The 72,089-nt window shown below is 36.8% G+C and overlaps 1 protein-coding gene across 2 annotated transcripts; it reads left to right on the top strand.

Annotated features, from left to right (window-relative positions):
* Positions 1 to 13,867: 13,867 nt before the first annotated feature.
* Positions 13,868 to 70,967, top strand: Snx6 (sorting nexin 6). Of its 2 annotated transcripts, none has more exons than XM_077799523.1 (14): positions 13,868 to 13,906; positions 14,063 to 14,110; positions 24,702 to 24,806; positions 26,997 to 27,107; positions 30,837 to 30,958; positions 32,762 to 32,885; positions 37,820 to 37,915; positions 40,114 to 40,219; positions 45,585 to 45,660; positions 48,608 to 48,647; positions 53,007 to 53,093; positions 61,003 to 61,162; positions 61,249 to 61,334; positions 69,282 to 70,967. In XM_077799523.1, the coding sequence occupies exons 1-14, from the start codon at positions 13,901 to 13,903 to the stop codon at positions 69,333 to 69,335; spliced, it is 1,221 nt and encodes a 406-aa protein (XP_077655649.1). In that variant the 5' UTR covers positions 13,868 to 13,900; the 3' UTR covers positions 69,336 to 70,967. The 2 variants fall into 2 exon arrangements, with proteins under 2 accessions (XP_077655649.1, XP_026270120.2); XM_026414335.2 differs by having other exon boundaries at positions 13,890 to 13,906; positions 14,060 to 14,110.
* Positions 70,968 to 72,089: the final 1,122 nt, after the last annotated feature.

The raw sequence follows: 72,089 nt of genomic DNA, 5'->3' as shown, positions 1-72,089 counted from the left end.
CTCCCCAGTAGTTGCTCTACTTGGTAAAATTCTTGACAAGTAATAGATAGTAGTGTTTCTTTTCTTTTCCTTCCTTCCTTCCTTCTTTCCTTTCCTTCTTTCTTTTCAGTACTAGGAACTGAACTCAGAGGTGCTCTCTGCCTCTGAGCTATTTTTCAGGCCCCTGATCCCTTATATTTTTAATTTTTTATGTTGTGCTGAGGATCGAACCCAGTGCCTCACACATGCTAGGCAAATGCTCTACCACTGAGCTACAGCCCTAGCCCCATACTTTTAATTTTGAGACAGTGTCTCATGAAATTGCCCAGGCTGGCCTCGAACTTGTGATCCTTCTGCCTTGGTCTCCCAAGTCTCTGGGATTACAGGCGGTGATGAAAGTTTCTTAGCCTGCTCCACTGTACCTAGAACACAAGTAAAGTTGTTATACCAGATATTTTAGTTCAAAAATTGTTCTAGGGGCTGTGGTTGTGGCTCAGTGGTAGAGTGCTCACCTAGGAGGTGTGAGGCACTGGGTTTGATCCTCGGCACCACATCAAAATAAATAAATAAAATAAGGTATTGCGTCCATCTATAACTAAAACAATATTTTTAAAAAACTGTTCTAAAGATTTGTATTCTTGGGGCTGGAGTGTGGCTCAAGTGGTAGCGTGCTCGCCTGGCATGCATGCGGCCCTGGTTCGATCCTGAGCACCACATACCTTTGTGGTGCCAAAAACTAAAAAAATAAATATTAAAATTCTCTCTCTCTCTCTCTCTCTCTCTCTCTCTCTCTCTCTCTCTCTCTCTCCCCCCCCTCTCTCTTTAAAAAAAAAAATAAAAGATAAGATTTGTATTCTTGGGGCTGGGGTTGTGGCTCAGTGGTAGAGTGCTTGCCTAGCATGCATGAGGCACTGGGTTCGATCCTCAGCACCACATAAATGTAAAATAAAGATATTGTGACCTAAAACTTAAGAATAAACATAAAAAAAAAAGATTTGTATTCTTGGGGCTGGGGTTGTAGCTCAGCTGTAGAGTGCTTGCCTAGCATGTGCGAGGCGCTGGGTTTGATCCTCAGCACCATGTAAAAAAATAAATAAATAAAATAAAGATTTCTATTCTTGTTATTGCTTTTTCTGCAGGCCTGGGTCCTCAAGTGAAATAACAGAATATGATAAAAGATGAGAGAAAATATATCTAAATAGAGTCGGGTTTCTCTTCTAAAGCATTTCCCATCTGGGGTTAGAGGGTTGGGGAATCCAAAATATAAGTTTTTATGTTAAATTTGCTCACCATTTATGAGTGTCATGTCTAAGTGCTTTCTTTTCCATATTTTCTCCACTTAATTTTGTGTGCCTCCACTGTAGCTATGTGAGCGAAAAATGAGATTACCAAATCATCAATATTGAAATGTGATTTAGACGTCATTTAATGTAGGGACTGGGGGAATAGCTCAGTGGCAGAGTGCTTGCCTAGCATTTACAAGAACCTGGGTTCGATATCCTGTGTGTGCGCATGACACACACACACACACACACACACACACACACAGTTAAATAAGAAATAATTTTAAAACAATAGCTGGGCATGATGTCACTTGCCAGTGATCCCAGAAATGCAGGAGACTGAGGTAGGAGAATTGCAAGATTCAAGCCAGCCTTGGCAACTTAGTGAGACCCTGTCTCAAAATAAAAAATAAAAAAAGGTCGGAGAAGTGTCACAGTGGTCAAAAACCTCCCTGGTTCAATCTTCAGTACCAAAAAAGAAAAAAAAAAAAAAGTTACCCTACTGTACTCACTGTAGTTTAGACTTAAGGAAACTTTTTCTACTCTCTATCTCACCAGTTATGGTACTCATTTTTATTATTTCCCTTTTTTCATTTTCATTCTTCTCAAAATTTTTTTTTATTTCTCTTAAGGAAACTAAAAATATTAAGAACTCTAAAATTGTTACCTCCTTCTAGATATCCTACCAATTTTGCTTAAATGATTTTGATATAGTTGTTTAATAAATATTTGAATAGGTAAAGAAAACAAAACCCATGGTCATTGTTTTAGACATGGAACAAATTAAACTATCCTCTGTCTCTCCCTCTAGAAACATGTTAAAAACAGGTAGAAGAGGGGCTATAGGGCTGTGGCTCAGTAGTAGAGTGCTTGCCTAGCATGTATGAGGCACTGGGTTGATTCTTAGCACCACATATAAATAAATTAATAAAATAAAGGTTCATCAACATCTTAAAAAAAAACAGGTAGAAGAAAGTGCATTGGATTTAGTTCAATAATCTTTGGTTTCCAAATAGAACACTTCCAAATACAGATTGATGTACTGACATTAATCAATAAATGCTGTGCCCCTCCCCTGACTCAGGCAATGGCAAGGCCCTACTGAGGTGGATGGTGCAAGGCGTCCATCCTCTGGAGGAGCGCAGTATGTTTCTGGGAATGGGCTGGTTTGTTTTTGTATTCCTTTAATAAGTATAGTTGCGACTTCTCATATGACCATTAAGTATGAAGGAAAAATCATGACTTTCCCAATTAATGCAACTACTTCTAAAGGATAGATCTGTTTGCTCTAAATGCAATGATTCAGCTGTGGAGCGTAAATTGTTAATGTCTAATGAAAAACTCCCTGTATTCCTGTCAAGGAAGTTTTTGAGAAATTAAATTAAAATCTAGAGAAGAAAAATTAATGTTAAGAAGACAGATTAGTGCTTAGTACTGGGCAACTTGTTCTTGTTCCTGCGCACAATGGTTTGTGCTCTTACTCTTGTTTGATTAAAATAGCCTCTCTTTTCAAGTTAACCACTTGCCATAACCATGGCGCCGATTCTAGTCAGTAAGTCAAGAAAGAATAGTCAAGGTATAGGCCAATAGTCTGGGACATTTCTAACTATTATTAAAAGTTAACTTGGGCTGGGGATGTGGCTCAAGCGGTAGCGCGCTCGCCTGGCATGCGTGCGGCCCGGGTTCGACCCTCAGCACCACATACAAACAAAGATGTTGTGTCCGCTGAAAACTAAAAAACAAAAGATTAAAATTCTCTCTCTTAAAAAAAAAAAAAAAAGTTAACTAAGCAGAAACAGCTCAAAGCAAAACTCGAACTGAAAGGAAAAATGCTTGCTTATGCATAAGCCAAGATACATTCTTCTATTCTAATTGTAGCTACTTAATACTTTGTTTCTTTGAATAATGATTCCTGTTTTGTAACCACAAAGTACTGTGAGCCTGCCAAAATGAAAAGTATATTTGATTAACTTCACAAGTAAAGATTGGGATTCAGCACCTTCACCTTGGTGTCGTGTTGTTTCTCCACCCCCTTTCACCGACTCCTCACCATCGTCTCCTGAGACCCCCTGTTGGAGCTGGACTCCGACAAATAAATCTGCACCTGCCCTGGGATCTGAGATTATGTCACTTCTCTTAATTTTAGGCACTATGATCAAGATCAGCTAGTTCACCTTTGGTACTAATTCCCAGGTCAGAATACCAGGAAAGCTGGAGTTGATTATTTCCCTAAGAGGAATGCTATTCAGCTTTTCCACTTTTGTTCTGTGGAGGTCTGACTTTTATTTTTTGACCTTCCAGATATGGTGCCTGCAGTGCTTGCTTGTTTATTGATTTATTTAAATAAAGAGTGGTTTGCTTTTATTTTTTAATACCTAAGGTTTGGGATAAGATCAAGTAAGAATAACGCTGACACATTTATTTTTTTCATATGATTAGATCCATTAACTGAGTCAATAACTCCAATCCAAAAAGTTAGTAGAAAAAATATTGTTGGCTATTTATATAATAATGTTGGTATAAGTAGGGTCTTTCATGGCCTTGTCATTAAAATAAGAAGACTAAAAGGAGAAGAACAATGGCTCTAGCTAAATTAATTTTAAAAAAACTTTTATATATGTCAAAAACATATCCTAAAATCAAAAGGCAAAGTTAATTTAAAAATATTACCTTCATCATACCTAACAAAAGCTTTTATTATTTAAATATAAAGAGCTTTCACAAAACAATACTAAAATCCAGGTCTACTAGTAAAAGCCAGGTCTACTAGTAAAAGCCAGGCACAATGGAGCACACTTGTAATCTCAGCAATTTGGGAGGCTGAGGCAGGAGGATAACAAGATTGAAGCCAGCCTTAGCAACTTAGTGAGTCTCTGTCTCAAAATAAAAAATAGTAAAGGGCCTCTGATGTAATACAGTGGTAGAGTGTCTCTGGGCTCAATCCCTAGTACCACAAAAACAAAACAAAACAAAAAATTCCCACAGTAGTTAAAAAAAACAGGCTAAGAAAGAGGTAATTCATAAAAGAAAAGTTGATTCTGTTTTTACCTTTAAAAAATTATTTAATGAATATTTTCTTTTATGTCTGTTCTGTGGCAGGCACTGCACTGGGTATAAAATAGCTGTGTAGGATAATGTATGAGAAAAGTGGACAATTTAAGCAATGCTTAGGGGAATATAAATAAGAAGTATAAATGGAAATTTTTTTGAAATTTTCTAGAGAGTAATTTGAGAACATGTATTTAAGGATGGTGATATAGCTCAGTGGTAGTGTATTTGCCTAGCATGTGTGAGGCTCTGGATTCAATTCCCAGTACTTTTTTGGGGGGTGAGGGGTACAGGGAATTGAACTCAGGGGCATTCAACCACTGAGCCACATCCCCAGCCCTATTCTGTATTTTATTTAGAGATAGGGTCTCACTGAGTTGCTTAGGGACATGCTTTTGCTGAGGCAGGCTTTTTTTTTTTTTTAATATTTTTTAAGTTGTAGTTGGACACAATATCTTTTTTTTTTTTTTAAAGAGAGAGTGAGAGAGAGAGAGAGAGAGAGAATTTTTTTTTTTAATATTTATTTTTTAGTTCTCGGCTTACACAACATCTTTGTTGGTATGTGGTGCTGAGGATCGAACCCGGGCCGCACGCATGCTAGACGGGCGCGCTACCGCTTGAGCCACATCCCCAGCCCTGGACACAATATCTTTATTTTATTTATTATTATGTGTTGCTGAGGATCGAACCCAGGGCCTCGCACGTGCTAGGCAAGTGCTCTACCGCTTAAGCCACAACCCCAGCCCCAGAGGCAGGCTTTTAACTCTCAATCCTCCTCCCTTAGCCTCCAGAGCCGCTGAGATTACAGACATTCGCCACTGCACCAGGTCAATTCTTAGTACTTTTTTTTTTTTTAATTTTATCTTTTTTTTTTTTTCTTTTTGGTTGTCAATGGACCTTTATTTTATTTATTTATATGCGGTCCTGAGAACAGAACCCAGTGTCTCACACATGCTAGGCAAGCGTTCTACCACTGAGCCCCACCCCAGCCCTTGATTACCAGTACTTTTTTAAAAAAAACTTTTTTAGTTATAGATGAACACAATACCTTTATTTTATTTATTTTATGTGGTGCTGAGAATAGAACCCTGTGCCTCACACATGCTAGGCAAGTACTTTACCACTGAGCTACAACCCCAGCCTGCCAGTACTTTCTGAGAGAGAGAGAGAGAGAATATGAATGAGAATATGTATTTAAAGCTTTTGACCAAATAATAATAGCACATCTAGAAAACAATCAGGGATCTTTCCAAAGATCAAACTACTAGGATGTGCTTTACACTATTTAAAAAAAAATAACAGGCCATAGTAAATATTTTTAAAAAAATATTGTTTTTTAGTTGTAGATGGACACCTTTGTTTTATTTATTTATTTTTTATGTGGTGCTGAGGATCGAATCCAGTGCCTCACACATGCCAGCAAGTACTCTAGGACTGAGCTAAACTCCCAGGCCCAAAATATGGTTATTTTAAAATAATGAGGATTGGATAAATATATTGATATATCTAGTTGATAAATTATTATACAGTTATTCAAACTCATGCTAAATAATAGAAATATATTCAGTAATATGACATATGCTATAAAATATTATCTTGATTATATCAGAAAAATACTACATGAGACATAAGCATGGGAAAAATTTAAGAGTCTCTCTGACTTCTAGGCTTTCTAGTGAACATTAAGTATCACTTTACATTAGTTCTTTCTAATATTATATTGCACCTTTAATTATTATAAACTAACAAAATGGTGGAGTAGAGGATACTAAATCTTGGAACCAATTTATTTATAGTATTCTCTTAAAATCCCTTTTTATAAAAAAATCAGTAAGGTCAGGAGTGACCTTTCATTCTTGATTTTAGTAACCTGTGTCTTCTGCCTTTTTATCCCCCTATCAGTCTAGGTAGGTTTGTGAACTTTGTGGATATCATCTTTTTTATTTATATTTATTTATTTATTTATTTGCGTTACAATTCTTAATACACCTTTATACCACAATTTATCATATCTCTGATTGTATATAAGGTATGTTGACACCAAATTCACATCTTCATACATGTATTCTGTATAATGATGAGGGTCTCCTTCCACCATCCAAGCTATTCCCCTTATCCCTTCCTTTCCCTCCCACCCCTATTCCCTATCTAGAGGTAATCTTTTTTTTTTTAAGAGGGAGAGAGAGATAGGAGAGAGAGTTTTTTTAATATTTATTTTTCAGTTTTCGGTGAACACAACATCTTTATTTTATTTTTATGTGGTGCTGAGGATCAAACCCCGCGCCCCATGCATGCCAAGCGAGAATGTTACTGCTTGAGCCACATCCCCAGCCCTAGAGGTAATCCTTCTTCCCTTGCTCTCCCTCCCAACCCCATTTTTAGTCACCCCCCTTATATCAGAGAAGACATTAGGCATTTGTTTTTTGGGGATTGGCCAACTTCACTTAGCATAATCTTCTCTAATGCCATCCATTTCCCTGCAAATGCTATGATCTTATTCTTTTCATTGCTGGGTAATATTCCATTGTGTATAAATGCCACATTTTTTTTATCCATTCATCCACTGAAGGACATCTAGGTTGGCTCCACAGTTTAGTCATTGTGAATTGTGCAGCTATAAACATTGATGTGGCTGTGTCCCTATGCTATAACAAAGCATACTTTGGGTATAGTCTGAGAAGAGGAATAGCTGGGTCAAATAGTGGTTCCATTCCCAGATTTCCAAAGAATCTCAAACTGCTTTCCAAATTGGCTGCACCAATTTGCAGTCCTACCAGCAGTGTATGAGAGTACCTTTTTCTCCTGCATCCTTGCCAGCACTTGTTGTTTGCCTTCATAATGGCTGCCACTCTTTATTTTTTATGTTTATTTTTTAACTGGACACAATAACTTTATTTATTTATTTATTTTTCATATATATATATATATATATATATATATATATATATATTATATATATTTTTTATTTTATTTATTTATTTTTATATGGTGCTTAGGATGGAACCCAGGGTCTCTCATGTGCTAGGCAAGTGCTCTACCACTAAGCCACAACTCCAGCCCCATTTTTGTGGATCTCTTCAAAGTAATAATGTTTGGGCTTTTTGGTTTTATTTCTAACTTTTTTATACTCTGTATTTCATCAGTTATGGTACTAGTTTTTATTATTTTTCTTTTTTTCATTTTCATTCTCAAACAAATTTTTTTTATTTCTCTTTTGATTTCTTCTTTGACTCATTGGTTAACAATGAGTTGCTTAATTTTCACATGAGTGAATTTTCAAATTTTGGCTTTTAATTTCTAATGTCATTCCACTGTAGTTAAAAAAACAAACTTTTATTATATATATATATATATATATATATATATATATATATATATGTTGTAGATAGACACAATACCTCTATATTGTTTATTTTTTTTATTTTTAAGTGGTGCTCAGTATCGAACCCAGTGCAAGGCAAGCGCTGTACTGCTGAGCCACAACCCCAGCCCCAACTTTTACGATTTTTAATCCTAAAAAGAAAAAAGAAGAAGAAGAATTGTGGCTTGGCATGGTGACTCATGCCTGTAATCCCAGTAACTCAAGAGACTGAGATAGGAGAGTCAAAAGTTTAAGGCCAGGGCTGGGGTTGTAGCTCAGTGGAAGAGTGCTTGACTAGCATGTGGGAGGTACTGGGTTCAATTCTTAGCACTACATAAAAATAATTAAAATAAAGCTCCATCAACAACTAAAAATATATGTATTAAAAAAAAGTTCTAGGCCAGCCTCAGTAACTATGCAAGACCCTATATCAATATAAAATATGAAAAAAAGGATTAGGTATGTAACTCAGTGGTAAAGCATCTCTGGGTTCAATCCCCAGTAACACACACACATACATACATACACACACACACACACACACACACACACACACACACACGAGGATATTTTCCAAAATATGAAAAGTGATTTTACTCATAGTGAATTATGAGCCATCATTCCACCTAATAGATTTTGACAGTGACAGATAACAGTCTTTGTTGGTTACTATTATCTTCTGTTAACATATTAAAAGTGTTTGTTTTTTATAGGAGACACTATGGGCTTTCACATCTATTTCCCCTCCTCTTCTTCACAACTCTACCTTTACTCACACATCTTAAATTTTATTTATTTATTTATTTATTTTTGGATGTTGGGAAGTGAGCCCAGGGGCTCTTATCTGCTGAGCTACATTCTCAGTCCTTATTTTATTATTATTTTTTTAATAAAAAATCTATGCCTAGCATAGATTTGAACTTGTGATCCTCCTGCCTCAACCTCCCAAGTATCTTAGATTACAAGTATGTACCACTGCTCCCAGTCTGTTTCTCACATTTCTTTAAGAAGCATTTTGGTTTGGGATGAGAGTTCCAGTTCCAGCCCCAGGGGTGAATTTTGATGGGGCTAAGACTTAAACTCTAAATCAATCATATCAGTCCCCTTGTCAGTGGTTATTTAGGGGAGGGTAAGTAACCCAGTTCTAGTCCATGAAATATGGGAGTGAAGTGGGGGGTGCTTCTGAGTGTGTTTGTTGTTATGTCAAGAGAAACCTAGAATTGATGAAGTCATCATGGACCATGAGGAGAACCAACTTTAGAATATTCTCCCTGGAGGTGGTAAAACAGAGTTGGGAGGAATCTGGGTCCTTGAACACATCATTAAGTCACTGATTATATTATATCCAGAGATGTCTTATTTCTTATTTGTTGTTGATGCAAGAGAATAAATTTTTTCACTGTTCAAGTTTAGTTAAATTGATATTATCTGTTGCTTGTAGTCAAAAGCATTGTGATTGATATAGTTCATTCAGAAAAAGTGGAGTTCAGTCATCTTCCCATAGAGAATTTTGTTGTAGTGTGAGTCTTAGGGGGGAAGGGGGGGACGAATTAGGAAATCTCCTAGAATTTGAGAAGTGTGAAATTAATAAAACATCTTTTACTGAAATTGATAGGGATCAGGTAGACATGAACAATGAGAGCATGGAAAAGGAGGGGTTTACTCTACAGACTGAGCCAGTGTGCTAATTCTCAACATGTTTTTAAAGAAACAACTTACACAAACTCATCCTGGGACTTAAGATAATAGCCTCATTCCACAGGGCTGAGGAGCTTTTGCCTCCTTTGATAAGATAAAGACTTATTGCCTCAGCTAGAAACTGGAAAGCTCAATGGCCTCAAAGCTGTGAAATCAAGTTCTAGATAAAATCAGAAGGCAGGAATGAAGATGTCTAAAGTTGCATTTAGGTCCTTGGCCTATTATTTAATCTTATTGTAATTATAAATTTTCACCCCTGTGGGTTTCAGTTACATACTCATGAGTGAAACATACACAACAGAGATTTAGAAATTCAATATAATTCAACAATCAATCAAGAACTAGTAGTTAGTGCTCAGCAGGACTCTCTAGAAACTTCCCCTCTCACCCCAATAAAATGGAGCTCATAAAGATGTGAGTTTTCTTCTCTCAGAGGATCCCTTGTCTGTCTGTCTGTCTGTCTCTCTCTCTCCCTCTCCCTCTGTCTGTCTCATTTTTTTGGTACCAGGGATTGGTTGAATCCTGGGGGGTTCTTTACCAACTAGCTACATTCCCAGACCTTCTTTATTTTTTATTTTGAGACAGGATCTTATTAAGTTATTTAGGGCTTGGCTAAATTGCTGAGGCTGGCCTTGAACTTGCAAACCCCTTACCCCAGCTTCCTGAGTTGCTGAGAGCAAGCATCATTGTGCCTGGCTAACTTCTCTATACTTATCTTGCTTGAAATCTTCTCATGAAGACACAGAGTAGAGAACCCAATGCATCTGCTACTAACAAAATCTTTGATTATTAGAACATGATAAAACAAAGGAATTTAACTTTTTTTTCTTTTCAGTACTGGAGATTAAACTCAGGGGTGCACTACCACTTCCTTTTTTAATGTAAATTTTTAAATTTATATATGACAGCAGAATGCATTACAAGTCTTATTACATATATAGAGCACAATTTTTCATATCTCTGGTTGTATATGTGGTATATTCACACCAATTTGTATCTTCATACATGTGTTTTGGATACTAATGATATAAAGAACTCAAAAAGCTAAACACACACACACAAAAACAAATAACCCAATCAATAAATGGGCCAAGGACCTGAAGAGACACTTCTCAGAACATGATGTACAATCAGTCAACAAATACATTAAAAAATGTTCATCATCACTAGCAATTAGAGAAATGCAAATCCAAACCATTCTAAGATTTCATCTCACTCCAGTCAGAATGGCAGCTATTATTCATACAAACAACAATAAGTGTTGGCAAGGATGTGGGGAAAACGGAATGCTCATACACCAAATTGGTGCAGCCAATATGGAAAGCAGTATGGAAATTTCTTGGAAAATTTGGAGTGGAACCACCGTTTGACCCAGCTATCCCTCTCCTCAGTCTATACCCAAAGGACTTAAAACAGCATACTAAGGAGACACAGCCACATCAATGTTTATAGCAGCACAATTCACAATAGCTAAACTGGAACCAACCTAGATGCCCTTAAATAGATGAATGGATAAAAAAAATGTGGCATATATACACAATGGAATATTACTCAGCAATAAAAGAGAATAAAATCATGGCATTGGCAGATAAATGGATGGAGTTAGAGAAGATAATGCTAAGTGAAGTTAGCCAATCCCAAAAAACAAATGCCCAATGTTTTCTTTGATATAAGGAGGCTGATTCATGGTGGGATAGGGAGCGGGAGGATGGGAGGAATAGCCACTTCCTTTTTAAATTTTTTTTTTTTTGTAGTTGTAGATGGACAGCATGACTTTATTTTATTTGCTTATATTTTTATGCAGTACTAAGGATTGGACCCAGTGCCTCACCCATGCTAGGCAAGTGCTCTGCCACTGAGCTACAGCCTCAGCCCACCACTGGGCCACTTCTGAAGCCTTTTTAATTTTTTTCTTTTGAGACAGGGTCTCCCTAAATTTCCCAGGCTGACCTCAAATTTGAGATCATCCTGTCTCCGCCTCTAGGGTCTCTGGGATTACAAGTGTGCATACCACACCCAGCATCACAGTGCCCAGTATGGTTCAGGTTTAATATGCAGTCATGTGAGTTTACCTTCATTTCTTTTCTTTTGAATTTCCTTAGCTCTATAACCTGGTTTTGATAGCTGTTACTATCAGTTGCCCAATATAGTGAGAACTTTGCTCTGAAAGGAAAGCTCAGGCATTAATAAACAATTTTATTATTTCAAGATTGGGTTCTCTACTTATGTGAGTTTTCTGCTATGGATTATAGCTGCAGTAATTATATAATACATCTTTAGTCATAATTTTGTGCTTTCTTATATTTTGAATCCTATCCTTTTAATTATTCACAATTAGTAATTTTAAAGTTTTTTTCATTAATGTTACTGGACTTTGTTTTAATGTTGACATTTAAAACCCCTGGATAATGATCATAGGCATTTGAAGTAGTTTATATGGCACCTCTTGACCTTTGTCCAAAGCTGAATCTCCTATCAGTTGTACACAAATTATGCTCCTTTATTATAGCTCCAATCCTCTTTCTCAACCTAGGAGAAGCTTTATAGGCATTACCTTTAATTCAGAAACAAGTCATTAGGAAATACTGGCACTTTTTGTTTTGTTGTAGTACTGGGGATGGAATCCAAGGGTACTCAACCACTGAGTTAAATCCCTAGCCCTTTTAATTTTTTTATTTGAGACAGAGTCTTGTAAAATTACTGAGGCTGGCCTGAAACTTGTAATTCTCCTGCCTTAGCCTCCTGAGTATCTGGGATCATTAGTACTGTTTAACAGTACCAGATTCTTAAAACATTCCTTCTGACACTTCAGTGACATTGCATAATGCCTCGTGATTCCCAGTGAGGAGGATCACTTTAGTAGTCATTAAAATGCATTGCGAAGGAAGAAACAAAGGATAAAAAATGAGGTTCTCCTCCCTACCATATTGGAGAGTAAACCTTTGTTTTTATTCTCTGCCTCAGTTCTCCTTACACACAAAATGAAAGCTATAAGAAGTTTTCATGGAAATATTAGTAAGTTTACTATTATTGTTTTGAGAAAATTTCAATAAAAAAAATAGGATGGAGGGAGCTGGGTGGTGGTGTATACCTGTAATCCCAGTGACTCAGGAGGCTAAGGCTTGGAATCACAAATTCCAAGCCAGCATCAAAACTTACTGAGACTCTAAACTCAGTGAGACCTTGTCTCAGAATAAAAGTAAAAAGGAAGGGAATGTGGCTCAGTAGTTCAATCCTTGATACCAAAAAAAGGGGGAAAAAAAGGGGGGGGCCAGGGTTGTGGCTCAGTGGTAGAGTGCTTGCCTAGCATGCATGAGGGTTCGATCCCCAGTACCACATAAAAATAAAAACAAATAAAATAAAGGTATTGTGTCCATCTACAACTTAAAAAAAAAGAATGGAGGGCTTGGCAATACAAAGGAATTCAAAAGTGGAGGACATGGAATGTAGGCTGAGGAGTTAGTTGATCATTAGGTAATGGAGGCTTGTAAAGATATAAAGATTATTGAGTAGGGCAGTAGTAGTATTATCACCAATATCCAAGTCTTAGGAGGAAAACTGGCAGTAGTGCGCAGAATAAAGAAAATGCAAAAAATAAAAGTTAGGATATTATTAAAGGTCCAGATAAGGGATGCTGATGGAAGTGGGAGAAATGGGACCAATTCAAGAAATATGAAGAGAATCAATTGTAGAAGAAATAGCATTTCTCTGGATGTGAGGACAGAAAGGAAGAATTTGAACAGGACTGAGGTTTCTAGCCTGAATATTGGAAGATGCTGATACCATTAACTGAATGGAAGCACAGAGATTGCGTGTGTGTGTGTGTGTGTGTGTGTGTGTGTGTGTGTGTGTGTGTTTATGCGCCAGAGGTGAGTATATGGCAGGGGTTAGGAATGATTTATCTTGAAGTTTCTGTGTATACCGTGTTGTGCTATCTGGCTGGACAGCTGGAGTAGGTCTGGGGAAACTTCTTCCTAGAAAGGAAAGGAATACTCTTGTAATGAGAACAGCTCACTTTTATAGTGCTCAGCCATTAGCGCCCCAAACCCTGAGGTAGTTATTACCTAGCCAGTAGTAAAAGCTTGATTATAGCCCCTGCTTACTGTATGAAGGCCCTTAGTTCCCACAACTTCCATAGGCAATGGGATATTAATTGTGATTAATTATCGTGTGGCTCATTACAGAGACGAGATTGAAAGGTTTCTCGCTGGAGCCCTTAGGGCAAGGGAACTAACTGGACAGCAGCACCCTGGGTGGCCTTCGGCCCTTCTCGGATCAGAGCTCACTAGCCGCTAGCTGTCACCAGCTGGGTCTGGGGCTTGGAACCCTCCCTGACTTCGGGGCTTTCAAATGTCCCAAGGTACCGGCGTCCTTCTCCCTTCCTCGCACACCCTGCCAGTCCCCTTACAGCGGGACGGGGCGGGGCTCCAGGGCCCCGCCCCCAGACCCCACCCCGCCCCACCCCCTGCCGCCGGCTCCCTCGGGCTGGCAGTGCGTTCGCGCCTGCGCTGGTCCTCGTCTCGGAGCAGCCATGATGGTGGGTGTTCTCAGCGGCGCCGAACCCCGGGCGCGCGGTGGGGGTGTCGGGCGCGGGGCGGGCGCGGGGACCGCGCCGGCCTGGCACTAATGTCTCCTTTTGTGTCTTCCCCACCTCATCTTCTTCCTCGGCGCGCTCGGCCCGCCGACCCAGCAGGAAGGCCTGGACGATGGCCCCGACTTCCTCTCGGAGGAAGACCGCGGAGTAAGTTCTGTCTCGTCTTCTTGCGGAATCCGCCCTGCCCTGCCTCAGCCCCCGGGTGTTTTTATTGAGTAGGGGTCTCCACCCGCGCTGCGCACGTCTGGGTCGTAGTCCTCTGGATTTCCTCGCCGCATCGCGCCCCGCCCTCTTGCAGCCCTTCCTCCCTGAGGGCCGCTCGGTTCCTGATTTCCAGAGGACTCGGGGCGGCTTTCTTTTCTCCAGTCCCAGCTCTTACCCTCCAGTGAACCTCCTCCCCCTCTCCCAGCAGGGTGCTGGTAGGGAAGTGGAGGTGGAGGCCAAGCTGCTATGCTCCCACTCTCTCGCCACTTAGGCCAAGAAAACCCGTCCTCAGACCTTCCTTGGCGGCACCCTCAGTTTTCCCCCGTTGTGAACCTCTCGAACCCTCTCCTACCCACCCTTCTCTTTCTCGAGCAGATATAGTACAGGTTTATTCTACATTACCCTTTTGCAAGGATTTTCAGTCATCGAACCTCAACTGTTCTTCAGCGTCCTACCAGATTTTTACAAAGTGCTGGTAGCCCACGGTATCTTTACTTTTTCTAACAGCAAAAACAAACAAAGCCCCATCTTTTGCAGGGTTCCCCTGGTGTCTCCCTCAGCTTTATTGAGGTATGGCTGACAAATAATAATTGTGTATATTTAGGATGTACAACGTAATATTTTGACATATGTATACATTGTGAAATGATTACCCTGTCAAGCTAATTAACATATACCTCACTTTGAGTAATTGCCAGTTTACTTTTTTGATGAGAACCCTTCAGATATACTCTCAGTAAATTACAAGTATTCTTTACTTATAGTCACCAGGCTGAAAATTAGAACTCCAGAATTATTGAAAGTTTGTACCCTTTGACCAATCTGACCAATCTCTCCTCTTTCCTCCAACCCTTCCCCCACCCCCTGCCTCTGGTAACTACTATTCTACTTTTGGTGTTAAAGGCCTTCTAGATTCCAATTTCTCCCAACTCCGCTTCCGATTGCCTTGAGCAAAGATTGGTAATGTGTATGATGCCTTGTACAAATGAACATCGAAAAATATTGATACATGATAATTGCTGCTCAGCAAAGTGTCCCTGGTTCCTTCACATTATCCATCTTAGATAATGTGAGAGCTACATCTTTAGTGGGTTTTTGGTAGGGGGTAAAATTTTGTTAGGTGTTTTTTCTGTGTTGAATGAAATGAGGTGGTAAGTATTAAGCTTTCAAATAACAAGATGCAGAGGATGCTGCATATTTTTATGAATGATCAATTAATAATTTTCTCATTTTGCACAAAATTTAGGATTTTTGGTTAGTGCAAAAGTTTGTAGAACTTCTAGTTTCCAAAATTTCTTTCCAGTGAACTATAAAATGAAATGGGTGTGTGCAAATGTATATGTATCTTCTGGGATAAGAGAATTATGTGAGCATTTACAAATTATATTTTGGATTTTAAAATAGGGGAAACCAACAGAGCTACTAATGAAATTAAATGAATTGATTATAGTGCAATTACACTGATTTTTTTTTCTAAAAATAAAACATAACCTTCATTATTTAGATAACTTTGTGTTTATGTGATTACATGAAAAGAGCAAATAGGATTTTTTTAAAATTAAGATCTGTTTAATAAAACTACTAATTTTTGGAGCATTTACATTGATGTTGTGAAAAGTAGAATATTTTCTGGTAAATATTTGTATTCATAACTTTATGCCTTTGTAAGATTTCCTTATAGGACTGGAAACACTTAAGTAATATGTCTGCTTTTTTAAATTATTACAAAATTCAAGGGGAAGAAGACAAAGAGCATGCCTGACTAGGAGGTTCTTATAGAATCTTGGAGATGAAAACTTTAATATGAAATGGAAAAAAAATGGGTGGAGGATTTAGCTCAGTGGTAGGTGCTTGCCTAGCATGCACTGGATTTGATGTTTAGTACTGCAATAAAGAAAAAAAAAGAAAGAAAAAACATAGTTATGAGTTAGAAAGTTTTTAGATGTCATGGTGAATGTGTACATATGTCCAGTTTTTCCTTATTTTTGTCTTATAGAACTAGGTGAATTGAATCAGTAACAATTATAGCTGAGCACATTGTTAAGCACTATTTTGGCATTATTTCATTAATAACATCTTTGAAGTATGCCCCTTTTATAGTAAATCCAAACCTTCCAGAAATTAAGAAAGTAGTCTAAGGCCACACAGTGAATGGGAGCTGGATTTTAAATCTTGTTACTGACATTGGAACTATTACATGTGTTTCTCAGAATGGCCTTGAAATATTTCCATCAGAATCACCTGTAGTGTTTGAAAAGCAAAACAAAAATTTATGGATCCCATGCCCTTATTAAATCAGAATCTCTTGGGGTGGGAAGACAATTTATTTATTTTTTTAAGTACTGGAGATTTAACCCAGGGGTGCTTAACCACTGAGCCACACCTTCAGCCAGTATTTTTATGTTTTATTTTTAGACAGAGTTTCACTAAGTTGCTAAGAACTTGCAATTCTCCTGTCTCAGTCTTCTGAGTTACTGGTATTACAGTTGTGTGCAACCATACTGGCCCAAATAACTGCTTTTTTTTTTTTTTAAGTTATAGATGAACACAATACCTTTATTTGTTTGTTTGTTTGTTATGTGGTACTAAAGATCGAACCCAGTGCCTCACACATGCTAGGCAAGTGCTCTACCACTGAGCCACAATCCAAACCCAAATATCTGCTTTTTACGTTAACATCCAAGAGTTGTGTTGTGCACTGAAGTTTGATCACTGTTTCACAAAGTTACTGTGTGTTTCTTCATTTCAGGAACAGAAGTACCTGCCCTGTTTAAATTTCCTTAAATTGTACTTGTCCTGATAGAAATAGACTGTCACAGTTAGAACTTTAAGGCATTGCAGTTTTAGTTTAGATCATCTTGTTCAGTCTTTAGGAAAGGGAGTCTTGATAGAGAAAAGCATGAAATGAGTATTTGATATGAGTTGCAGAGGAAATATCCTAGCTTCAAAAATAAAAAGTGTACAAAGCAGCAAGTAGGTTTTCATCATGATAATTGGATCAGAGCAGAATCTTATAGCATCAAGAAAGTATTGTTTTGTGAGAAACAAATCAGTTTATAAGAACACACAGTGTTGAAAATTATTGGCCACATTTTGATCTCTTCAGCTCCATCTCAGCATAATAGATTTTTCCTCCAAATGAAGAACTGTAACATGTTATTGAGTAAACAAATGAGCCCTTTGAACTGAACACATTTTGCTGTGATGTGTTTGTTAAATTAAGTGTAATACATGCCAGAGTGATGGCATAATTCTCAACATTCGATTCCAATTCTAAATAATATGTTTATTGTTTTAAAAAATTACTTTAGGTGGGGTAACTATATCTTATCCTGGCTCAGTCTTGCTCCTCCCTCTGTATTCCTTATCTTCATTAATGGCCTCATTTTATAGTTGTGCAAGAAACCTCTGAATCACACATATTTTTATGTTAGAATAGTCACTAAGGTTAGTTAATTTCACCTTAGAAATGTGTATCCCATCTTTCTTTTCTATGGCTCCAGTTAATCTTTGCTACTTCTTGCCTGAGTTGTAGCAGTAACCATCATTTGTCCATCCTTAGCCTTTCTACTTTCTAACGGAGCCTTCACATTAAGCATAGTTATATAACTGAAATCATTTAAGTCATTTCGTGAGTCAAAAGTACTTATGTTTACCTCATTCTTTTTGAAGTAAAGTCCAGATTCTTTAGGTTAGCATTTATAACTGTTTTCTGGCTGGCTTTAATATGCTGCCCCCACCCTGCACATACCTTCGTCTGTTGTCATTGCCCAGTTGCACCTCTGCACTTAAATGTCTGCTTTATGCATGCATTTCCGTGTTGTGGAGTGCTTTCCTTCTCACTACCTTTTCTTTCAACACTTGGCACAGCTGTTTGCTTTTTATTTTGTACATGCACAGCATTTAGCTTAAACAGATTCCACATTTATTAATAGTTTTTTTTTTTCCCAATAAAAATGTGACAGAGAGCTGAGCATCATGTCCCAAACTTGAGGCAGGAGGACTACTCAAGTTCAAGGCCAGCTTGGGCAATTTAGTGAGACCTGGCTCAAAAATAAAAAGGACTAGGATATAACTCAGTGGCAGAGTGAGTGCCTAATATGTGCAAGGCCCTGGGTTGGATCCCCAGTACCACCATGGAAAAAGTAATATGGTATTCTCTGAGGCTAAAAAGATGAATAGGACAAAGTTCTTGCCCTGAGATTGTAACAGTGCAAGGAGGAAGTAGTTATCCCTTTTGGTAAAGTGCCTTGAGCACAAAGAAGAGAGTGTTTAACTTTGGGGACAGGGATAGTAAAAGACAGAAGTTACAGGCTTGTATTGCATTGACTGTGTGGTAGGGACTATGTGTATTGACTCGGTTCTCAAATCTGTATGGGAAGTAGCTGCTGCTGTTCCTATTTTGGATAGGAACATAGGTTTAAAAAGATTAAATAACTTCTCAAGGTCATACAGCCAGTAGGACTTGCAGTCAGACACTGTTGGTTTTAGCTCTAGGGTCTGGTTTCGTTTCTTTTCTGTCACATCCTCACCCCCTTTTATTTTTTATTTTGAGACAGGGTCTTACTAAGTGGCTTTAAGTTCTCACTAAATTGCTGGGGCTGGCCTCAAACTTGTGATCCTCCTGCCTCAGCCTTCAGAATTGATGGAATTACAGGCATGTACCACCATGCTGGGCTGGGTTCTTGACCTCTGTTCTTAACCTCTTATCATCAAAATGGGCTGTGCTGACCTTTAATTTTTTAATTTTTTAATTTTTGGTGTTGTTTTTCTACTGGGGATTTAACCAAGGGATGCTCTACCCCTGAGCTATAAACCCAGCTTTTTTTTTTTTTTTTTTTTTTTTTAGTTTTGTGAAAGGGTCTCTAAATTGCTGAGGCTGGCCTCAAACTTGTCCTCTTGTCTGAGCCTCCTGAGTTACTAGAATGGATTACAGCATGAGCTACATGCTGGCTAGCCACTTAATGTTGATTGATCAGGATTTTGTAGACTCTCAGGGAAGGGTGAAGGAGGACATACCAACTAAAAGGATAACATATAGGTAATTTGGGAATTGAACCCAGGACTTTGCATATGTCAGGCAAGCATTGGACCACTGAGCTACACACCCAGCCTTTTGAGACAAGGTCTCACTATATTATCCAGACTGGCCTTCACCTGTGATCCTCTTGTTTCAGCCTCCTGAGAATTTTTACAAGTGCGTGCCATTATATTCAGCTCATTTATGATTGTTCTCTAGCCTCATTCAGCAGCTCAAATGTAAAAGCAAAAGGAAGGCCAGGTGCGATGTCACACACCTGTAACACCAGCAGCTGGGGAGGCTGAGTCAAGAGGATCATGAGTTCAAAGCCAGCCTCATCAATTTATCGATGCACTAAGCAGCTCAGTGAGACCTTGTCTCTAAATAAAATGCAAAATAGGGCTAGGGATGTGGTGGAGTGCCCCTGAGTTTAATCCCTGGTACCGAAAAAAAAAAAAAAAGCAAGAAAGTTGTTGATTAAATTGATCCTGAATATGGGACTTTGTAAGTTAAGTATGGTAAAAGAGCAGTAGTGTTAAAGAGACCAACAAGAAAGAGGCATTGGTGGATCGCAGAGTAGGTGCTGACAGACTGGAAATATGGAAAGGTTATAGAACTGGAGGTGTCAATAATGCAAATCATATGTATAGTAAAAGTGGCAGAAAACAAGAAGTTATTTCATTTTGTATTAAAGTTGATTGTTTCCTTGCTGCAAACAAATTCATGAAGGTGGGGCTTTTTTCCTAAGTCCTTCATAATATATGCTGACAGAACAGTAGTAAAAATCAAATGAAAATTGTACTCATAAACATGAAATCTGGCAAATCTATTTGATATAATCATTAAAAAGAAAATGTTAGCAGTTTTGACACACCATGAAGACATAGAAAATGCTGAAACATCTCTGCCAGTGTTTCCAACTACAGATTTTTAAGGCCCTTTACCTATAGGTTTTTTGGGGTTTTTTTTTTAATATTTATTTTTTAGTTTTCGGCGGACACAGCATCTTTGTTGGTATGTGGTGCTGAGGATCGAACCCAGGCCGCACGCATGTCAGGCGAGCACGCTACCGCTTGAGCCACATTCCCAGCCCGACCTATAGGTTTTGTATTTTTTTTTTTAGTTGGATCATTTTACTTATTTATTTATATGCAGTGCTGATAATTGAACGCTGTGCCTTACACATGCTAGGCAAGCACTCTACTGCCAAGCTACAACCCCAACCCAGGTTTTGTATTTTTAATAAGTGTCAGGTTAAGTTGTGTTTGGGAAATGCTAGACTAGGCAATGAAAACATAAAGAAGTAGAGAAATGCCAACAGTGTTGTTATTCCAGAAACTGTATGATAAATGCACTAGTGTCCTGTAGCTGTTTAACAAATTACCACAAACTTGGTGGCTTAAAACAATGGAAATTTATTCACTCACAATTCTGGGGCTAGAAGTAAGAAATTAGTCACTGAGCTGAAATCAAGGTGTCCTCCAGAGGCTGTAGCGAAGAATTTGCTGCTGTTTTGAGCTTCTAGTGGTTGCCAGAAATCTGATTTGTGGTGCATTACTTTTAATCTCTGCTTCTATTTGTTCATTATTGAAGTTATTGTCTGTGACAAATTTCTCTTTGCCTCCCATTTATAAAGGAATATGTGATTGCATTTAAGGTCTAACTAGATAAAACAGGATACTCTCCCTGTGTCAAAACCTTAATTTGGGGCTGGGGATGTGGCTCAAGCGGTGGCGCGCTTGCCTGGCATGCGTGTGACCCGGGTTCGATCCTCAGCACCATATACAAACAAAGATGTTGTGTCCGCCGAAAACTAAAAAATAAATATTAAAAAATTCTCTCTCTCTCTTAAAAAAAAAAACAAAACACCAAAAAACCTTAATTGACCTAGTGGCTTGGGAGGCTGAGGCAGGAGGATCGAAAGTTCAAAGCCAGCCTCAGCAAAAGTGAGGCACTAAGCAACTCCATGAGACCTTCTCTCTAAATAAAATACAAAATAGGGCTGGGGATGTGGTTCAGTGGTTGATTGCCCCTGAGTTCAATCCCTGGTATTAAAAAAAATAATAATAAAAAAAATAAAACAAAAAAAAAACTTAAATCACATCTGCAAAGTCCTTTTTTGCCATACAGGGTAACATTACTCAGTCTAGCACAGTAAATACCTAAAAAGTGGCCTAGAAGTGAGGTTTAATAAAAAGGAAACAGATTTCTTAAACTAGAACTAAGATAAAGGGTTGAGGAAGTGGTTGAAAAGGACAATATGAATACCTGATAAAACTAAATAGAAAAAAAAACAAGGAACAAATCACTCTCAAATGTTTCTAATATTGAAGGGGTAACAAGATAGTTAGAAAGTGAAAAAGAAACGTTTAATTTATTTTTTTATCAGATAATGGGCTACATGTTGCATTGAGAACAATAATGATGTTTTTAGAACATGTTGTTTTTATGTGTAAGTTTACCGTATCAGTTGTGTGGTGTGTGTGTGTGTGTGTGTGTGTGTGTGTGTGTGTAGGGAATTGAATCCAAGACCTGAGCTATATCAACTGAGCTATATTCCTAGCCCTACAGTATGAACTTTGAATGATATGTTTTAATAAGTTTAACTTATTAAAGTTATCTATAAAATTTTTATTAAAGGCCATCATATGGGACTGGGGATGTGGCTCAAGCGGTAGCGCGCTCGCCTGGCATGCTGCAGCCCGGGTTCGATCCTCAGTACCACACACAATCAAAGATGTTGTGTCCGCCAAAAACTAAAAACTAAAAATTAAAAAATTCTCTCTCTCTTTAAAAAAAAAAAGCCATCATATATAGTATCACAGCAACTTATAATAATTTATTTCTTTTGTGAATTTTAATTTGTATTTTATGTAATAACACTTATTTATGTTTTATTAATTTTTTTGGTGTTACTGGGAATTAAAACGGGGTGCTCTGCCATTGAGCTAGATTTTTAGCCCCTTTTCTTATTTTTTATTTTACGATAGGGTCTTGCTGAATTGCTGAGGCTGGCCTCAAACTTGCCATCCTTCTGCCTCATCCTGTTGAGTTGTTGGGATTGTTACTTATTTTTAAAAAGTATGTCACATGGGCTGGGGTTGTGGCTCAGTGATAGAACGCTTGCCTAGCATTGTGAGGCACTGAGTTCGAGTCTCAGCATCACATATAAATGAATGAATAAAATAAAGTTCCATCAACATCTAAAATATATTTTTTAAAAAGCATTTCATGTAAGAACCAGTTGCAAACAAATGAGTATAAGTTACTTTTTAAGTCACTAATAGCCATATTTAAATAAGGAATTTTATTAAATTAATATATATTTTTTGAGATGGAGTCTCTCCATGTTATCCAGACTGGGTTCAAACTTGTGATCTCCGAATTCAGCCTCCTGAGTAGCTAGAATTACAGGTTTTGTGCCACTATGCCCAGCTCAAATTAATTGTTTTAGATTTCTGATACAAAGACTTTTTTTCCCTATTTATAATAGGAATACATGCAACATTGTGAAAAATTGGGAGAATAGAGGAATATATAGAGAAAATCTGCTGCTTTTTCACAATTTTGGTGTATTTTTTGTAAGTCTTTTTGAGATAGTGGGTGACTGGTCTTGAACTCCTAGGTTCAGATGATCCTCTTGTTTCAGCTTCCCAACTGCTGGGACTACAGGAATGTACCACCTTGCCCAACTATTGTATGCATTTAAAATAAATAAATAAATAAATAAGAGCAATGTGTATTAACAGTTTTTCTTCTAGCATTTTTTTTTCACTTACATTGTAATTAAAATTTGAGAAGCTAGTAACTAGATGAGATTACCAAGTCCTGGGTTTTACAACTAGAATATTTGAAACAGGCTAGTTAATTAGACTTTATGTATTTTATATCTTGTAGCTGGCTAAGATTTTATTTTGTTTTTTTTAGTGTATTTGACTCTACCCAAACATATTACAATACTTTTTGTTAAAGAATAAACATGAGTGAAATTTAAGAATTATAAGTAGAATTATGGAATTGTAGGGACTGGGGATATAGCTCAGTGGTAGAATACTTGCCTAGTATGCATAAGGTCCTGAGTTCAATCCCCAACACCTCAAAAAAACAAGTAAGTGTAAAAGTTATCTTAGATAGGCAAATGAAAACTCTAAATAGGGAACTTACCCAATTCTTCAAATGCACTGTAGCTTATAGCTTTATTATTAAATATTTATTATGTTAGTATTTTTCATAGTACTTTACATATATTATATATAATATATTTAATAGTTTTATTGTGTATTTTTTAAGCAGTAAGGAATATAGTAAGCAGTAAGAGTTAAAATTGTTCAACATTCTTTTTATTATTTTTCTTTTATTATATTCCTTAAGTTTAGATCACTTGAAATTTAATGGAACATCTTCTAGAAAATGGTTTTCTTTTATTAATTAATTTATTTTTAATTGGTTCTTTTTAGTTTTACAAGACATAATCCATTTTGATATAATTATAAATTATAATTATAAATAATCATTAGAATACATCTTCTTCTAATTCAGACTCCAGTATCTCTTCCTCCCCTTCTCTTTCCCCACCACTGTTCCTTTCCCTTTTTTGATCCTTTTTGTCATTTACCCGTGGTTGTTATTTTTTAAATTAATTTCTGTGGGTGTACATGATGGTGAGATTCACTGTGGTGTATTCATATGTATATAGGAAAATTATGTCAGATTCATCCCACCCTCTTTCCTTTTCCCATCCTTCCTCTCTTCCCGTCATTCCTCTTTGTCTACTCCAGTTAACTTCTATCCCTACCCCTTTAGCTTCCACATATCAGAGAAAATATTTGGTTTCTTAGGATTACTTAGCATGATAATTGCTAGATTCATCCCTTTACTGGCACATGCCATAATTTAATTCTTTATGTCTGAGCAATACTCCATTATGTGTGTGTGTGTGTGTGTGTGTGTGTGTATGTATCACATTTTATTTATCCAGTCATCTGTTGAAGGGCACCTATGTTGGCTGTATCACTTAGCTATTGTGAATTGTGCTGCTATATACATTTATGTGGCTGCATCACTTTAGGATGCTGATTTTAAATCCTCTGGATATATACCGAGGAGTGGAATGACTGAATCAAATGGTTCCATTACTGGTTTTTTGAAGAATCCCCATACTGCTTTCCAGAGTGATTGCATCAATTTATAGTCCCACCAAGAATGTATGAGTGTACCCTTTGGAAAATAGTTTTTTTCTTTTGGGGTGAAACTATGATGGATCATGGTTAGTTTAGCGACTCAATGCAGTGCAGAGTTTAGTTGAATGGTGTAAAATGAAAATATCATTTACCTAACACACCTGCCTCTAACTATGTATGTAGATAAAATGAGCTTGTATACTTTTTTATCTTTTCGATTCTTTGTGTGTATTTGTTCCCCCCCCCCCCCCGCATTATCCTGTTTGGAAGAAGAATAGAATTATATAAAAGCACACAGAATTTCTTTAAGATATTACCTATTTTCTTTTTCTAGCTTAAAGCAATAAATGTAGATCTTCAAAGTGATGCTGCTCTGCAAGTGGACATTTCTGATGCTCTTAGTGAGAGGGATAAAGTAAAATTCACTGTTCACACAAAAGTAAGTGGGATTTTTATATTTTGACTTTTGTTGTGTTAATGTTACTTAAATAAGGGAGAGGACAAGGGGGAGATTATAAACTAAAATTGAATTCCATGCATGTATGAATTTGTTGGTTTGAACCCAACTACCATGTATAACTTTAAAAGCTCTTAAAAAAAAGAAAAAATATAATAATATGCCGACGTGAACTTGGGTTTTGAACACAATTGAAAAGGGACATAGTTTATAATTTCTGCTATTTTAACAAAAGAAGTTTTATGGAAATTCCTTTTGGGGAGTGGGTACTGGGGATTGAACTCAGTACTTTACATACGCTAGGCATGTGCTTCACCATGCGCTATATTCCAAACCTTTTAAAAATTTGGAGATGGAATCTCACAAAATTGTCCAGACTGGTCTGGAACTTGGGATCCTCCTGCCTTAGCCTCCCTAGTAGTTAGGATTATAGGTGTGCACCACCACTCCTGTCAGGAAATATACTTTTTACTTTTGTTTTCTGGTACTGGGGACTTAACCCAGGAGCACTTTACCACTGAGCTATATCTGAAGCCTTTTTTGAGTCCTTTTTGGTTTTTATTTTGAGACAGGGTCTTGCTAAATTGCTGAGGTTGACCTCGAACTTGGGATCCTCCTGTCTCAGCTTCCAGAGCCTCTGGCAATACAGGCAGGCACCACTGCACTTGGTGAAATGTACTTTTATTTATTTATTATTATTCTTTAGTTGTTGATGGACCTTTATTTTATTTATTTGTATGTGGTGCTCTGAATTGAATCCAGTGCCTCACGCATGCTAGGCAAGTGCGCTACCACTGAGCCCCATAACCCCAGCCCCAAAATGTACTTTTTTAAAGATGAACATTTTAAGACATACTCATAGAGCCTACATATAATACAAATTTAATTATGTGTAGGTTTTTATCTATTTTTTAGTATAATTTTATTTTCAATTTTGTTGTTGTTCCTTCAGTTAGATTTCTATCCTACAAATTCTTTTTTTTTTTTTTTTCCTTCTCTGGTAGTAGCAGTTAAATCCAGGATGTTTTACCACTGAGTCACATCCTGAGCCCTTTTTACTTTTTGATTTTGAGGCAAGGTCTCTTTTTTATTTTTAAAAAAATAAATAAAAATGTCTTGCTAAGTTATTCAGGCTGGTCTTGAACTTGTGATCCTGCTATCTTATCCTCCCAAGTAGCTGGGATTACACGTTTATACGATAGCACCTGACTTCAAATTATCATTCTATTGCAGTTGGGCACATTATCAGATTGTAGATCTATTTTTGTTTGTTTGAATAGTTGAGTTTTATAAATATCAATAGAATAATTTTTATTTTAGTTTTTATTCCTTTGTATCATCCCTTTCTTTCTCTTCCTTTTATCCACCTTCCCTGTTCTGCTTGTTTTACCTCAGTAGGGTAATTCTTAATTAATGGTAGCAGTATAAGATAATAATAGCCTGTCAACATTTCCCAAAGATCTGAGGATAAATTTGACTAAGTGTCTTGGGGTTTTCATACTAGAGTTTAATGTCACTGGTAGTCTTTCACATAGACTAATTTTTATTTATTTTTGGTACTGAAATTGAACCCAGGGGTGCTTAACCATTAAGCCACATCCCTAGTCTTTTTTTTTTTAAAATATGTTTATTTTATTTATTTATATGTGGTGCTGGGGATTGAACCCTGGGCCTCACATGTGCCAGGTGAGCACTCTACCGCTAACCACAACCCTAGCCCCCTAGCCTTTTTTTATATATTATTTTATTTTTGGTACCGGGGATTGAACTCAGGAGCACTCAACGACTAAGCCATATCCTCAGCCTTGTTTTGTATTTTATTTAGAGACAGGGTCTCACTGAGTTGCTTAGCACCTTGCTTTTGCTGAGGCTGGCTTTAACTGTGATCCTCCTGTCACAGCCTCCCAAGCTGCTGAGATTACAGGTGTGTGCACTGGGCCCTACTGTATTATTTTATTCTTTTGAGACCGGATCTTGCTAAGTTACCTAGGGCATCACCAAGTTTCTGTGGCTGGCTTTGAACTTGTTATCCCAGCCTCCCAAGTTGCTAGGATTATAGGTGTGCTCCACTGTGCCCAGCTAAGACTGATTTTTAAAGAACTGAGATGTATTGTTTATCAAAAGGTGTTAGTGTAATTTTGACTTTTATTCAAAAAGAATCTGTCTTTGCAGAGCTCATTGCCAAATTTTAAACAGAACGAGTTTTCTGTTGTTCGACAACATGAAGAATTTATCTGGCTTCATGATTCCTTCGTTGAAAATGAAGACTATGCAGGATATATTGTAAGTATTGAGGTTTTATTTTAATCCCATTTTAAGAGCATTTTGTATACTCTTCTCTATTGCAGTCTTTTATTTTTAGTAAATGATAAGATTTTTTTATTTTTTATTATTTTATTTTATTTATTTGGGAGACAGGGATACTGGTGATGAACCCTGGGGCACTGAGCTCTATTCCCAGCCCTTTTTATTTTTCTTTTATTTTGAGACAGACTCTCACTAAGTTGTCCAAATTGACTCTGAACTTGGCATCCTCCTGCCTTAGCTTCCTGAGTTGCTGGCATTATATTCATGTGCCCTGTGCCTAGCACTGATGTGATTTTTAAAAATTTCCCAAAACTGGGTTACCATTTTTTATCTTGAGTTGTCCTGTTTGGATCTGTAGGAATATGTTATGTTTCCTCATTTAAACTTAAATTCTGTTAGAAATGAAATGAGTTTGTCCTAGAAATTAATTAAGGGATTTTATAAATCATACTGGCTTTGAACCCTTAAGTGGATAGGTATTTACTTTTGGAAGCCTCCTTAAGGTGTTATCATCAATAATCAATGGTTATTATGTCTCAGCTTTTGACCATACTTAGATTTGTGAAATTTAATTTGATTAGATTTTTTCTAAAATCATTGTGACCCGATTCCATCTCTATTCTTGGAACCACCACTCATTTTCAGTCATTTGTTTCCTTTTAATACCTTAGATTTTGGTGAATGACCAGTATACATTTTTCTTTTCTCATTCTAGTTCTACCTTTTCCCCCTACCTTCTTGTGTGATGGTACGTTTTTCTTTTTTTCTTCCATAGGCTCTTCAAAGACTAAGACTTATTTATCTTTATATACCTGTTGCACAGCATTATGCCTAGTATGTATATACTAGATGCTTGGAGAATGTGTGTTGAACTGTACTTGATACTTTCTGACCCTAGGTGTAATCTTTTATTTTTTTTGGTTACCAGGGATTGAACTCAGGGCACTCAACCACTGAGCCACATCCATAGCCCTATTTTGTATTTTATTAGAGACAGGATTTCACTGAGTTGCTTAGCGCCTCACTAAATTGCTTAGGTTGGCTTTGAACTTGTGGTCATCCTGCTTCCACCTCCCAAGCAGCTGCGATTACAGGCGTGTGCCACCACACCCAGCCAAGGTGTAATCTTTTTCATGTAGGTCTTTGTTTTGTTTTTTTAGCGGTGCTGGGGAGCAAACCCAGGGCCTCATGCATGCTGGTCAAATGCTCTACCACTGAGCTATATCCCCAGCCCTTATAGCAGTTCTCAATTTAACTTTTCTTCCTTTTGTTCCACTTCCTTTCTTTGGCTTTTCATCATTGTGCCCTTAATTGTTATTTGTGTTAATTGTTTTACTTTACATGTTTTACCTTATTCATCTGCTTCACCTATGGATAAATAGAATAAGTTTAGTCATTAATTTATCTTATTAGTTTTTTTCTTTTTTTTGTTATTTTTAGTTTGTTAGCTTTTTAAAAAACTCTTTTTGCTTCTGGTAAATTCCTCTAATCCAGAATTCTTTTAAACATTTCCTGCTAGATAATATTTTTAGTATTTGTTAATTTAGAAAATACATGTAGTATAAAACTACTATGAACCCATTAATTAAAAAACTTAATAGAGGGCTGGGGTTTTGGCTCAGCAGTAGAATGCTCACCTAGCATATGTGAGGCCCTGGGTTCGATCCTCAGCACCACATAAAAAATAAATAAATAGGGCTGGGATTGTGGCTCAGTGACAGAGAGCTTGTCCCGTATGTGCGAGACACTGGGTTCAATTCTTAGCACCGTGTATCAATAAATAAAATAAAGGTCCATAGACAATTAATATACACACACACACACACACACACACACATACACACGCATATATAAATAAATAAGTAAAATAAAGGTATTGTCCAACTACAACTAAAAAATAAATATTAAAAAAAAAAAGAGGCTGGGGATGTGGCTCAAGCGGTGGCGCACTTGCCTGGCATGCGTGCGGCAGCCTGGGTTTGATCCTCAGCACCACATACAAACAAAGATGCTGTGTCCTCCAAAAACTAGAAAATAAATATTTAAAAAAATTCTCTCTCTAAAAAAAAAAAAAAAGAAAGAAATTTAATTGAGGGGCTGGGGTTGTGGCTCAGTGGTAGAGTGCTCACCTAGCTGTGTGTGAGGCACTGGGTTCTATCCTCAGCACCACATAAAGATAAATAAATAAAGGTATTGTGTCCATCTACAAAACTTAATTGAAATGCTGGGAATTGATATTGGCCAAGTTATATTGTTATATTGTAAATTGTGTGCATGTATGAATATGTAACAACCAATCCCATCAATAAGTACAATTATAATGGACCAGTTTTTTTTAATTAAATTTTTTTTATTTATATGTGACAGCAGAATGCATTACAATTCATATTACACATATAGAGCACAATTTTTCATCTCTGGTTGTATACAAAGTATATTCACACCAATTTATGTCTTCATACATGTACTTTGGATAATAATGTCCATCACATTCCACCATCACTTCTAACCCCATGCCCACTCCCTTCCCTTCCCACTCCTTTGCCCTTTGAGTTTTTCTATTTCTCCCATGCTCTGCCTCCCTACCCCACTATGAATCAGCCTCCTTATATCATAGAAAACATTCGGCATTTGTTTTTTTGGGCCTTGGCTAATTTCACTTAGCACTATCTTCTCTAACTCCATCTATTTACCTACATATGTCATGATTTTATTTTCTTTTATTGCTGAGTAATATTCCATTGTGTATATATGTCACATTTTTTCTTTATCCATTCATCTGTTGAAGGGCATCTAGGTTGGTTCCACAGTTTAGCTATTGTGAATTGTGCTGCTATAAACGTTGATGTGGCTGTGTCCCTGTAGTATGCTGTTTTTAAGTCCTTTGGGTATAGACTGAGGACAGGGATAGCTGGGTCAAATAGTGGTTCCATTCCCAATTTTCCAAGAAATCTCCATACTTCTTTCCATATTGGCTGCACCAATTTGCAGTCCCACCAGCAGTGTATGACTGTAACTTTTTCCCCACATCCTTGCCAACACTTATTGTTGTTTGTATTCATTTTAATGGACCAATTTTTTAAAAGTGGGAAAAGACCAACAAAAAATAAAAATCATATTTGTATTTAATCATGCTTTTACAAAAATGGCATGTATATTTACTATATACATTTATTCAGTCTGTAGTCAGAGCTTAGAGCACATAGGAATTTGAAGATTCTGGGTTGCTGTGTAGGAGTCTGCAGATGGAAGTTTGAGAACAGTTGTAAAAACAGAAAGTAGTATTATGCTATATTTCGTTTTTGGTGTAAAGGACTTCAAGGATCTTAATTTCTAAAATTAGTGAAGCTCTGGAAGCACAGCATGGTGGTACAGACCTTTAATCCTAGCTACTCGGGAGCTGAGGCAGAGAGATTACAAATTAGAGGCCAGCAACAACCTGTCTCAATAAAAATAAGAAAGATTGGGGATGTAGCTTAGTGCTTTGCCTAGAAAGTGTGAGACTCTGGGCTCAATTCCAGTACTACAAAAACAGACAAAATCCCTGAAAACTAATGAAGTTCTCCAATCTGAATGTGGTAGTTTACAGTGTTCAGTTCATTCAGGATACCTTTAAGTTTCCCAGACACCGTCTTATGGTGGCGGTGGTACAGTGTGGAAAAGAAATGATAGTCCCTTAAAATAATTGATTTACTTTTATTATAGATTCCACCAGCACCACCAAGACCTGATTTTGATGCTTCAAGGGAAAAACTACAGAAGCTTGGAGAAGGAGAAGGGTCAATGACAAAGGAAGAATTCACAAAGATGAAACAGGAACTGGAAGCGTATGTGATGTTTTCTGTAGTTGTTTTGTTAGTTGTGTTTGTTAATGCCTTTTTTTGTGCTGATAGTCCATTCTTTTAATCATTTCACCATTGTGACTCTGAAAGATGCAAGTTTAAGTCACACAACTAGTGTTAATGATCATGATCAGAGCCTACAGGAAAATTATAGAATCATTGTCTCCCTTGTAAAATTACTGTTTTAAATAAACTCTGGAAATTATAAACAGAGGATCCAAAAGCTTGTAAACAATAGTAGAAAGGGAATGTGATGTTTTAAAGCAGAATGTATATCTTTTTTTCACAAGGCCATAGTCATTTCCATTCTGGTTCTCTTTGAAACTTCTGTTTCTCACAGAAAGTGTTGAGCACTTTCTTCTTCTTCTTCTTCTTCTTTTTTTTTTTTTTGAAGTGTAATAGTTTTCTTCTCCTTTTCTCTGCCTTTGACTTCTGACCAAAAGGAAAAGAATAGGAGCAAAGGAATCAGAGAATAGTTTAGAATTGTTTTTCATTAACTATTGGTTCTATATACACTATTAATGTGTTAAGTCCTTGATAGTTTAAATTTCATTTTTAGCTTATTTGCTAAAAATACAGTTTTTCCCCTTTTATTGATCATTTATGCTTTGGAGTTTCTAAATTATTTCTATTTTGAGAGTTGTACAAGGAAATAATTGTCCTTGCTTTATTGTCATTCCATATCTTTTTTTAATGGTCATTTCTCCACTTCTTGCATTTCCTTTTCTTCTCTTCCACTGAGTTTCAGTTTTCAAGCATATATTTATAGAGCTACTAGACTCCTCTTCAGAATAGCTACATAAACTCTTATGAAAAGAAAAATTATCAAAATAGGTCTTCTTTGTCAAAGTATAAAGTGACAGATATTTTAATTATTCTGTCAGTATGGGTGCAAGCAGTAATCTGATAGCAAACATTTTTAAAGTTTATAAGACACTGAAAACTGAAAATTAGGAAAGCATAATAATATTGGAGAATCTGTGATTTTCCAGTGGCCCTGATCATGATTCTTTTGTGGTCTGGTTAGGGGTTGGATAACAGAACCTTGGGTTTATTCTACTGCTACCTCCATCCTCTGCATCCTTCTTTTTTGTCTTCACTGAATGACTACCCTCACAGAGATCAAACTTCTCCCAACATTGATCCTGCTGGTTTGCTGGTATGTAAAACTTATCCTTCTTGCACGTAGTTGAAGCAAGAATATTGGGCCTTTTGAGTGTTTTCCTTCCCTCAAACTGACGTGTATTACTATATGTTCACTAGGATTCATTGATGGTGATATTAAAATCTCTTAAACAGATTTCTTCAGTGTAATGGCAAAAACCAGTCTATGGTGTGTTTCTTGTGTGTTTGGGTTATTAGATGAAAATAATGATTAACATTGAAAATATGCTGAGGTTTGGATTTTGGTATGTTTTGTACTAAGGTGTTTAAAATTAAAATCAGTAGTAAAAGTTGAAACCTAAGGTTATATCATAATTTCTCTGGAGGTAAAAATAAACACCCCCATAGACCTTTAACATCAACTTGCATAGTGAGAAAAGTTTGTAAAATTTAAAAATATTAACATTTAGATATAATAAATACTATTAACCAGCATGGAGTCTTTTTTAGGGCTGTGTTTTATATATTTAATTAACAATTCAATTAAAACCTTTGTTTACATGAATTGTATTTTATATTCTTGATTTTGCTTTTAGAATAATCCAAAGTACTTCCTGAAAAAATTTATTTCAGATGACTTTCTAGTTGATAGTTTTTTGCCTTTAATTTTGTGTGTTGTTCTAGTGAATATTTGGCAATATTCAAGAAGACAGTTGCAATGCATGAAGTGTTCCTATGTCGTGTGGCAGCACATCCTATTTTGAGAAAAGATCTAAATTTCCATGTCTTCTTGGAATATAATCAAGATGTGAGTATCAAGTTGATGAATGCAGTAATTCAGGTTTTTTAAAGAGTCATTAGAAAAGGTGGGAAGTAGTTACTATAAAGCCTTTTTAAGAATGTTTTTATTTTTTTAAGAAAGTTTAAAGGGGCACATTTTTAGTAATACTGAAATATTTCATTATTTGAATGGATTAGTTAAAGAAATGGTGGTAAATCATGTTCTATTCTGAGCACCTATAATCCAAAACTTTCTGAGAACCAACTTGATGCTCAGTTTTGGAGCATTTTATATTTCTGGATTAAGTCTGCTCAGTTGGTAAAATCTGTGCAAGTATTCCCAAATTCAAAAAACTCCAAAATCTGAAACGCTGTGTTTCCAAGTATTTTGATAAAGGTCACCCTGTACTTTTATCAAGTTGATACTGATATTTTATCCTGAATAGTGAACTTAAGAAATAAAGTGGGCTGGAGATGTAGCTTAGTAGTAGAGCACTTGCTTAACATGCCTGAGGCCCTGAGTTCAATCCTCATTATCTCTCTCTCTCTCTCTCTCTCTCACACGCACATACACACACATACACACACACGGAAAATAGAATAGAGTTATCAAATTGATTAATGTTTTTTAAATTTGAATTTGGGCCTTCTGAAGCTTTATGGAGAATTCCAGGGAGGTTCTTGAGCTAAAAAATTCTAGATTATGACTGGACATGGTGGTGCATACCTGTAATTCCAGTGACTTGAGAGGGTGATGCAGAGGGATCATAAGTTCGAGACCAGCCTCAGCAACTTAGTGAGTCCCTAAGCAATTTAGCAAAACCCTGTCTGAAAATAAAAAAATAGAAAAGGGCTGGTTATGTAACTCAGTGATAAAGTGGGTTCAAACCCCAGTACCAAAAAAAAAAAAAAAAAAAAAAAGTGCTAGATTGCTTTGGGTAAATCACTGACTCCTGATCTGTTTAACTGACATTCTTTAATGCTGATGGCTTCTAATGTTGCTCACTCCCTTCTTGCTTCCCTACCTAAAAATTGCTAATGGCAAAAAGAAAAGTTAGGTGACTGAGCATTAAAGGTGTTTTTTCTAAGAGGAGGAAAATTTATTTGGCTCATGGTTTCAGTCTGTTGTTGGTTGGTACCATTGCATTGGGAATGAATGGAGGCACAGCATCATTGTGGAAGGGCACATTATGGCAGCTGGGAAGCAGAGCAAGCTAAAGATTTCTTTATTCATAGTGCTGGCAAAATTTTATTTTAGTAGATAGGTGATACATGTCATAGAACTTATATTTAGATGACAAGACTAATTCATAGCTTTTATGGAAAACATGTAGGATAGTGCTTAATTTGCTTACAAGTTAACATCAGGATCAAAGAATTTTGCGAATATAAGCTTACTTTTCTGGTTTGTTTTTAGTAAATATAAATTATACATTAAGTTCAAGGCTACACTCAGCAATTTAGTGAGACCCTATCTCAATAAATAAATAAAGTCCGAGATATAGCTTGATGGTGAAGCATCTCTAGGTGCTTTCAGAAAGCTTAGGGGTTCATACATTTTCTTACACCAAAGCAAATTTATTTATTATTTTTTCCCTTATAAACAAGCATTTAAACAAACATGCCAGGCATGGTGGTGCATGCCAATAATCCCAACTACCCAAGAGGTTGAGGCTGAGGATTTTGAGTTTAAGGTCAGCCTGGCAATTTAGTGAGACCTTGCCTAAAAAATGTATTTGTGTGTGTGTGTGCACGTGTGCGCATGCACGTGTGCCTGTGTATACACATCCGTATGTGTATGTGTGTGTGTATATTGGCACATACACACTTAGTAAGGAGGATGATATATTCTAATAACCCCTTTTTAAAAATTTTTTTTTTAGTTGTAGTTGGACATGGTACCTTTATTTTATTCATACTTTTTTTTTTTTTTAAATGTGCTGAGGATTGAACCTAGTGCCACCTCAAACATGCTAGGTGAGTGCTCTACCGCTGAGCCAGAACCCCAGCCCCATAATGACTCTTTTAATATCAGCAAGTGGTGTTTTGGAGAAAGCCTAAGAAGATGGACTGGAGCTGAGTGTGATGGTGCATGCCTGTAATCCCAGCAACTCTGGAGGCTGAAACAGGAGGATTGCAAGTTTCAGGCCAGCTTCAGCAATTTAGTGAGGCTCAAAGCAACTTAGCAAGACCCTGTCTCAAAATAAAAAATAAAAATGGCTGGGAATGTAGCTTAGCAGCAAAGTGCCTATAGGTTTAATCCTACCACTCCACCTCACTCCAGAAAAAAAGGACTGGAAAATGTTAATTGTTTACAGAGTATTGTGGGACAGATGAACTGTTGAAGTATCAAAGGGCCATGGGACTTAGGGGGAGACCTAGAAAGCCTTTTTCTTGTATTTAATTGAGAAAGGGCCACTGTTATGAGAAATAATCGCCTTTAATTTGCTTTACTTATCTGGCTTGCACCTTTTCTATTTCCAGTGGGGAATAGTCTTGAGTCTGTTTAACAACAGATTTTTTTTTTTTTAATTGTATCAGGGATTGACCGAAGGGACACTTAACCACTGAGCAACATCCCCATTCCTTTTTATTTTTTATTTTGAGACAGGGTCTCCCTAAGTTGCTTAGGGCCTAGCTAAATTGCTGAGGCTGGATTTGAATTTGTGATCCTCTGCCTCAGCCTCTTGAACTACTGGGTTACATGTATGGGCCACCAAGCTGGGCTGGATATTTATTTATTTATTTATTTGGGGGTAGTACTGGGAACCTAGGACTTTAGGCATGGCAGGTAAGTGCTCTGTCACTGAGCTAAGTCCCCAGCCAACAGAGCATAATATATTTAATCCCCTAACTTCCATTAAAAAAATCTACCTCAATCAGTAGGCACACATAGGATCTTTTCATTGCCTTAGTATTACAGACTCTGAACAGACTTTTGTCTGTTCTCTTCTTCCAATTTCCATTACTCATTCATACATCAAGACCATTGACTTCATTTTGACTCTTGTTAGCAGTTCTACTGTGTACCTTTCTCTCATCTAGAGTACTTTCCCTATCATTTATAACAAACTTCCATCTTTTCATTTTCTGTAATAGCAAATTTCAACTCATATCAGTTTCTGTTGATCAGATGATAACCTTGGTTTCAGGAAAGTGGAAAACAATCAGAAATCAAATTCCTAAACTTCCTATGTTCCCCATAATGATCAACCACCTTAGCAGCCACACTCATTTATTAACTTTTATATTTTATTTTTGCTTCTTATTTTCTGGTTATCTTTTATATCTTTTTCCTGCCTAACTTGCCTGGCTAGAATTTCTAGGACATTGTTAAATGAAGTGGCGAAAGCAGACATCCTTTCCTTTTTCCTGATGTTAAGGGGAAAGCATTCACCCTTTCACCCTTAAAGATGATGTTAGTTATGGACTCTTTTTTTTTTTACTTGTAGATGGACACAATATCTTTGTTTTATTTGTTTATTTTTTATATGGTGCTGAGGATTGAGCTAGTGCCTCACGCATGTGAAGCAAGTGCTCAACCACTGAGTTACAACCCCAGCCCAGTTGTGGACTTTTTATAGATGTTCTCTGTCAGCTTGAAGAACAATCCAGTCTTAGTGTATGATAACTGGCCCCAATGTGTCACGGGAGTAAGAGGCAGACAAATCTAGGATTGCAGAATGTAGTTTTTAGAGATCTTGCTAAAAGTGTGGTTCAAGGTAGCAACATGATCAGTTGGATCCACACGATTTGGGTTAGAAGGATATGTGTATGTATAGGTTAGGACAACAGTGACTTCATCTTAGCTAAAATATACCTCTCTAATCTTAAGCTCTAATATTAAAGAGTCAGGCACATTCCTTAGAGTCAGAGTCTAGTTATAAGGTTCCACATAGCCCTCAACCAACTAGGGTTACTCCGGATCAGTTATGGTAGTTATTACTCAAGATGTCTAAGTCTTGTGGGCATTGAAGTCATGGCAATGTGTAAGGAAATTAGATGGTGTGTTGCTTTATAGGGCACCTTGATGCAGCAAGCACTAGGAGTCAAAAAGAGTTAGCTGCTTCTCACTTTTACCCTTGGATGACCATTCACCCATTCAAAGTCATCTTTTGTGTTCCTTATACTATGAGTTGCTGACCCCCAACATAGGATAAAGAGTTGATATTTGGATGAGTTCAGAGTGAGAAATTTGCAGAATATATTTTCAGAGGTATTACAGAATTACATTATGATATATTTTACCTCAGTAAATTTCATGTTTAGAAGGACTCCTGAGTTAAATTTTTTAAACATTTTTATTCATTATTGATGAATTTTTAATTTTATTTATTTATTGGCATGTAGTGCTGAGAATCGAACCCAGTGCCTGACACATGCTAGGCAAGCGCTCACCACTGAGCCACAACCCCAGCCCCTGAGTTAAATTGTTATTGTTATTGTATTATATATAGTACCTGACAAAGTAAGATGAAAGGGCTACTTATAACAGAATTATCAAGTATGCTTGTAAAATTGGACTTATCTAGACCTTATTGTAGTCCACCTGAATCTTTTAGAGTAAGGCTGGAGTTATTACCAAACTTTTTAGTACTAGGGATTGAACCCAGGAACACTGTACCACTGAGCTATATCTCAGCCCTTTTTTATTTTGAGACATGATCTTGTTGAGTCGCTCAGTCTGCCCTTGAGCTTGCTGTCTTCCCACCTCACTCCCATAAGTATTATAGACACAGCAGAAGCCTATAGGGATTATAGGTATGTACCATCATGCCTAGCTTAAAATCCTCTTTTATGCCCTAAAGTTTGAAAACTGTTAATACACATGATGAAATTTCCATTTTAAGTTTAAAAACTGGGATTCTTTTGAGATTATAAGTTAAATGACTAAGATAAAAGACATACTACTTTGCATTTGTAACCTTAAAAAAAATGCTAATTGTAATTACTTTTCTTCAGTTGAGTGTGCGAGGAAAAAATAAAAAAGAGAAACTTGAAGATTTCTTTAAAAACATGGTTAAATCAGCAGACGGAGTAATTGTTTCAGGAGTAAAGGTAAGACTTGATTAACAGTGTTACTGGTTGAAAATTTGCTTCTCTCATTATTTATTTATTTATTTTTGTGGTGCTGGGGATTGAACCCAGGTCCTTGTGCATGCAAGGCAAGCATTCTACCAGCTGCGCTGTATCCCCAGCCCGAATTTACTTCTTTTAAAAGGGAAATAGATTGAGATTTCATATGTTCAGAATTAGAGTAAGAATTTGGACAATAGAATCCTTAGGCCTGGGAAATTGTGTCCCTACCTTGGCTCTCTTTAGTGAGTTCTTTTCTCCAAGGAGTGAGAAGTCTGCAGTCCAGGAGATTTATCCATTTGGAGTTACTTCTTTACAAAACGACCATGTTGCAGTACCTCAACTCCCGTGTTTCCTTGCCCAAATCCAAAGCCACCTTCCAGTTCTGCATAGATGTCTTTTCCCCAGCTGTGCTGCTGCTGTGCATTTCATGGATGGTGAAGGGGTGATTGTAGGGCAGCTAAGTAAAGGGGAGGGGCAAGGGAAAAGATCAGTGTGCAGGTTGAAATGTTCACCTATATATGCCCAAGGACCCTCTAGGTATAGGTTAGAGCTATAGGATGGAATAAGAAGAGGGGCTGCAAATGTTTTTACACTTGCCCTTAGCTTAGCCTTGCAAATATTAAGAGATAGACTTAGAATCAGATTTGAAGTTAGAAGATCTCATTTGAAGTTTTAGTGTTGCCTTCTGCTGCCATATGTTCTTGGGGAAAGTTTCTTTCTCTGAATTTTATTTTTTCCATTTCCAAAATAGGGTTAATAATATGACCTAGCTCACAGAATTATTGAAAAGATTGAATAAGATAATATGTGTGATAATACTTAGAAAGCTAATTATTTATTAAATTAATTATTCACTTACAGTTTATAAAAGTCTTGATATAAAACACTAGTTCTCAAAATGTGGTGTACTGAAACCTAGACCTCAAGATCCTTTTATTTTTATTTATTTATTTTTTTATAAGTGGACACAATGTCTTTATTTTACTTTATGTGGTACTGAGGATAGAACCCAGTGCCTCACGCATGCTAGGCGAGTGCTCTACCCCTGAGCCACAACCCCAAGACCCTTTTAAAGCAAGTCTTCAAGGTCAAAACCATTTTCATAAAATTATTATGATACTTTTTGCCTTTTTTTACCATGTTGATAGTTAAAACTAGCACATATGAATTAAAGATTTTTAAACATTTTTGTCAATACTAACTCTTGCTGCTTGTGTTCTATTGATGTAAGTCTCAGATTATATCATATTAACTGATATTTTTCCAATGAAACATTGCTAGTTTAGAAGGGGTAAAAGTACTGTGAATATATGATTTTTTACTTCTCATATATACGTGGCTTTATTTTTTTTTTTTTTAGATTGACTACAGTGGTTAATCATATCATTGCTCCCAGATAGGTAATTTGGCCAGTTTTCCCAGAGCAGTCAGCCCTAATGAGTAAGGTCTGGAAGCCACAGAATAGCTCATAGATTGCCTATTAGACCAAGAAAATCAATGTTTACTTCTAGTGACAGAATTTTTCTTTTTCTGAAAAACAGTTGATCACTCCCACTGGCATTAAGGTGTCTGTTGAAGCAGAGCACAAGTAGGAACATGTTTCAGAGTAAAACATGGGAATGTGAACCACAAGAGGATCTCTGAGCCTTCAGCTACAAAACTATAGATGTCTTTTTTTTTTAATATTTATTTTTTAGTTATAGGTGGACACAATATCTTTATTTTATTTGTATGTGGTGCTGGGGATCAAACCCAGCGCCTCACGCATGGTAGGCGAGTGCTCTACCTCTGAGCCATAGCCCCAACCCTAGATGTCTTACTTGATAGAAAGGTAAGCCAGGTACTTAAGATAGGTGTGGTGGTACATGCTAGTAATCCCAGCTACTTAGGAGACCAAAACAGGATGATGACAAATTTGAGGCCATTCTGGACAACCTAGCAAGTCCCTCCCCCTCAAAGAAAAAAAAAAAAATCCCAAACCAAAGAAAGAAATGCATGTCTATTAAAGTCTTAATATGTTGATAAAATCGATTTTAAACTCTTGATTTTTAGAGGATATAGCTGTGCTATTTTCCTGATAATCTTTGTATGTTTATAATGTTGACAAAGTTATTTCTATATCATACTAAAGCAAAATAAGTGAAAAAAGCTCATATTTTTTTCTTTTGATCCTATAGGATGTAGATGATTTCTTTGAGCATGAACGAACTTTCCTTTTAGAATATCATAACCGAGTTAAGGATGCATCTGCTAAGTCTGATAGGATGACAAGATCCCACAAAAGTAAGATTTTTTTTTTTTTTTGTGGCTTTAGCTTGAAATTTTTAATGGAATAATAATAATAAGGCTGACTTGTTACTTAGAGTTTGTAAAAGTCTTGATATGAAACAATGGTTCTCAAACTGTGGTCTATTGAAGCTTAGACCCCAAGTGAGTCTGCAAAGTCCAAAATTATTTTCATAAAAATACTGTAGATACTTTTTTGCCTTTTTCACCATTCTGATATTTACATTGATGATGCAAAGGAAAAGATGGATAAAACTCGTTGTGCCTTAGTATATACAAATCAAGGCAGTAGCACCAGACTTTACTAATAGTCACTGTAGTTTTTCCTGCCATGACTTACAATTTTCTAAAAATGTAATTTTGATGTAGCAGCAAAAATTATAACAAATCTCTACCCCAGAGTTCACATTTTTTAAATATTGAGTGATAAAATGGGAAATATCTATAAAGCACTTTATATACTGAAATGTTATGATTCTCTCTGGAAGAGCATTTTAAATACTGTTGAGTTGTGACTGAACTAAGTGCTTTTTCCATGGAATACCATATTTACTTGTAAGAAAAACTAACAGATTTCCTAAACAATCAGTGCATAATGCCACAAATTGTGTATATAAAAGATTCATTCAAAGTACAAGATAGATCAATGAGGTTTATGAACAGCTTATTTGAGTATATTTAGTATTTTTTTATAATTAGTATTTATAAGATTTGGTGTCAAAGTGTACAATTTAATCATAGTAAAAATTGTGAACATGTATCCATAACCCCTGAAAGTGGCCTTTAGTGTATACTTTTTATTGTTGAGGTTTTTTTTGTTTTGTTTTGTTTTTTACTGAATAGTATTCTATTGTATGGATATGCCAACATAGTCATTTGTTCATTTGCCTATTGGTGAACATTTGGGTCATTTCTAACTTGTGTCTATTACATTATCCACCTGCATGTCTCTTTGCATGGATGTAAATTTAACTTTTTAGGAAACTGGCACTTTTTTCATAATGAATATCCCATTTTGCATTTCCAAGAGCAGTGACGTGAGAGTTCAGTTGCTCCACATCCTTGTCAGTCTTTTTTTATTATCATTATTTTTTAACTAATACATAAAAACATAAAATTATGTATATTAATGCAGTATTAAGTGATATTTTAATATAGGTATATTGTATAATATTTAAACCACATTAAACATCTGTCTTCTGAACATTTATCATCTTTATGGTGAAGACTTTAAAATCTTTTCTTTAGCTTTTTGAAATGTACCTTATTCTTACCTTTTGCCACCCTACTGTGTAGTTGCACACCAGAACTTCTTTCTCCTAATAAAAAATATGGGGAGAAAAGGACCACCTTGCTCCTAACTGCAACTTAATACCCATTGATCAACCTTCTATCATTATTCCCTCCCCCTTACTCTCCTTAGCCTCTGGTAATCACTGTTCTACTCTCAACTTCTATGAGTAGTGTCTACATATAAGTGAGATCATGTACTTGTCTTTCTGTGCCTGGTTTATTTCAGTATATATGATGATCTCCAGTTCCATCCACATTATTGCAGATGTCAGGGTTTTATGTCTGAACAGTATTCTATTTATGTTTACCATGTTTTCTTCATTCATTCATCAGTTGATTGATGGTTATCTTGTTTACAGTTTTTTAATATTTATTTTTTAGGTGTAGCTGGACACAATACTTTAATTTATTTATTTTTATGTGGTGCTGAGGATTGAACCCAAGGCCTCGCACATACTAGGCGAGCGTTCTACTGCTGAGCTACAACCCCTTGTTTACAATTTTTGGCTATTGTGAATAGTGCTGCAATGAACATGGGAATACAGATGTCTCTTCAGAATTCTGATTTCACTTCTTTGGTATTTATCCCCAGTAATAGAATTGTTGGATCATATGGTAGTTCTACTATAATTTTCAAGGATTCTTCATATTGTTTCTTTTCTTCATAGGTCGATAGCTTTTACCTTTGATTTACATTTTCCTGGTGATTAGTTACGTTGAAATTTTTTTTTCCTTGCAATACTGGGGTTGAATCCAGGTTCTCAGGCACAGTAGGCAAGTATTCTACCACTGAGCCACATCTTCAGCCCCAGCCCTTTCTAATTTTGAGACAAGGTCTTACTAAGTTGCCCAGGCTGATCATGAACTTGTTATCTTCCTGCCTTAGCCTCCCAAGTAACTGGGATTACAAATGTGTGCCATAATGCTTGGCACTATTGAACATTTCTTAATATACCTCTTGGCCATTTATATGTTGTCTTTTAACAAATGTCTAGGTTTGTTGCACATTTTAAAAAATATTTATTTATTTTTAGTTGTAGTTGGACACGATATTTTTATTTTATTTATTTATTTTTGTGTGGTGCTGAGGATTGAACCCAGGCCCTTGCACATGCTAGGCGAGTGCTCTACCACTGAGCTACAACCCCAGCCCATGTTACACATTTTTAATTAGGTTATTCCTTTTTTTTTTTTTTTTTGCTATTGAATTTTTGGAGTTCCTTATGTATTCTAGATATCAATATCAAATATACAGGGCCGGGGATGTGGCTCAAGTGGTAGCGCGCTCGCCTGGCATGCGTGCGGCCCGGGTTCGATCCTCAGCACCACATACCAACAAAGATGTTGTGTCCGCCGAGAACTAAAAAATAAATATTAAAAAAAAAATCAAATATACTATAAATATTTTCTGTCATTCTTCAGATTGTCTCTTTATTATTTCCTTTGCTGTGCACCTTTTTTTTGATACAGTCCCACAAGTTTGTTTTTCTCTATTTCCTGTATGTTGGGGATTTTTCTCAAAAAAATCTTTGCCTGTTTTTTTGGGGGGTTTGTTTGTTTGTTTGTTTGGGTACCAGGGATTGAACCCAGGGGCACCCACTGAGCCACATCCCCACCCCTTTTTAGTTTTTTATTTTGAGACAGGGTCTCACTAAGCTGCTTAGGGCCTCTCTACATTGCTGAAGCTAGCCTTGAACTTGTGATCCTCCTGCCTCAGCCTCCCTAGCTTCTGGGGTTACAGGTGTGCACCACTGCGCCTTGCTAAATCTTTACCTATTCTGATGTCCTAAAGTATTTCCCTTGTATTTTCCTCTGGTGGTTTCATAGTTTCAGGTTTATATAAGTCTTTAAACTATTTTGGATTCATTTTTGTGACTGGTGAGAGGTAGGGGTCTAGTTTTATTCTACTGGATGTAAATATCCAATTTTTACAGCACCATTTATTTAAAAGATGGCTCTTTCTTCAATGTGTTTCTTAGCACCTATGTCAAAAGTCAGATGACTGTAAATCCATGAGTTTGTGTCTAGGCTCTATTCTCTTGCATTGGTCTGTATGTCTGTATTTATTGCTAATATTATCAGTTTAATTACTAAGCTAAGCTTGGTACTCTTTTTTGAAGTCAGCATATTGTGTCCTGCTTTGTTCTTTTTCCTCAAAATATCTTTGTCTATTCATTTTTTGTGTGTGTGTGTGTGTGTCTCGGGGAGGTTCCGTATGAATTTTAGGACTGTTTTTTGTAGTTCTGTGAAGAATGCCATAGGTATTTTGACTGGAATTGCATTGAATCTGTGGATTGCAACTTTACTAAGTTTGTAGTGTGTAGTGTGTACCTGGCATACTAATGGGTTTTAATTTATAAGTATAAGAAGTGTATTAAGTTGTCCATGGTGGCACATGCCTATAATCCCAGCTACTCAAGATGCTCAGGCAAGAGGACCACAGATTTGAGGCTAGTTTCACCAGCTTAGGCAAGACTCTCCCTCAAGAGATGGGGGAAAAAAAAAGAAGAAGAAGTGGGAGTAGCTCACTGGTAAAGTGCTTCTGATTTTAATTCCTTGTACTGCAAAAAAAAAAAAAAAAAAAAAAAGAATTTCATTGATAATGATTTTAGAGTCCACATTACAAGTAATTATTGAGTTTGGTGTAATAATAAAGAAGAATATCCATGATTATTTGAAAAGGTTAGTAGAATACCTCTTCCTTTTCTAGTTATATATCCGTGTAGGCTGGATTTTTTTCCCCCACATACTTAAAAGCAGTATTATCATAGTAGATCGAATGAAAAGCAGATTGAATGAAAGCAGAAGCAGATGATGAGAATCTATTGTCTATTGAACCAGGTACAACAGAGATATATAAAAATGTAATGTTGTCATGCTCCTCCCTAATTTTTTAAAAAATAGCTCTTTTTCATTTGAAAGTTTATTTATATAAATATGAGTTTAAACAGGCTGGGTTTAAATGTAGCTCAGTGGTATGTTAATTTTATTCTTTCCTTTTATTTATGTTTTGTGGTGCTGGGAATTGAACTCAGTGCCTTACGTGTGCTAAGAAGCACTCTACTTCTGAGCCACATTTCCAGCCCTAATGCTATTAATTTTAAATAAGTTACTAATTGTTCAAAATTTTTCTGTTTTACATTTTTAAAAAATATACAGTATATATTGATAGATAATAACACATGTAAAAAGAAGCTTTTCGGATTCCTCAGTAATTTTTAAGAATGTAAAGGAATCCTAAGATCAAAATTTGGATAACCTCTGAAATAGAGTCAAGTCAGTAGAGTGAGTACTTAGAATTAACCTCCATTTTATAGTAACAGGAAAAAATAAGTCTCTGGCTTGGCTACTTCTGTTCTTGTGTCCTTCTTTTGTGAGGGTTTCTGTTACCAATAACCAAGCCAGGAAACCTTCTGTTTCAGTTAGCTGTTCATCACTGTGACGAAAAGACCTGACAAGAACAATTTAGAGGGGAAAAGTTTATTTTGGCTCACAGTTTCAGAGGTTTGATATCAGGTTATTGGAACAGTTTGCTGGTTGGTCATCCTGCTTTTTTTTCTCCACAGAATTTTTTAATATCTAAAATCCTTCTCAGGTGGAGTTTACCACTACTATGACATAAATATGTTCAATAAGATCCATTATCACAAGATCAAATCTAAACTCTTATCATGGCCTATATGATCTTTTATTCCATTCACTCCCCTATGCATCCTGCAGTCCCACCCCAGGCTCTTTGAATATACTATTCTTCTTTATGATATATATTTATCTTATTCCCTTTATGCAAAATGTTATCCTTTGTTTGGTAAAGATTTGCTTATCATACAAACTCCAGCTCATTCTATAGTTTTGTAAATCCTTTCTTGACTTACTGAAGTAGGAATCATCTGTTTCCTCTGTTCTTAAAGCAGTTTTCACATGTACCCAATATAATATCCATTGAATAGTTATGGTTGTTTATGTTATTTACTTTACTTGGTTTGATGTATCTCATATGTTGCAGATAGCTGTTCAGTCAGTATTTTTAAATGAATGACCAAATATATTCTTGAAACTTTTTCCATAGGTGCTGCAGATGATTACAATAGAATTGGTTCTTCATTATATGCTTTAGGAACTCAGGATTCTACAGATATATGCAAGTAAGGATTCTAATTAAAAACATTATTAGATATAAGCAAATAAAAATTTGTTGGCATACTTGTAATCTCTAGGCAGGCATTTTGGAATATTTTTTTAAAAGCATTGATAATAAGGAATGTTTTTATAAATTTGAGTTGATTCATTTTTTTCTTATCTAATATTTTTAAATATGAAAAATAAAATAAGCTTTAGTATGTAGTTTTAGTATTTACAATCTTCTGTTAGATGAAAGTGGGATATTTGTGTATTAGAGAATTTGTCAGTGTTGTTTATCATAAATAATAAATGTTATTTTGAAATTTTATATACAGGAGTCTGGGTGAATGTGTGTGTGTGTGTGTGTGTGTGTGTGTGTGTGTGTGTGTGTGTGTGTGTGTGTTTGTGTATTTCATTGGAGCTTGGACTTTTTTTCCTTCCATACTGGGGGTTGCACCCAGGGACACTTAACTGAGCTACATCCACACCCTTTTTATTTTTTTATTTTGATACAGGGTCTTGCTAAGTTCTGTAGGGCCTCGCTAAGTTGCTGAGCCTGGCCTCAAACTTGGGATTCTTTATTGACTTTATGCTAATTGTTTTAACTAGTTAATTTTAGTTGCTCCTATAATATTACTTGTTTATTGAAAAATAATTCAAATATATATTTGTTTGCTTATTTATTTATGATATTGGGGATTGATCCTAGTGACTTGTGCATTCTAGGCAAGGGTTTTACCATTGAGCTCCATCCCCAGCTGTTTTTTTGGGAGTGGGAGCAGGGACCAAGGATTGAACTCAGGGGCACTCAAACTCTGAGCCACATCCCCAGCCCTATTTGGTATTTTATTTAGAGACAGGGTTTCACTGAGTTGCTTAGTGCCTCGCTGTTGCTGAGGTTGGCTTTGAACTCACAATCCTCCTGCCTCAGCCTCTTGAGCCACTGGGATTACAGGTGTACGCCACCGGCCCAGCCTTATCTGTTTTTTTGTTTTGTATATTTATTTTTTGGTTGTAGTTGTCAATATCTTTATTTTTATTTATTTATTTAATGTGGTGCTGAGGTAACCCAGGGTCTCGCAGGTGGTAGGCTCTACCGCTGAGCCACAACCCCAGTCCCTAAACCTTAGCTATTTTTATTTCTTGTATTTTGAGACAGAATCTTGCTTAGTTACTGAGGCTGGCTTCAAACTTGTGATTCTTCTGCCTTAGTCTCTGGAATAGCCAGAGGCATGCACCACAACACTTAGATCAAATACATTTTAAAACAATGTTTAAGTGGGAAAACTATTTTCATAATTCATTTCTTTTTTCAAGACATATTCTTGAACTTTCCTCTTCTCTAAATGTGTTTAGTACACATTTAAGGGCCAATATTTGGAACAAAGTAAGAGACTTTATCTCACTAAGTTGCTGAGGTTGACTTTGAATTTGATCCTCCTGCCTCAGCCTCCCAAGTTGCTGGAATTATAGACATGTGAAGAATTAATACTTAAGTCTTTGATAAGAAGAAAAAAATAAACCTTGCCATGCTATCAAACAATCTGTTAAGGCAAATTGTGTTCAGTAAAACAAAGTTTAGTAAATAGTGTTTTTTTTTTGACGGGGAGGGGAGGGGTGTCAGAGATTGAACTCAGGAGCACTCCACCACTAAGCCACATCCCCAGCACTATTTTGTATTTTATTTAGAGACAGGGTCTCACTGAGTTGCTTAGGCTCTCAAGGTTGCTGAGGCTTGCTTTGATCTTCCTGTCTCAGCCTCCCAAGCCATTGGGATTACAGGTGTGCACCACTGCACCTGGCTTAAATTGTGGTTTTGCTTTCTGTAGTTTGCCCTAATCCAATTATCATGCCATCTATGATTATGTATTTTACAGAATGCTTTTTAATAGTTTCACGTGGTCTTGAATATGCTAAACATACAGTCTACCATTGAGCTATAAACCTAGTCCCTGTGATACTGGTTTGTTTGTTTTTTTTTTTTTTTTTTTGGTACCAGGGGTTGAACCCAAGGGCAATTAACCACTGAGCCATATCCCCAGCCCTTTTTTATATTTTATTAGTGACAGGGTCACTGAGTTGCTCAAGGCCTTGCTAAATTAGTGAGGCTCATTTGAATTTGATATCCTCCTGCCTCAGCCTCCCAACCACTTGGGATTATAGGTGAGCACCACCATGCCAGGTGAGATAGTTTTCAATTGATATCAGCATTTGACACACTGTTTAGTAAAGGGAAAATTAATTCTGAGCTAGGAATTGGTTGTTCATTTTCATTACTTTTCAAAACAAAGTAGCTATATTTGAAAATGTTTAAAATAAAACTATCACTGAGCATGTAGCACATGCCTGTAATCCCAGAAACTCAGAGGAGACTGAAGCAGGAAGCAGGAGGATCCCAAGTTTGAGACCCAGCCTCAGCCTCTTAGTGAGATCCTCAGCAACTTAGTGAGAGTCTGTTGCAAAATAAAAAGGACTGGGGAGGTAGCTCAGTGGTAAAGTACCCCTGGATTCAATTACAGTATCAAAAATGTATAATTCTCCAGTAACTTTAAGAAGTTCTCCAGCTTTAGTGCTGCCCAGTAGATCAGTCAACTTTTTGTCTCTTTCAGTGTAATTGCTTTGTATTTCTGTAATAATGTTGAAAGAACAGTCTCTATTTAGTATTATGTGATATATTACTTAAAGGAATATCAAGATAAATTTTAAGTTTGGTATATGGCTTAGATTTTGTATTGAAATGAAATGGGGAAATTTCCTATAACAGATTTCAAGTAATGTGTTATATTGGTGGAAGTATGGGAGGTTTTTCCTGAACTAAATGAAGTCTCCAGTTAATAAGACCATTGAATGTTTTATGTAAGGAAACAATAATGCTCATTAATGAACTGGTTTGGGAACATATTCTGTAAATATCTGATGTGGGAAATTATTTCAAATGTAGCTTCTGATGAAAATATTTTTCCCTTCCAGGTTTTTCCTCAAAGTTTCAGAACTGTTTGATAAAACTAGAGTAAGTACTAAATTCTGGAGATCTACTGCATAGTGATATATCTGTACTATAATGAACAGTATTATATTGTATACTTAAAAATCTGCTAAAAGGATACATCTTGTGTCATGTATTATTACCATAATAATTTTTTTCAAAAAGGTAATTAAACCTTTGAGGATCTAAATCTCTGCATATAGTAATATTTAACTTTTTGTAGTTGTGAATAATTTATTGAGGAAGATGAGTATATTTCAGGATTATGACAGATTTTAATTTTACTGAGAGTTTTTCAGGAAATTGTTTTTGTTAAAGAGTTTTGGTATTTGTATAAAAGAAAACATTCATTAGGAAGACCGAGTTTGGAGCTGTTGCTGGGGCTCAGCGGTAGCACACTTGCCTTGAATGTGTGAGGCATTGGGCTCAATTCTCAACACTGCATGTAGATAAATAAAATAAAATTCTATAGACAACTTAAAAAAAAAAAGAGAAGAAGAAGACTGAGTTTATTTTTTATGAAGAACAATCAATCCTTTTCTGGAGCTTTGTAAATTCAGAGGAAGTCTTAGATTCATTTTAACTATATCAAGACTGGATTATGGGCTTGGGCTGTGGCTCAGTGGTGGAGCACTTGCCTCACATGTGTGAGGTAATGGGTGTGATACTTAGCACCTCATACAAATAAATAAATAAATATTTTTTAAAAATTTAAAAATTAAGGACTGTGTTGCTTTTGATATTCTGTAACATGCTGGTTTAAAAATTAATAGTGTTATCTCAGCACCACAGAATAAATAGTAAAAACAGTGTTGGGACTACTGGTGTAGCTCAGTGATGGAGTTGTTACATGCTTAGCATTTATGAAGCTGCAGGTTTGATCAGTAGTCCCCTGCTCTCCACAAAAATGAATAGTATCATGGGTAAGGTGGTGCACATCTGTAATCCTAGCAGCTTGGGAAACTGAGACAGGAGGATCACAAGTTCAAAGTCAGCCTCAGCATGTGGCAAGGCCCTAAGCAACTTAGTAAGACCCTGTCTTAAAATTAAAAATAAAACGTGCTGGGGATGTGGCTCAGTGGTTAAGTGCCCGTGGGTTCAATCTCTGGCACCACCGAAAAAAAAAAATTGTCAATACGAGGGAAGTATACAACTGTGGTAAAGTTGTACTCCCTGTAGTAATAATTTACTATAATAATTTACTGTTAGAGTCTAGATATTATTTAACAGTTGATAAACCAGTGGAAATGTTTTTTAGCTGTTTAATGGTATTTAGCTGAGAAGTGGTTGCCAGTCCAGTATAGAAATCTGCCAATTGAGTTATGTATAGTAGGGATAAAAAAAAAAAAAAAAACTTTCTCACAAAGGACAAATGCGTAGGTGGTGACACCCTCATATCCATAATGCCATTCTTATCCCTTTCATGTTTGTATTACTGAGCATCTTCTAGGAATATATGGTGGTTTTCTGTGCATTTACATAAAAAGCATAAAGACCTATCCCAAAATATAATTGTCAAGTACACTGAGAAATAGACTTCAAGATAGGATTAGATATACAAGAGATATATTGTGAAGAATAGAAAGGAAGGAGCACAGTAGGCAGAAAGAACCTTCAGACTACAGTACAGTGTGGGAGGCCATCCTCACATGTGATTTGAGTTACCTCCCTGGCTGGGCGAGAGGCGCTTAGACACAGGTGTCAGAGCTATTCCCCACCCTTCTCCAGGTCCGAGGGCTTGTCTGTGCAGAGGTGTGTCTGGCCACTGCTCCAAAGACCCAGTCATTGCCCCTGATCTTGGGATGCTGCCCCCATTAACCTTCATTGAATGGAATTTTCCCTGGAATTTTTTGTTCCCCAATAAAAGCCCACTCCCTGGCGTGTTCTCTCTCTCTTGCTAGTCTCTTCTGTAAGCCTCGCTACCGCATTAGGTGGCTGGAGGCGGGAGCTAGGAGAAGCCGTCCCATATACATGTGGCCTTTTCCACAAGACTGTTTGTGTTTTACAACCTGGTGTTTAGTTTCTAGAAGTGAGCCACCCCATATAACAGGAATTGAAAGCTACTGGTTTGTTAAAGCTGAGACCTAGAAACGGGCACAGTGCTTACTATTGGTCAGTCTAAGAATCTTGATTTAAGGGGTGGGGGCATATAGCCTACTTTTCAATGGTAGGAGGGGAGTCATATTTTAAAACACCCATATTATCTACTATTATCAATCTAAATAAATTTTTAGAATACTTTGTAAGAAATTCCTGGGCTGGGTGTGTAACTCAGTGGTAGAGCACTTGCCTCACATGAACAGGGCCCTGAGTTTTAATCCCCAGCACTTCAAAAGAAAAAGGATTCCGTAGTTTTGTTTCTCTACAATGTAGTAATTTTTAGAAGCTTCAAGTTTTTTTAACCTTCTATTGCAGTATATTAGATAAATAGTCATATATACATCAGAAGTGTACATATGACTCAATGAAATTTCACAATTGTTGTCAACACCAAGATCAAGAAATAAAACATTACCAGCTACACAGAATGCCCTGCCCCTCTTCACCTACCTCATAATACACCACTTTCCTAGTTTCTGACACTAGAGATTTATTTTGTTTCTGTTATATAAATGCTTATGTAGTATGTATTCTTTATGTCTAGTTTTATTTATTCAACATTGATCCCCATGTTGCATACGTGTATTTCCTTTTTTCTGATTGCTGTATAGTATTCCATTAATTTATCTGTTTTAGTTGGTAGTCATTTGTATAGTTTGTTTTGGGTTCTGTATGTCGGTGTTATTGATTGTGGTACTGGGCTTGAACCCAGTGGTTCTCTCCCACTGAGCTACATTCCCAACCCTTTTTATTTTGAGAAAGGGTCTAAGTTGCTGAGACTGGCCTTGAACTTGTGATCTTCCTGTTTTAGCCTCCAGAGTCCCTGGGATTACAGGTGTGCACCAGTGTGCCCAACAGGGGTTCCTTTTTGGATATTGGAAATTGAAGCCAGAGATGCTTTATCACTTAGCTGCATCCCCAGTTCTTTTTATTAGGCAGTGGATCTCACTAATTGCTGAAGCTGGCCCTGAATTTACAATCCTGCTTCAACCTCCCAAGTAGCTGGAATTATAAGCAAGCACCGCTGCCCGAAGCGGGTCTGGGATTCTTTACAGATAATACTGTTAAGACAATTGTATGGGCTAGGGTTTAGCTCAGTGGTAGAACGCTTGCCTAGTATGTGTGAGGCACAGAGTTTGATCCTCAGCATCACATAAAAAATAAATAAAATAAATTTATTGTGTCCATCTACAACCAAAAATATTAAAAAAAAGACAATTGTATATCCTTGGCAGAACTCCAGTATACATTTCTGTTGGTATATATAACTAGGAAGCAAATTGGTGGATCATAGAGTATTCATATGAAAAGCTTCAGTAGATACTGCCAATTTGTTTCCCAAAGTGATTGTACCAATTTACGCTTCTAGCAGAATGATTGAGAACATTCAGTTTGCTCCACAGCTTGCTGGTGTGCATGTAGGGTTTTTTGTTTGTTTTTAACTTTTGATGATAATTTCTTATTTATAGTAAAGTTAAAAAATAGTACAACATATTCTTATACCTTTGTCACCAAGATTCCAAGAAAATTAGCATATTCTATATTGCTTACAGTTCTTTTATCATAAAAAAATTCATATTTATTCTGTTTTATGTCCTTTTGTGTACATCTCTCCTTTTTACAGATAAGAATTATTAGATTTAATATGGCCCTTACTGTTATCCATGATTCCTCTTAATGTCACCAAATGCTGTAGTCTGAGTCAGGATCCAAAGAAGCCCAATATTGCATTTGATTGACATTTCTCTTATCCTAGGTCTCTCCAGATTCAAAGAGTTCTCATCTTTTTAAGTCTGGCATGGCTACTTCCCATTTCCATCCCAGCTCAATTTACTACATGTTGATGCTTCTTTGGTGTCCTCAAGTACTTTTTATTAATGCTTTGACCAGATTTTCTACTTAAGAAGGTTTGGTTTGAATTATCTAATCTGCTATTGCCAGCCTTTGTTACCTTAAAATCATATGTACATAGCACTTGCCATTGAAATAAATAAATGAAGCTATTGACATTAACAAGCTATTGATGTTGACACCTGTTGTAGCCAAGCACTGGAATCAGATATAAAATCTTTCTGTAAGTTCACTAATGTCATTGATCTGATTTTTCTGTTCATGTTTTGTCAGAGTTGCAAAGAAAAGCAAAAAACTAGCAGGAAGGAAAAGGGAAAGAAAGCTAGATAAAACAGATACTGCAGTTATTTATAACTTTAATTTTTTTCGTAATTATTGAGAATATTGAGTGATGATTTATTGATTTCATACCCAGTTCCCCCCTTTTTTCAGAAAATAGAAGCAAGAGTATCTGCTGATGAAGACCTCAAACTTTCTGACCTTTTGAAATATTACTTAAGAGAATCTCAAGCGGCTAAGGTAATTATTGTTCATTTCTTTACAGGTTGCTGGACTTAAACTGTTTAAAGGATAGCTTATTTTGGGATATTATATTTTCAAATGTAAATTTTTTTTTCTCCTCTTGGAATTGTAGATCAGGGAATCCCACATAAAAGTTTATAAACTTTTTGGAGCTGGGATTGTGGCTCAGAGGAAGAGTGCTTGCCTCACATGCATGAGGTTCAATCCTCAGCACCACATAAAAATAAAGATATTGTGTCTGTAACTAAAAAATAAATATTTTTTAAAAAGTTTATAAACCTTTGATATAATATGATCTAGAAATTAAAAACCAAAAATTTGGTATAATTCTTTAGGTAAACTCCTGCAAAAACATAATGAAGTTTGTATGAGTCCTCCATCGAGGATGAAAGCACCATGAAACAAAAACATGCTTAATTTTAGGGCAATTCACATTTCTTGTTAGAAAGCTATGTGCAAAAAACCTCTTAGTAATCAAAAACATTTTTTAAAATATTTTTTTAGTTATAAATGGATCTTTTATTTTATTTATTTATTTATATGCAGTGCTGAGAATCGAACCCAGGGCCTCACAGATGCCAGGCAAGTACTCTACCATTGAGCCACAACTCCAGTCCTCAAAAACATTTTTTAACATAGATGTCTACAAAGCACTAAAAACTTGATATTCTACAGAAATTCCTATCTGATCAGAGGTATTTATTTATTTATTTATTTATTTTGGTACTGGGAATTAAACCCAGGGCCACTTTAACCAATGAGCCAAATCCCCATTCAGGTTTTTTTTTTTTTTTTTTTTTTTTTTTTTTTTTTAATATATTTTATTTAGAGACTGGGTCTCACTAAGTTGCTTAGGGCCTTGCTAAGTTGCTGAGGCTGGCTTTGAACTCATAGTCCTCCTGCCTCAGCTTCCAGAGCCACTGGAATTATAGACATGTACCACCATGCCCGGCTGACTTTTTTTTTTTTTTTGTACCAGGGATTAAATCCAGGGTTGCTTTAATTACCAAGCCACTTCCTGATCCTTTTTTTAAAAATATATATATTTTTAGTTGTAGATGGACACAATACCTTTATTTTATTTTTTTGTGGTGCTGAGGATCGAACCCAGTGCCTCACACTTGCTAGGTGAGTACTCTGCCACTGAATTGCTATAGCGCCTTGATAAATTGCTAAGGCTGGCTTTGAACTAGTGATCCTCCTGCCTCACCCTCCTGAGCCGCTGGGATTACAGATGTGTATCACCTCGCCCAGCCTGGCTGACAATTTTTATCAAATAATCAAAAACCTTTTAATTTTGAGTATTTAGACACTTATAGGTGTATTGTCCACAGCTGGGTATTGTGGTATATGCATGTAGTTCAAGCATCTTTGGAGGCTGAGGCAGGAGTATCACAAGTTCAAGGTTAGTCTTAGCAATTTAGTGAGACCCTATGTCAAAATAAAAAGGACCAAGGATGTGGTCAGTGGTAAAGGGCCTCAGGATTCAATCCCCAGTACCAAAAAAAAAAAAAAAAAAAAGGTATATTGTTTTATTTTACACAAAACAACAAATATGTACTTATTTAATATACATTGTAAACACTTAACCAGAGACTTAATTTAAAACAAAAACAAGTTATTTCACTTCTGGGTGTTTACCCACAAGAAGTGAAGTCATATTTCTATGCATACCTTCACAGCGATTTTATTTGTAATAGTTTTAAATTGGTAACAACACAGATGTCTATACAGACTGTGCTATTGGCATACTGTGGAATACCACTCAACAATAAAACAGAATGAGCTACAGATAAGGTGAAACAATGTGATGAACTTAAAAGTAATTTGGGGCTGGAATGAAGCTCGGTTGTAGAGCACTTGCCTAGCATGCATGAGCCCCAACATGTGGCAAATGAATAAATGACCCCACTTTATTTTTATTTGTTTTATTTACGGAATGAAAGAGACCAGGCAGGGCTGGGGATGTGGCTCAAACGGTAACGCGCTCGCCTGGCATGCACGGGGCGCTGGGTTCGATCCTCAGCACCACATAAAATAAAGATGCTGTGTCTGCCGAAAACTGAAAAATAAATATTAAAAAAAAGAAAGAGACCAGGCAACAAAGTCTCCCACCCATGTCCCACCCTGGTGGGGGGAATGGGGTTCCCTTCAGTGGAATGGGCTAGCTTAGAAATAAAAGCTAGGAAAAATAGAACGGCAGATGAACCGTAGAACATAAAAAGTAGTTTCAAAAGCAGAGGCAGGACTGGCAAGCTGACCAGACAGATCAGGCTCCACAAAATGGGGCCTGTGCCTGCTTTATTTATATCCAGAGACATTGAAGAGATTCTATAAAATGTTCTTTTCCAAAAAAGGTTAAAGGTGGCTGGGGTTGTGGCTCAGTGGTAGAACACTTGCCTCACATGTGTGAGACACTTGGTTCGATTCTCAGCACCACATATAAATAAATGAATAAAATAAAGGTTCATCAACAGCTAGCTTAAAAAAAAAAAAAAGGTTAAAGGTAGGCTGTTCAGTTCTTAATGGGTTATGCCATCTCTGGTGCTACTATGAGGAACCTTTCTAGCAGAGCAGAGGGGAAGGTCACATGCTTTTGGCTGTCTGTCACTACAGGAGAGCCACTAGAAGTTCCCAATGCCAGGCCTATCCCTCCTTGGCTTCCATGCCAAGAGAAGGTCCTCATGTATTTCATGGTCCTCATGTATTTCACTGGGTTCGATCCTCAGCACCACAAAAAAAATAAAATAAAGGTATTGTGTCTACCTACAACGCCAAAATCTATAGTTTACACTCTTGATTTTGTGTGTTCTTTGGGTTTGGAAAAGGTGTAGACATGTACCATTATTATAGTATTATATAGGATAGTTTCAGTGACCTAAAAATGTGCTATGTTCTGTCTGTTCATCTTCTCTATCCCCAGCTTGATATAGTTTTTATTTATTTTATTTTACTGATTTATTTTTATTATTATTGATTGTTTTTTAAGACAGGGTTTGTGTTGCCCAAGCTGGTCTTGAACCCTAGGCTCAATGATCTTGCTGCCTCAGCCTTCTGAGTAGTTAGAACCATGAGCATGTGCTACCATACCTGGCTAACCACTTATCTTTTACTATCTTCATAGTTTTGCTTTTCCTGAGTGTCATGTAATTGGAATCATACAGCATGTGGCCTCTTCAGATTGACTTCTTTCACTTAGTAATAAGCATTTAAATTTCTTCTGTTGTCTTTTCTTGGCTTGATAACTAATTTCTTTTAAAGATATGTAATATTTCCTTATTTGGATATACCATAGCTTATCCATTCATCTACTAAAGACCATGTATGTTGCTTTCAAGTTTTAGCAATTAGAAGTAAAGCTGCTATAATTACCCATGTGCAGGCTTGTGAAGACATTTATTGGTGTAAGTAAAGAGTGCAATTGCTGGGCTGGGGCTGTGTAGCTCAGTGGCAGAGCGTTTCCTTAGCATGTGTGAGTTTGAGCCTTAGCACCATATAAAAAAATAAATAAAGGCATGCTTGCTGTCCATCTATAAAAATTTTTTTAAGTGAAATTGCTTTGTCATAGAGTAAGACTGTGTTTAATTTTGTAAGAAACCACCAAACTGTCTTCCAAAGTTGGTGTACCATTTGCATTTCTACTAGCAATGTCTGTATCCTTACCCGCATTGGTGTATATTGTCTGTGTTCTGGATGTTGGCCGTTCTAATAGATATATAGTGGTATTTCATTGTCTCCCTCCCTCCTTCCTTTCTTTCTTTCTCTTTCTCTTTTTCACTGAGCATTGAACCCAGGAACACTTTGCCACAGAGCTACATCCCCAGTCCTTTTTTTTATTTATTTATTTTTTTATTTTGAGACAGGATCTAAGTTGTTGGAGTCTTACTAAGTTGCTGAGGCTGCTCTCGAACTTGCAAACCTCCCTTGGCCAGTCCAGTCACTGGGATTATAAGCATGTACCATTATGCTGACTCTCCTTGTATTTTAATTCACATTTCTCTAAAATGATGTGAAACATGTTTTCATATGTTGATCTGTCTTTTGTTTTTGCTAAGGTATCTCTTGCCCATTTTTTTTAAATATTTATTTTTTAGTTATAGGTGGACACAGTGTCTTTATTTTATTTTATGTGGTGCTGAGAATTGAACCCAGTGCCTCACACATGCTAGGCGCATGCTCTACCTCTGAGCCACAACCCCAGCCCTCTTTTGCTCATTTTTAAGTTGGATTGTTTATATTTTTTCCTAGTCTGTGACTTGTCTTCTCATTTTCTTTTTTTTTTAATGTGGTGCTGGGTTTGAACTTAAGGCCTTGTGCATGTGGGGCAAGCACTCTACCAGTTGAGCTGTATCCCCTTGTCTTCTCATTTTCTAGGCAGCATCTTTTGCAGACAAGTTTTTATTTAAAACAAACAAACAAACAAACAAACTTATTTGGGTGCTGGGAATCAAACTCAGGACCTCATTAGTGCTAGGAAAGTGTTCTACCAAACCCCCAGCCCTTCTAGGAGTTTTATAGCCTTGCCTTTTATATTTAGGTTTATGATTCATTTTAGTTAACTTTTGTGAAGGGTGTAAAATCTAAGTATAATTTAAACATTTCTTATTGCATGTGGATTTTTATTTGTTTCAGAACCTCTTATTACTGTGTGGTGGCATACACCTGTATTCCTAGCAATTTGGAGGCTGAGGCAGGAGAGAAGCACAAGTTTAAGGCCAACCTCAGCAACTTAGTGAAACCCTTTCTCACCCCCAAAAAGAGGGCGGTGGACTGGGAAAGCATCTCAGTGGTAAAGTGTTTTGGGGTTTAATCCCTAGTACTAAAAAAAAAAACAGAACTCTTTGAAAAATCTCTTTGTTCTTTGTCTTATCTTTGCTCCTTTGTGAAAAGATCAGTTGACTGTATTTGTGTGGTTCTATTTCTGGGCTGTTTTTGACTATGTTGCTAAAACAGTGTTCCATTGATCTATTTGTCTGTTCTTTCATCATACAAAACCTCTGTAGTATAGTAAGACTTGAAATTGGGTAATGTTAGTCTTGCAACTTTGTTCTCCTTCCATATTGTGTTGGCTATTGTAGGTTCTTTGCCTCTCTGTTTAAACTTTAAAATCAGTTTGTTGATATTTACAAAGTAACTTGCTGGGATTTTGATTGAATTGCATTGAATATGTAAATCAAGTTTGGAAGAATTGCTATCTTGCAAATATTGAGTCTTTCTGTCCATGAATATGGAATATCTATTTATTTAGCTTTTTTCTTTCTTTCTTTTCTTTCTTTCCAGTTGGGGGTGGGTTACCAGGGATTGAACTCAGGGCCACTCAAATACTGAGCTACATCCCCAGCCCTTTTTTGTATTTTATTTAGAGATAGGGTCTCGCTGAGTTGCTTAGTGCCTCACTTTTGCTGAGGTTGGCTTTGAACTCGAACTCCTCCTGCCTCAGCCTAAGGTACTGGGATTACAGGCATGCACACTGTACCCAGCTTCTTTTATTTCTTTCATCAGAGATTTGTAGTTTTCTTCATGCAAATCTGGTATATCTTTATGAAATAAATGTCTAAGTATTTCATTTTGTTTCATTTTGGGGAGTGTCACTATAATTTTTTTTTTTAACAAATTCCAATTGTTCATTACCAATATGTAAGAATGTGGAGACACAAGCCTGTAATCCCAGTGGCTCAGGAGGCTGAGTGAGGAGGATCTGGAGTTCAAAGCCAGCCTCTGCAAAGACGAGGTGCTTAGCAACTCAGTAAGACCCTGTCTCTAAATAAAATACAAAATAGTGTGGGGATGCACATGCTCAGTGGTTGAGTGCCTCTGAGTTCCATCCCCAGTACCCCCCAAAAAAAGGTGATTTACTTTTGTATATATTAACCTTGTGTCCTCCAGTCTTGTTGTAATCATTTATTAGCTCCTATTCCCTCCAGGAGATTTTTTTTTCCCTTTATTTCAGATTTTCTGCACAGTCAGGTCTATGTACAAAGACAGTGTTATTTCTCCTTCCTGATTTGTATGCCTTTTATTTCCCTTTCTTACTGCATTAATTAGGACTTTTACAGTGTTGAAAAGAGTGATTAGAAGAGACATCCTCCTTGTTTTGTTTCTGATCTTAGCAGAATACTTTTCGTTTCTCCCATTGAGTATGATGTTTTTTGGAGATTTTTTTCTTATCGAGTTGAGAAAAATTTCCTTCTAGTTCAAGTTTACTGAGTCAGTCAACTGATTTTGACAGCATGCTAAGATAATGCAGTAGGGACAAGAATGATTTTGTTGGGCGAGGGGGCCCATGCCTGTAATTCTAGTGGCTCTGGAGGCTGAGGCTGGAGGATTGCAAGTTTAAAGCTAGCCTCAGTAAAAGGAAGGCACTAAGCAACTCAGTGAGACCCTGTCTCTAAATAAAATACAAAATAGGGCTGGAGATGTGGCCCAGTGGTTGAGTACCCATGAGTTCAGTCCCTGGTATTCTCTGCAACGCTCCCCCCCCCCAAAAAAAAAAAAATGATTTCAACAGCTGATACTGGGACAGCTATTGCCACATGCAAAAGGATGAAATTTGACCCCTTCCTAACAGAACATATAAAATAGCTAAAACTGAAAAACTTTTAGAATACTACCCAGACATAAATTTTCTTGATCTTGGATTAGTTAGGTAATAGTTTAAGCTTATCAACCAGTGAGAAAAATAAAACAAACTCTATTAAAATTAAATTGTCACTGAGTACTGTGGCACATGCCTGTAATCCCAGTAGCAGGAGGATCTTGAGTTTGAGGTTGGCTTATGTGATTTAGTGAAATCCTGTCTCAAAATAAAAAGGGCTGGGAATTTGTCTCAAATTCCTGGATTCAATCCCAGTATTAGAAAAATAAATACATTAATTAATAAACTTAAATATTGTATATATCTGTATAATGAAATACTATTTTGCAATAGAAAGGAACGAAGTAACTAATTCATGTTACAGTATGGATGAACTTGAAACTTAATAAATGGTAGAAGCCACAGACACAAAAGATACATGTTATATGATTCAGTTTTATGAAATATTCAGAATAGACCAATCTGTACTAGATTAATAGCCACGTATTGCACGCCTGTAATCCCAGCTGCTCAGGAGGTGAGGCAGGAGGATTGCAAGTTTGAGGCCAGCACGGGCAATTTATTGAGATACTGTCTCTAACAAACCAACCAGTGGCGGGGGGGGGGGGGGGGGACGACAAAGTATGTAGTTCAGTGATACAGTATTTGCTAGCGTATGCTAGGCTTCAGAGTGCTAAAAAAGAAGAAAGAAAGAAAAAGTGAAGGGGAACAAAAGCAGAGTAATGGTTGCCTAGGGCTAAAATTGGTTATGGTGATGGTTTTATAATTGTCAACATACTAAAAACCATTAAATTTTGTAGTTTGCTTGTTTGTTTGTTTATTTTATTAGCTACACATGATATTACAATGATCTTGGCAATTCATACATTTGAATTACAGTTGGAGTATAATTTCTCATTTTAAATTTTGTAGTTTAAATGGTATGTATGGTGTGAATTATGTCTCAGTAAAGATGTTAATTAAAAAAGACATTTATGGCCTGGGGGTGTAACTCAGTCAATGGCAGAGTGCTGCATGTGCAAGGTCCTGGGTCAGAACAGAATAAATAAACAAAAAAGTAACTGTATTATTCACTATATAATTTTATATCTGGGGGCTAGGGATGTGGCTCAAGCGGTAGCGCGCTGGCGGCCTGGGTTCGATCCTCAGCACCACAAACAAACAAAGATGTTGTGTCCGCCAAAAACTAAAAAATAAATATTGAAATTCTTTGGGGAAAAAAAATTTATATCTGGAGGTGGTGGTAGTGGAGATAGTAGAGTGAAACTACTAGAAACATAACATCATACATTATGATTTATTGTTTTATAGGATCTCCTCTACCGAAGATCTCGATCACTAGTGGATTATGAAAATGCTAACAAAGCACTGGATAAAGCAAGAGCGAAAAATAAAGATGTTCTACAGGCTGAAACTTCCCAACAATTATGTTGTCAGAAGTTTGAAAAAATATCTGAATCTGCAAAACAAGGTACTGTTAACTTACCTTTTAATCACAAGGTATGCTTCATGATTATTATGTGAATTAACTCTAATTTATTTTTTTGTTGTTCACAGAACTTATAGATTTTAAGACAAGAAGAGTTGCTGCATTTAGAAAAAATTTAGTGGAACTTGCAGAATTAGAACTGAAGCATGCAAAGGTAGAATTGTGTTAAAAGATTTAATAAATTTAAATGACATGACATTTAAAATTGAGTCAGTTATAAAATTGATAATCCTTTAATGATAGTTATCTTCTATAAAGACATCCTAAGAACTGTTCTTGAATGAGAATTATGTTTTCCAAGATGATTACACTGCTTCAGAATAGTTGGTTTAACGTTTTACTAGGGATTGAACCCAAGTGCTTTACCACTGAGCTACATCTCCAGTTCTTTATTTTGTTAAGACAGAATCTTGCTAAATTGCTCTGAGTCGCAGGGATTATAGGCATGCCCCACTCTGTTAAATATTTGGTTTTAGTAAATAAATGGCTTCCTTCTGGTCTGTTTGGTATTTGTTTACTTTGAAGTAAACCTCTTTTTATTATTATTATTTTTTTTCAGTTGTAGATGGACACAGTAACTTTATAATTTTTATGTGGTGCCGAGGATTGAACCCAGTGCCTCACATGTGCTAGGTGAGCACTGTACTTCTGAGCCACAACCTCTTCTTGCATGTAATAAAAGGGTAAAGCTTGGCTCAAACTATGGTAATTTTTTTTTTTTTTTTGTGGTGCTGGGGATTGAACCTAGGGCCTTGGGCATGCAATGTAAGCCCTCTACCAACTGAGCTATAACGCCAGCCCTCAAACTATGGTAATTTTAAAAATAGATAATCTCAGAATTGAGAAATATTTTAAAGATTATTTAATTCAAGCAAGAATATTGCTCTGAAAGAATCTAGGACCTAACAGGAAAATATTTTTTAACTAGTTTTTTTTTCCAAGTATTTTTAGTTTAAAAAAAAAAAAAAGAAAGAAAGAAAATTGTTGATGGTGAACACATGGTTTTGGGAACTTTTTTTTGTGTATGTGTGTTCTGGGGTTTGAACACATGCTAGGTATGCACTTTACCATCAAGCTATAATACCCCAGCACTATAAGTTTTTTATATTAAAGAAATTTTAAAAAGAATAAACCAAAAATGTTTATTTAACATTTCTATCTTTAGAGAGACTATAAATACAAAATGTATTTAAATTTCTCTAAGAAATTAATATAAACTTTTAGGTGTTTTTTTTGTTGTTGTTGTCGTTTTTGGTTTTTTTGGGGGGAGGGGGTCAGTTAAACCAATAATGTTTATTATTAAGGATAAGTACCCTTAAAGGTACTTCACTACTGAGCTATATCCCCACCCACCCATCCCTTTTTTTTTTTGTACTAGGGATTGAACTCAGGGGCACTCCACCACTGAGCCACATCCCCAGGCCTATTTTGTATTTTTTTTAAGAGACAGAGTCTCACTGAGTTGCTTAGTGCTTCACTTTTGCTGAGACTGGCTTTGAACTGGTAATTCTCCTGCCTCAGCCTCCCGAGCTGCTGATATTACAGGTGTGTGCTACTGCACCTGGCTATGTTTTATTTTGAGACAGGTTCTCGCTAAATTGTTGAGGCCTGCCTCCAAATTGCTGTCCTCCTGTTTCAGCCTCTTGAGTCACTAGTATTACAGAAATGTACCACCACACCCAGTTTAAGTGTAATTTTTTTTGATAGATTAGAGCATTTACATTCTTAAATTAATTCTTAAAGCTAAAAACTGCACCAAGGTATTTGGAACCCCCTATAAAGAATACAGATCTGCATCAACTAATGAATGGGTCTAAAGTAATGAAGATAAATTTATTTATTTATTTATTTGTTTGTTTGTTTGTTTGTTTTTAAAAGGACTTGAGAAATCATTTAAACCAGAAGATTTTTTTTTTTAAAGAGAGAGTGAGAGAGAGAATTTTAATATTTATTTTTTTTTAGTATTTGGCGGACACAACATTTTTGTTTGTATGTGGTGCTGAGGATCGAACCCGGGCCGCACGCATGCCAGGCGAGCGCACTACCGCTTGAGCCATATCCCCAGGCCCCTGAAGATAAATTTAATTCCCCTTTTATAATTTAGACCTTACTTAAGGTACCTTTTTTTATAAGATAGCTTTTATGTCTGTTTCTGTGTTGATAAGTATTGAACCCAAGACCTTGATAAAACCAAGATGTGTTCTACCAGTGAACTACATCTGAGCCAAGATAGCTTTTTTCACTACCATATTGCACTGGCTGGATTTGGCTTATAATGATACCTTTTTCAGTATGCTGGGTGTGGTGGTGCATGCCTGTAATCATAGTAACTTGGGAAGCTGGAGGATCCGAGTTCCAGGCCAGCCTCAGCAATTTATCGAGGCCCTCAGCAACTTAGCAAAACCCTGTCTCAAAATAAAAAGGATTGGGGGGCTAGGGTTGTAGCTCAGTGGTAGAGCACTTGCCTTGCATGCATGAGGCACTGGGTTCTATCCTCAGCACCACATAAAATAAATAAAATAGATTGTGTCCATCTACACTGTTTATATTTAAAAAAAAAAAAAAGATTGGGGATGTGGCTCAGTGGTTAAGCACTCCTGGGTTCATTCCCCAGTAACCCCCCTCCCAAAAATGTTTTGATAAGCTTGGCATGATTTAATTTTATTGAACCTGTGTTGGTTTCTAATGTCCACTGTTTTATTCTTTTTAAAGAGATTTGAACTAGCAAGAATTCTGCTTTAAGGGCTGGGATGTAGCTCAATGGTACAGTACTTGCCTAGCACGGGCAAGGCTGTGGTTCAATCCACAGCACCACCATCACCACAACCAAAAAAATTATTAAATTTTGTAGATTGGGGGTTGGCAAACTAGTCTGTTTTGGTACAGTCTGTGAGCCAAGAATGATGTTCACATTTTTAAATGTTTGTTTAAAAGCAAATGAAGAATAGTGATAATTACATGAAATTCAGATTTAAGTATCTGTAAATAAGATTTTCTTGGAACACAGCCATTCATTCGAGTTTGTCTCTGGCTGCTTATGCCATGGAGTAGTTGAAACAGAAACCAAATGTCTCTCCAGTGCAAAAATATTTACTGTTTAGTCTTTTGCAGAAAAAGTTTGCTGATTTCTGCCTCTGATTTCTAGACTCTGTACCTTTATAAACCTTTTGAAATGAGTTTTTCTCTGTGTTCAGATTTCTTTCCCCTCCCCCATTCTTTTTTTGTGGGGATAGGGGGCAGGTACCCGGGATTGAACTCGGAGGCATTCCACCAGTGAGCTACATCCCCACTCCTATTTTGTTTTTTATTTAGAGACAGGGTCTCATTGAGTTGCTTAGTACCTCACCATTGCTGAGGCTGGCTTTCTCTATATTATTTGTTTGTTTATTTATTATTTAATTATTTTTAAAAATTTTATATATGACAGTGGAATACATTACAATTCTTATTACACATATAGAGCACAATTTTTCATATCTCTGGGTATATACATAGTATATTCACACCAATTTGTGTCTTCATATGTGTACTTTGGATAATAATGATCATCACGTTCCACCAACATTAATAACCCCATGCATGCCCATCCCTTCCCTTCTAACCACTCTGCCCTATCTAAAGTTCTCTATTCCTCCCATACTCCCCCTCCCTACCCCACTATTTTTTTTCTTTTTTTTTTTTTACCATACGATTTATTTTTTTTTTCAGTCATACATGACAGCAGAATGTATTTTGACATCTAATACATACATGGAATGTACATACATCAATCATAATGTCTATTCTGCCCTTCCTATCCCCCCTACTCCTCCCTTCCTCTCCCATCCTTTCTCTCTATCCAATCTAATGTGACACACTTTTTTTTTCTTTTTCTCATCACAACTTCATATATGTATTCTGTGTAACAATGAGGTTCTCCTTCTATCTTTCGTGCAACTCTCCTTCTCCCTGTTTTTCCCTCCCACCTCTCTGCCCTATTTAGTGGTAGTCTTCTTCTCATGCTCTTCATCCCTATCCCATTTTGAGTCACCTCCCTTATATCAGAGAAGACATTCGGCATTTGTTTTTTAGGGATTGGCTAACTTCATTTAACATAATCTGCTCTAATGCCATCCATTTGCCTGCAAATGCCATGATCTTGTTATTTTTTATTTTTTTTATTTATTTTTAGTTTTAGGTGGACACAATATCTTTATTTTATTTTTATGTGGTGCTGAGAATCAAATCCAGTGCCAATCTTGTTATTTTTTAGTGCTGAGTAATATTCCATTGAGTGCTGAGTAATATTCCATTGCCTACCCCACTATTTTTAAGCAAAAGTTTATTCTTAAATTTGCAACAGACTTCAAGATAATACTTCATTCTAGCTTTAGGTGGCAAAAGATACTATAGCAGGGAATTCAGATATTTAAATATGAATGAAATCAAGGTCACACATCTAAGGCTCAAGCAACTACTTACTTTTTGACAGATTTCTTAATTTCCCCTGTGGCCTAGGGGTCTTTTCCCACAGGCCTTCACATTTAGCTTCTCTAGTTTTTTCTCTTTTTGTTTCTGCTCATCTTCCTCATCCATGTCTTGAGCTGTTTCAGGAGCTACATGCCACTTTTGTAGCTGGACATTGTTCCTGCTCCTATTTCCTAGACCCTGCTCATTGTATTCAGATTCTCTTAAATGCTTTTGAAAATCTGAACAATCCCATTTTTTAAATTGAGTTATAAGATTTGTACATCTTTATGAGGCACATTATGGTAATTCAGTACATGTACACATTGTAAATAATGAAATCAGTAGTAAGTATTTCCATTTCTCCAACATTAATCATTTTTATGTATTGGAAATTTTCATACTCTACTGGTTTTGAAATATAGTTTATTTATTTTATGGTTCAGGGATTTGAACCTGGGGGTACTTTACCATTGAGCTATATCCCCAGCCCTCTTTTTATTTTTTATTTTGAGAAAAGGGTCTCACTAAATTGCCTAGTGTGGCCTCAATCTTAGGATCATTCTGCATCAGCCTCCTGGGCAGCTGGTATTGTAGGCATGGACCTCCTCATCTTGCTGTTGTAGATTAAACAAACACTAGTTACCCTACTGTGCTAAAGAAAAACCAGAAGTAATTCTGCCGCTCTGTTTTGATGCCCTTTATGGAACTTGTTCTGTCCATCTTTTATCCCTGCCCTTCCCAGTTGAACAATTCCATTGTAGAATCCACATAAATTATTTTGAAAATACTAGATATTGGGCTGGGGATGTGGCTCAAGTGGTAGCACGCTCACCTGGCATGCGTGTGGCCTGGGTTCGATCCTCAGCACCACATACAGACAAAGATGCTGTATCCGCCAAATACTGAAAAATAAATATTAAAGTTCTCTCTCTCTCTCTCCCTCTTTCTCACTCTCTCTCACTCTTTCTTAAAAAAAAAAAAAGAAAATACTAGATATTAGTAAAATGTACAGTAAAGGTGGTTGGAAACTACTTTGGATTTCATTTATTATAGTTATGCCTTGCCACATGATTGAAATCCAGTTATAACGGCAAGCTAGATTAGATCACTGTATTCTTTATTTTAAAAAAGAATTTATTTTTTAGTTGTAGTTGGACAAAATACATTTTTTTTTTATTTTTATGTGGTGCTGAGGATCAAACCCAGGGCCTCACGTGTGCTAGGCAGCACTCTACCCCTGAGCCACAACCCCAGTCCCAGATCACTTGTATTCTTGAACATAGTCTTATTGTTCCCCGAGCTGGAGATCTAACCCAGGCTAAGCACATGCTTCCCTGCTGAACTATACCCCCCAGCTTCTCCACTGACATTTTTGAAGAGCACAGGACTATTTGTAGAATACCCCTGTTTTAGTTAGCGTTTTCATTGCTGTGACAAAAAATAACTAATAAGAACAATTTTAGAGGAGGAAAGTTTATTTAGGGCTCACCCCAAACTAACTTTTAAAAAAATTGGGAACTAGGGTTGTGGCTCAGAGGTAGAGCGCTTGCCTACCATGTGTGAGACACTGGGCTTGATCCTCAGCACCACATAAAAATAAAATAAAGATATTGTGTCCACCTGTAACTAAAAAATAAATACAAAAAAAAAACCACCCTTTTATACCAGGGATTGAACCCAGGAGTGCTTAACCATTGAGCCACATCCCCAGTACCAACCACCCCCCACCCCCCAAAGAAAGATACTTTATACTTTGTAGTTATGAGGGAGGTATACTGTGGAGAGAAGTACTTTGGGACTATATAAATATCCCATAACCAGTACTTTCCAGTATAACTTTGTATAGTAATAGCAGTGTTCTAGAATCAGCACTGTCCAGTATGATGACCACTGATCACTTTTAGCTGTCAGACACTTAAGATATGGGTAGTGCTGCTGCAGAACTGAGTTTTTAATTTCATTTAATTTTAATTGATGAGAAATAGTTACTTATGGCTAGTAACTGTAGTATTGACAGTGTATTTCCACATTGCTTTTAGGATCCATTGATTAAAGCTAGGTGCTACACTGTAATCCCAGCAACTTGGGAGGCTGATGTAGGAAGTTCAAGGCCAGTCTGGACAACTTAGTGAGACCCTGTATCAAAAATATGAGAAGGGTAGGGGATGTAGCTCCGTGATAAAGTGCCTCTGGGTTCAATCCCTAGTACTCATTCACCCCCACAAAAGTGTCTGAGGATGTAGCTCAGTGGTAGAATACCCTGAGTTCAATCCCCAGTATTATGTCCCACCTACCCCACCCCACCCTCCACCAAAAAAATAATGATTCTTGCCTGAATCACTTTTTTTTAATGATAGTTGCCAAATGTCGATTTCCTTCCTCCTTTTGGGTGTGTGTGTGTGGGTACTAGGAATTAAACCTAGAGGCCCTTTATCCCTGAGCCATATCCCTACCCCTTTTCTAAAATTTTGAGATAGGGTCTCATTAAGTTGTCAAGGCTGTTCTTGAATTTATGAGCCTCAGCTTCCAGAATCACTGGGATTATAGGCATATGCCAACATGCCCTACTTCTTTTATTTTTTTTAGTACTGGGGATTGAACTCAGGGGTGTTGTAGCACTTAGCTACATCCCTAGTCCTTCTTTTTGTTTTATATTTTGAGAAAGGGTCTCATTAAGTTCCTGAGAGTCTCACTGAGTTGCTGAGGCTGGCCTTGAATTTGGGATCCTCTTGCCTCAGCCTCCCAAGTCTCAAAGATTGCAGTGTCCAGCTTTTTTTTTTTTTTTCTTCCTTTCTCTGTCTCTCCGGTTTTTTTTTTTTTTTTTTTTTTAATGGGGCTGGGGAGCAAATCCAGGGCCTCACACATACTAAGCAAATTCAGGTACCCAAATGGTTGGGTTTTTTTTTTTTTTTAATTCCATCATTATTCTTCCATTGTAGTTGACTTTCTTCTGTAAGGAAGAGCTGTCCCTTCACCCCCTTTTTCATGTTAATGTAACTTAACGGTCTTTGTCCTTATTATCTATAAATTTGGATGCAAGGGGCTGGGGATGTGGCTCAAGCAGTAGCGCGCTCGCCTGGCATGCGTGCGGCCCGGGTTCGATCCTCAGCACCACATACAAACAAAGATGTTGTGTCCGCCGAAAACTAAAAAATAAGTATTAAAAAAAAATTCTCTCCCTCTCTCTCTCTTTAAAAAAAAAAAATTGGATGCAAGTTCATTGGTTCTACCCAGGGGTATGCAGGTACAAGGGATAATTTTATAGAATACTTTTTTAAGTGGTCTGTGTTTACAAAAAATTGTACATTTATGCTAATGTATATATAGCTAAAGGAAGCAATAAAACCTGTCGTAAAATTAGGAGTCAAGTTCAATAATTAAACTTAGACACAAAAGGCATATTTTATCCTTATTAGAACATGTCAGATAATCCAAACCATTAATATTGGTCTAGATAGAAATTTACTGAAGTATCTGGTATTTTTTTTGTCTTTAAACCCTTGTTTGACTGTAATGAATGGCTGTTTGCAAAATTCTGGTATCTTAACAAATTTTAAATGGTTTGGTTTCTAATCGTGTATATTTTCAGTAAGATGTTTTCAAACTGTTTTGAATTAAAGACATTCATAACTTATTTTTTCTTTCTTTTTAGGGTAACCTCCAGTTACTACAGAACTGCCTGGCAGTGTTAAATGGAGACACATAAGCCACATTCTACTTCCTATTAAAAAGGGCTGCCTTCCTTTAAATCTTATTTTTGTTTTCTTAATGATGTTAAAGCATTTATGCTCACTGAAAACAAAACAGCTGACAAAGTGCATCTACTCTTCTTTTTCTGAGAAATAGTGGAGCAGCGCTGTGCACCCGCAATGCCCATCTGTGTGATGTGAGGCTGCACTCTGCTCCTCCAGACAGTGATCTGTCATCGTGCACTCGTCCTACTCAGAAGCCCAAAGTTCGGTCTTTATTTTTAAGTAGCCTCTATAACTGTGTTTACTTTATAAATAGTATTCCTTATGGCTGCCAATCTTATTTACCTTTAAATAATTTCTGAAGTTTAACCTTTTTAAAATACATTGTTCAAACAAGATAAAGATTGCCTTTCTGAATTTTTTTTTTTAATTTCATTTTTAAAAAGCATTGTATACTTTATTTCATTCATTCTTGTAAAGCATCTTAATCAAACTTACGTTTAATTAATCAACATAAAAGGTTTGGGCCAGACTTTATGTAATATTTAGAAGTATGATTTCTGAAGAAAAGCAAATGCATTTGTATGTTTGCCTTAAACTTGTAGACTAAACCAATTATTGTAAAATAACCAGCGATAACAGTTATAGTTTTTAACTTTGTGATCATGGTATCACTCTAAAATTTTGGAGTAGTTCTAATAAATCTACTCCGATATTATGCTTTACAGTGCAGGTCTTGATTTCTCCTTTTTCCCCCTATTTCTTTTAAAATGGCATATTGAACCAGGTTCACTAATCCCTTTAGAAAAGAATGAACTGCTCACCCATGTGCACTTCACAGATGAAACTGGGCAAAGGCAGGAGAGGAGCAGCATACAGTCTATTTTTCTGGATTCCGTCCCTAACTCAGCCAGTTAACCATGAGATGTATGCTATTGAGCCACTTGGTAGTTATGCCAGTATATAGATTGATGTGTAGAAGGGGAAAAGTCTGCTATAAGGTCAGTTCTTGCGTGTGAAGAAAAGGGACTATTTGGGATGAAAGTTGGTGTGCATATAGGATACTAATTACGAGTAGTTACATTACAAATATTATTGGCCTTTCTAATGTGAATGAACATTATTGTCATTTCTACTTTAAAGTTAGATTGAGTGGTTGGACTTTTCCACTGTCTTTTTCTAACTTCAGGCATTTGAGCTGGTCACCCCTTGAATGGGTTCCTGATTTGTTTACATTTTCCCAAATGGTTCTGAAGATTTCCCGGTCACCTGGTCTCTGTCTTATTGCAATCACGATTCCAGCCTTTCTCAGCAGCATGTTCTCTTGCCTCACTCATGTACTGGTTAATGTTTTGTCTTTTTAATTGACATGTTCCCCAATGCCATTTGAACTGTTGGTTTTCTGTTGTTGGCTGAGAGAGCTATGTACTTTGTCCTTCATGTAACCTTCATTGGTAAGAATATGCCCATGCAGTTTCCACCAGTGGTGGGATGTTGGGACCTAGCTTCTGGATTCAGCTGTGGTCCTTCCCCAGAAGCCCTGTGGTCTCAAGCAAGTTTGAGCAGGTTGCTAGACGTCTGCCTCTGTTCTCTACTATAAAGGACATATTGACCTACCTCACAGGGGTGTTGTGAGGATTAATAAATGTTGGTACCTTACTTTGGAAATGTGAAGATGCTGTGTAAATGATAAGAAATAGAAAGTTCAGGGCCAAGAGCTAGACAGTCTTTTACCTACCTATCAGATATTCTTTCTTTGAGGAGGATGTAGAATGGAGTATGTCCCTTGACCCCTGATGATTTTTGTTGTGTTTTGTTATGGTACTAGAGGTTGAACCCAGGGCCTGGAGCATGCTAAGCAAGCATTATACCACTGAACTACATCCCCAACCGCCTGTTGAGAGCCACAGCCAAAGGGGCCCCAGCAAACTTCCAGCTGCCAGCAAACTTCCAGCTGCCGGCTGATGATTGGCTCACAGTGGCCCCAGCAACATCTAGCTGATTGGCTCCTCTGCAGTCATGTTCATTGGGCTGTTTCCCTGCCCTTCAGACTGCCAGCTGATGATTGGCTCACAGTGGCCCCAGCAACATCTAGCTGATTGGCTCCTCTGCAGTCATGTTCATTGGGCTGTTTCCCTGCCCTTCAGACTGCCAGCTGATGATTGGCTCACAGTGGCCCCAGCAACATCTAGCTGATTGGCTCCTCTGCGGTCATGTTCATTGGGCTGTTTCCCTGCCCTTCAGACTACGGAACTGCTCATTGGGGGACTTCTTTGGCTCGGCCCACGCGACCTAGCCAATCGGCCTCAAGAGCAGGAGGATTGTGGGAGGTGGTTGTTGGTGTGTGGGAGAGGCTTGTGGAAGCCGGTGGTGGCAGTTGGGCTCTGAGGGTTTTTCCTGAGGAGCTGTTTTGTTTGGCGTTTGTAGTTTTAAAAATAAAGTTTGTTTCTTTTGACAAGTAGCTCCTGAATTGTGCCCAGCCAGACTGCGGCATTTGGTGGCTCGCACGGGGAGCGACTGAGGGTAAGTAAACTGCTCGCCCCTGAGGGCAGGGCGAGAGGATGGGTAGCCATTCTAAGTTTACTCTTTTGTTTTGCTTCATTTTTGTTTTAAGTTGCCTGTCCCTGGAGATGAGTGAGACGGAAGAAAAACCGCTCACATCTGAGGAAAAACTATTTGCGTCTGAGGAACAGATAGGGAGAAAGGAAGGATGCACATGTCAGGAGGATAGAAAGGCTATAATGAAATTTTGTTGTTCCATTTTTATT

Source organism: Urocitellus parryii, chromosome 6 (assembly GCF_045843805.1).
Source record: "Urocitellus parryii isolate mUroPar1 chromosome 6, mUroPar1.hap1, whole genome shotgun sequence".
In the NCBI taxonomy this organism is placed as follows: domain Eukaryota; kingdom Metazoa; phylum Chordata; class Mammalia; order Rodentia; family Sciuridae; genus Urocitellus; species Urocitellus parryii.
Note: the sequence above shows the minus strand (reverse complement) of the source record. Positions and strands in the feature narration are given on the sequence as shown.

Excerpts from the sequence above, each read along its gene's own strand:
- Snx6 (XM_026414335.2), top strand. Across the intron at positions 40,220-45,584 it reads GATGACAAGATCCCACAAAA|GTGCTGCAGATGATTACAAT; the intron begins GTAAGATTTTTT and ends CTTTTTCCATAG. Across the intron at positions 48,648-53,006 it reads AACTGTTTGATAAAACTAGA|AAAATAGAAGCAAGAGTATC; the intron begins GTAAGTACTAAA and ends CCCTTTTTTCAG.